At 41.3% G+C, this 51309-nt stretch overlaps 1 protein-coding gene and 1 pseudogene across 1 annotated transcript; one reads left to right on the plus strand and one right to left on the minus strand.

Moving 5' to 3' along the window:
* The first annotated feature begins 2036 nt into the window (after positions 1-2036).
* Positions 2037-51041, plus strand: Cse1l (chromosome segregation 1 like). The gene is made up of 25 exons (XM_028868552.2): positions 2037-2144; positions 11908-12002; positions 15626-15768; positions 24445-24546; positions 24628-24773; positions 25075-25165; positions 27715-27822; positions 29762-29854; positions 32184-32351; positions 32457-32586; positions 33488-33553; positions 34555-34757; positions 35440-35524; positions 37215-37276; positions 39629-39765; positions 40803-40906; positions 42310-42407; positions 44446-44596; positions 44719-44927; positions 45474-45571; positions 45668-45753; positions 46124-46205; positions 47499-47645; positions 49020-49251; positions 50430-51041. The coding sequence occupies exons 2-25, from the start codon at positions 11918-11920 to the stop codon at positions 50517-50519; spliced, it is 2916 nt and encodes a 971-aa protein (XP_028724385.1). The 5' UTR covers positions 2037-2144; positions 11908-11917; the 3' UTR covers positions 50520-51041.
* Positions 36177-36702, minus strand: LOC114692677 (annotated as a pseudogene).
* Positions 51042-51309: the final 268 nt, after the last annotated feature.

Raw genomic sequence — 51309 nt, forward strand, 5'->3', positions numbered from 1 at the left:
TCTGTGTAGCTCTGCGCCTTTCCTGGAACTCACTTGGTAGCCCAGGCTGGCCTAGAACTCAGAGATCCACCTGGCTCTGCCTCCCGAGTGCTGGGATTAAAGGTGTGCGCCACCACTGCCCGGTGTGACTGGCTTTTTAAGGATTTCCCTGCACATGCACAGGTGGGCTTATGGAGCTACTCCACGTATGTGCTGATTGCGTGACCGCCCTGTGCGAATTTGTGTAATCGCACAGCGCACTCATGTTGTAGGAAGGATGATGTATGACCCCTTGCTTAGCCATTGAACTGCGCATGTGTGGTCACATAGCTGGAGGAGTGGCAGAATCCTAATAATGAAATCAAGCCTGCTAGATAAGATACAGAATTCTCAGCTGGGCAGTGGTGGCACACACCTTTCATCCCAGCACTTGGGAAGCAGAGGCAGGCAGATCTCTGTGAGTTTGAGGCCAGCCTAGTCAATAGAGCAAGTTCCAGAACAGCCAGCACTACATAGAGAAACCCTGTCTGGAAAAACAAAAACAAAAACAAAAAGATACAGAATGCCCAGTTTAATAGGACCTTACATAAACAACGCATACTTCTTTAGGGTAAGTGTTCTCAGGTGGTATCTATTATAAAAATAAGAGTTCGTTCCCTGAAATTCACGTCAAGTTCGGCAGCCTGTCTTTTACTGGCCAAATGGTGTGCTGTTGGGTTAAAGTTAAGGTGAAGTGGGCAGTTTCAGAGAGTGGTAAAGCATCCCCGAGGAGCTGTCATTGCTCTGCAAACAAATGCCAAGGGAGCCAGCCATCATCGGATCTAGAAGAGCGGCCACGCAGAGGAAGGTGCAAGTATCAATGCTGTGCGGTAAGCTTGGAGCTGGGAGGGACGGAGAAAGCGAGCTGAGCTGGCTGCTGAGGCCCCCTCATTTGGCCCTGTTTTCTTTCTTATTACATTTCACTAGTTCCAAGTCTAGCTTAAGCAGACTTCCCAGCCTTCACTGTTCTCCCCAGTGCTGGCCAGGCTGCCGGTCACTCAGCTCTCTCTTGACTTTTGTTTTTTTTTTTTTTTTTTGAGACAGGGTTTCTCTGTGTAGCTTTGGAGCCTGTCCTGGATCTCACTTTGTAACCAGGCTGGACTTGAACTCAAAAAAGATTCGCCTGGCTCTGCCTCCCGAGTGCTGGGATTAGAGGTGTGTGCCACCACCGCCTGGCTTCTCCTGGCTTTTGAAAAGGTAAAATTTCCCCTGTTCATCCCAGTTATCTTCAAGTTGCCACAGGTTACATCATCTGAAAAAAAATATTTTGAGAAAGGATCTCACTCCCTAGCTCTGACTGGCCTCACATTCACTATGTAAACCACACTGGGTTCAAATGTATGGTGATTCTCCTGCCTCTGCCTCCTACGTGCCAAGTGATAACAAGCATGTGCTATCATGTCTGACATGCTTCTGAAATCCTTATAGGCTTCTAAAATTGCGCGTGCGTGCGTGCGTGTGTACGCGCGCTTGTTTCCTCTCTACCTTAGTTTTTGAGGCAGGATCTCTCATGGAAACAGGAGCTCACTGATTAGCTAGACTGGCTGTCCAATTAGCCCCAGGGATCTTCCCATAGCTGCCTTCCCAGATTCGGGATTACAATCAGGCAGCCCCAGGCTGGCTTTTATGTGGCTGCTGGGGATTCGAACTCATGCCTTCTTAATTGCGCAGCTATCCCTTAACCAAACCGAACTATCCCTCTGCTTGAAATTCTTACTCATTCGGTTATTCTGCTTGTCCTAGAATGGACGGTCTCTCCCTTCTCTGGCGGGGACGAGCATAATCCATCCAAGAGTTAAAAGCCACTAGGAGCCACTTGCAACACCTGCCACGGTCTGCGCAAAGAAATCCAAACCAGCAATCTGCGTCAAAGGGCATGGTCTCTTGTGACGTCACCGCAGACCAGAGCGGGGTTCCGATTGGCCCTTCAAGCCAGGGTGGGACCAAAAGCATCCCTGGCTCCGCCCCGAGTCTCGGCCTCGCTTGCACATGCGCCGTGGCCGCCACCTTTGCCGCCGCGCCATTTTGCCGGGGTTTGAATGTGAGGCGGAGCAGCGGCAGGAGTGGGTACGGTCGGCTGCAGCTCTCGCCTAGGGTTCCCTTCTCGGTCTCGGTGTCCCCTCGAGGTGAGGCATGGAGTGAGCAGAGTGACTGGGGGGCCGCGGCTGAGGGAGGGGACGGGCGCTGGGAAGTGGGCCCGGGCCCCTGCTTGAGGCCGCGCGCCGAGGCCTCCCCGCACGCCGCCTCAGGGCTGGGCCCGACCGCTCCGGGAAGCAGGGCAGCGGGAGGCTCGGCCTCACGCGAGCCTCTCCAGCTCCCGCCCCTTCCCTTCCAGCGCCTCGCTGATTGGCCGCGCCGCCGCCCTGCGCTCCTTAGGCGGCCGCTGATTGGTCGCGCCCGCGCGTCCGTTCTCGGCGCGCCGGGGCCCGCAGCGTGAGCCGTGTTCGGCGCCGAGGCCTGAGTTGGCCAAGCCGGTCCGGTCCCTGGTTTGGAAGGAGGCCGGAGAGCACCACTTGGGTTTCGCGGGTCTTCGGTCTCCATCACAGTGGGCCTGGGCCTCGGGGTCCTACCTGGCCGAGTCGTTGGTGCTCCTAAGACTTAACGAACGTGCAGTCAAATGGGGTTCCCCTCCCCGGGGCGCAGCGGCGAGCTGGATAATCTGGCCTCTTTCATACTTAGTCTCTCCCTAGGAGTGTGATTCAGAGCCAGCCGTTGCCTCTCCACGGAAATTTTAATGTTTTAACAACGTGATGCTGGGGGTGGGTCCATGATCTCTCTCGTGTGGAGCAATCTCTTCCACTGAAATGGCATTTTCACGCTCACCTCAAACTTAGGATTCTTCACTTGCACACTTGGTTAAGTGTCTTGAAGGCTCCACTGATTGTTGCCTATGCTTCCCAGAGGTCTCGCCTGAGCTGCCGTCCACCTCCCATCCCCTCTCAAAGGCTCTGTAGCCGTGCTGACCTGCTCTTCCTAAGTATTCCCAGGCCCGTCCTGCCATGGAGTCCTCACCTTTTGTGGTCTTAGAAGCAGCTAGCCTTGGATCTTGGCGAGGCTCCCCCCCCCCCAACTTTGAAGTTCCCCTCTTAGGCATCAGTTTTCATTTCTCGGTTCACATCATCCAGTTTTATTTGTTCCATAGCATTGACCTTATAGGTATTCTTACTGTTGTTTGTTCTCGTGTTTCTGCTCTGATGTAAGCTCTTCGAGGGTAACCTTGTTTGTTGCTGTGTCCCATGTATGCGGGCCACAGGATGGATGCGCCTGTGGTTATTTCATGAAGACACGGAAGGCCTTATTTTCTTTTTCTAAGTTCTGGATAAAGGATGACCTTAGATTCTTCTTTCTACAAGTGTAGATTACCACACTCAACTCTTTCTCACCTTCTTTCCATTTGCAGACGGGAATTTTTTTTCCCTCTCTGACTTTGATTTCTAGTTGGGATTTGGGAAACCATTCTCTACCTGGGATTGGGTGGGTGAGAGCAGTACTCTTAATTGTGGAATTGATTTGTCGCTTTATTTAATAACTTCATTCTACTTAATCCTTGGGAATATAGTGAAGGGACAAACATGGACAAGGTTTCTCTCTTTGGGACCTTATAATCTAGTTGGGAAAACACGGATTAGATTATTTCGGATAGTGACAAGTGACAGTAAAGTGACAGGTGAAGACAATTTCTCTGAATAGGTGGCATTTGAGTAGAGACTATCCAGGGAAAAGTGAGTGTTGCATGAATCCTAAATGGTCTTATAATAAAAACCTGGGGGCCAGATATTTGGGCTAAATGTTGAAAGATCAGAGAGACAAAGGAACAAGCCACAGCCACTTCTCACCTCGCCAGCTTCACAACTCCTCTGACTGAATGCCTCTGGGTCCTCAGCTGAAAGGCCTTTGTCCTCAGCCAAAAGGGCTTCTAGTCCCTATATCCTCACGCCTTATATACCTTTCTCCACCCAGCCTTCCTTCCTAGTGCTGGGATTAAAGGCATGTGTGCTTCCCAAATACTGGTAGCAAAGGCATGAGATCGTAAATGCTGGGATTAAAGGCGTGTGACTCCCAAATAGTGGGATTAAAGGTATGTGCCACCACTGTCTGGCTCTCTTTCTCTCCTAGACTGAATCTCATGTAGTCTAGGGTGGATTCGAACTCACAGATATCCGGATGGATCTCTGCCTCTCCAGTGCTAGGATTAAACGTGTGGCACCACTGCCTGGCCTCTATGTTTAATCTACTGGCTGGCTCTGTCCTCTGATCCTCAGGCAAGTTTTATTTGATACACAATATATCACCACAAGTGCAGGAACAGTATTTCAGGCAGAGGGAATAGAATGCAAAAAGAAATTTTTTTAATTTAATTTAATTTTATTTTACAATAAAATTTAGTTCTACATATCAGCCACGGATTCCCTTGTTCTCCCTTCTCCTGACCCCTCCCCTTCCCCCCAGCCCATAGAATGAAAAATTTTAAGGACAGAAACTAACTTGGAATGTTGGGATATTTTAGGAAAATCCAGTTAAGTTGTGCGAAGAAGAGAGATTGTGTGGGGCTTTGTAGGTAGTGAAATGAGTTTGGATTTGATAGAGTGGTAGATTACTGTGATTAGAAGCAGAGAAAGGCAGTAGGTCCTGAAGTTACTGCCCAGTCTACTGTTCTCTTGAAGTGTACTTCATAACTGTTCTTTTAAAAAGCTAAGGATAGGTAGGGTAGGCAAGATGGATCAATGGTACCAAGCCTGACAACCTGGGTTTGTTCCCTGGGTCCCACACGGTGGAAGGAGAGAACTGACTCCTGCACATCGTCTTCTAACTTCCACACGTATGCTGTGGCACACATGCACACAATAAATGCATGTGGTAAAATTTCGGGGGACAGAAGAGATGGCTCAACAGTCAAAAGCATGTATTGCCCTTGCAGAGGACCCAAGATAGGTTTCCAATACCCACAGGGGGCTCACTATTGCCTCTACTTCTAGCTCCATGGAATCTGATGACCTCTGGCTTCCTTGGGCATCTGCGCTCAGGTATACATACATTAAGGCAGAAACATACAGAGATACACACACACATAAATTTCTGAAAAAGTTTAAAGCAAGGGTAGGTGTTAAGGTATGTTCTTAATGTGTATTATGGGTTTTCATTTATGGGTTTCTTTCCCTCTCCCCAGATATAAGGAAGGTCTCAGAAATGCTTCTCTTAGTGCGGTAGACAATATCTAAGAAAAAGGCAAACATCTTGCGTCATTTTATCATGGGTGTTTGTGAGATGGCCTTGGGAAACAGTGTTTATTCCCAAAACCTTCATTTTTTTTTTTTTTTTTTTTTTTTTTTTTTGTAGCTTCATTTTGTAACTGAGGGCCTGTAGGAAGAGGCAAGACTTCCAGCTACTCATTCAAGATTTTTTTAAAAGAGGCATTTATTTTTTTTTTTTTGTGTGTGTGTGTGTGTATGATTGTTTGTCTTCATGCACCATGTGTGTGCCTGATGCCCAAGGAAACCAGAAGAGGGTGTATGATTCCCTGGAACTGGAGTTTTAAAGGGTTGTGAGTTGTAGTGTGGGCCCTGGGCACAAGCCAAGTCCTCGTACAGCAGTTTGTTCTTTGACTAAGCAGGAGTCATCTGGGAATAGGGAACCTTAGTTGATGAATTGTCTCCATCAGGTTTCCTGAGGCAAGTCTCTGGGATTATTATAATTATTTTTTTTGATTAGTGATTAATATAGGAGGACCTAGCCTACTGTTGGTGGTGCCACTCCTGGGCAGGTAGTCCTCGGTGGTATAACAAAGCAAGCTGAGCAAGCCAATAAACAGCACTCCTCCGTGGTCTCTGCTGCTTTACTTATTTTTTGTTTGTTTTTTGTTTTTTGAGACAGCTCTGACAGCAAAACAGCTCTCATTGTCCTGGAACTCACTCTGTAGACCAGGCTGGCCTCGAACTCACAGAAATCTGCCTGCCTCTGCCTCCCAAGTGCTGGAATTAAAGACTTGTGCCACCACTGACTGGCCAGGTTTTTTTTAATATTCTTTAGAAGAGTGCTGTTGGTGTCTGATCATCCTCTTTGACTGCTGCTCCTTTCCCCTGGCTTCTAGACTTTCCTCTTTTAACAGTGGACTGTCTGTCATTCCCATTTAGAGACTGCCTTGGGGAGCGGAAAGAGTGTTATGAATCAGGCAGATTGAGTCAGACCTGTTTATCATTGTGGGCATGTTCCCTTCCTTATTGTTGTTGCTGGGCTGGCCTTAAACTGACAGAGATCCTCCTGCCTCTGCTTCTGCCTCCTGAGTGCTGGGACTAAAGGTGTGTACTCCCACCACCCAGCAACACATTTCTTTAGTGAAACAAATTGGGATACTAAACAAGATTATTAAAAATTATATTTGTAATCTTAGGAAGTCTAGGCCAAGGTTTTTTTTAAAGATCATTTTTATAGTGTGTGTGTGTACATGTACTACCATGGTGCACATGTGGAAGTCAGGACTTTGGTGAGTCAGGTTCTTTCCTTCCACCTTGTGGGTGCTAAGAGTAGAACTCAGAGCCGGGCGGTGGTGGCGCACGCCTTTAATCCCAGCACTCGGGAGGCAGAGGCAGGCGGATCTCTGTGAGTTCGAGGCCAGCCTGGGCTACCAAGTGAGTTCCAGGAAAGGCACAAAGCTACACAGAGAAACCCTGTCTCGAAAAACCAAAAAAAAAAAAAAAAGAGTAGAACTCAGAGCCGGGTGGTGGTAGTGCATGCCTTTAATCCCACTCGAATTAATTGCACTCGAAAGGCAAAACCAGACAGATCTCTGTGAGTTCGAGGCCAACCTGGGCTATAGAGTGAGTTCCAGGAAAGGTGCAATGCTACACAGAGAAACCCTGTCTCGAAAAACCAAAGAAAGAAAAAGAGGAGACCTTAGGTCATCCGGCCAATGGACAGGCACTTTTACCCTTTGAGCCATCTTGCTGGTCTTACGGTCAGATTTTGTTGCCAGATGAGTTTGTCACATACTTGTAAGAAACCAAAATCCTTTCCATTAATTGATTTTTGGGGATTTGAGACTCTAGAGAGAGATTGCAGATCTGTAAGAAAATAAAATCCTTTCAGTTGATTGATGGGGGATTTTGAGGCTTTAGAATGGATTACAGGTTTGGTATTTAAATTGTGTCTTCCTGGTTGCTCTGGAAGCTAAGACAAGAGGCAAGTTCAAGGGCAACTTCAAGGTCAACTGAGGCAATTTATTGAGACCTTGTCTCAGTGGAAAATATAGGGGAAAAAAAAACCCAAGATGTGCCTTGGTTGATAGAGTGCTTGCCTAGCTTGTACAAAGCTCTGTCCCCAAGACTGCACAAACCAGGCATGGCGACACACACGTGTGATTCAACTACTTGGGAAGCAGAAAAATGAAAGTTCAATCAAGATCATCCAAGACTATATCGTGAGCTTGAGGCCAGTCTGGGCTAAATGAGACCCTTTCTCAGTAAATAAAGGAATGAATGAAACTATTTAAAACTTGGTGATTGTGAATGTAATACATAAAATAATTGTAGTGCCTAGGAAGATGAAGGAAGTAGGAAGAGAGTGAAAATCCCCTGTATCCATCATATAAATAGATCATACCACTCTTTACCCCATTTTGGTTTTAAGCTTAATTTTTTTAAAAGAATTATTTATTTATTTATTTATTTATTTATTTATTTATTTATTTATTGTGTATATAGAAGAGGGTTTGAGATCTCATTACAGATGGTTGTGATCCACCATGTGGGTGCTGGGAAGTGAACTCAGGACCTCTGGATGAGCAGTCAGTGCTCTTAACCTCTGAGCCATCTCTCCAGCCCCGGTTTTTAAGCTTAATTTTTATGTATATGGGTATTTTGCCTGCATGTATGTCTGTTCACTGTGTGTATAGGTCCAAGGAGGCAAGAAGAGGGCATCATTTCCACTAACACTGGAATTATGTGAGCTGCTGTATGGGTCCTGAGCAGTCAGTATTAGACCATCTTTTCAGCACCCTTCTGCTTTGGGATATATGTAAAATTACTAGTGTAATTTGAGTCTTTACTTCTTTATTGAATTTACAAAGATTTGTTGTTTTTTCAAGACAAGGTATCTCTGTCTGTCCTGGAACTCACTTTGTAGACCAGGCTGGCCTCCCGAGTGCTGTGGTCAAAGGTGTGCGCAACCACTGCCCAGCTCTAAAAAAAAAAAAAAAAATTAACCTCTGCATTACAGAAGCCTTAGGATATATATATATAGTGATGTCTAAAAGCTACCTAAAACATAGTCAAATCTAAGCAGAAGTATGGTTTCTTGTTTTGCTTTTTTACATTTATTTATTTTATGTGAATGATGGATGGGGTGGACCATGTGTCATGGCAGGCGTGTGGCTGTTAGAGGACAGTTTTGTGTGGTTCTTCCACCTTTATGTGGGTTCTGGATGGAATTCAGGTGTGAGCAGCAAGTGCTTTTTACCTACTGAGCCGTCTTGCTGCCCCCCAAAAGTGGATTTTAAAAAGGTTTATTGAGGTATGTTGTATATAGCATAGGATTCATCTCTTTTAAATGTACTGTTCCACTGAGTTTAATAGAGTTACACAACTCAGCATCCATCACTAGTCCAGTTTTAGAAACCAGCAGCAGCCTTACAGCTCTTTGGCAGCTAAGTGATGTGATTGAACCCAGGGTCTCAGGAGATCATTCTTCCCAGTTAGCCCCATATTTTATGTGTTAGAACAACATTTAAAACATATTCTGAATGCCTAGTTTAAAGTCACTGTTATTGATTGTAGTCACATGTTCTACTGTTAGTTTCCTGAGCTGTTTTTTTTTTTGTGTGTGTGTGTTTTTTTTGTTGTTGTTGTTCATTTTCTTTTCTTTCTTTCTTTTGGTTTTTTTGAGAAGGGTTTCTCTGTGTAGTTTTGGTGCCTGTCCTGGATCTTGTTCTGTAGACCAGGCTGGCTTCAAACTCACAGAGATCCGCCTGGCTCTGCATCCCAAGTGCTGGGATTAAAGGCGTGCGCCACTGCTGCCTGGCAAGCTGTGGTTTTCTTTGTCAGCCATATTTATGTCAGCCTTATTTAGCTTTGTAAAGTGAGGGCTGGGAATGTAGTTCAGTGGGATGTATGTGTGTTTAGTGTTTGTTTATTTCTAGCTCAGGAAAAAATTATGAGAATTGTTTTTTTTTTCCCCCCTCAGTCTGGCTGTGGTGGCCTTTAATCCCAGCACTCTGGAGGCAGACGCAGGTGGATCTCTGAGGCCAGCCTGGTCTACAAAGTGAGTTCCAGAACAGCCAGGGCTACACAGAGAAATCCTGTCTTGGAAAAAAAAAATTTTTTTTTTTCTCTGTGTGCATATGCATATCCACGCTCGTGCCCCATGGCAATTGTGTGGAAATCAGGACAAAGTTGAGGGACTTGGTTCTCCTTTTGTACCATATTGGTTCTGGTCATTAAAAACTCAGGTTATCAGTCAGGCTTAGTAGAAAGTGTGTTAACTCATGGAGCTATTTCACTAATATATATATAAAATCTTTTTTTGAGGGGGGTCACATGCTTTGACACATGTGGGTATCAAAGGATAATTTTGTGGGTTTTTTTTTTCCATTCACCCTTACATGAGTTCCAGGGATCAAACTTAGATCCCTCCAAACCTTCTTGCTGGCCTGTACATTTGTTTTTTGTAATTCATTTTATGTTTGATTAATAAAATAGTTATGTGTATGCTCAGGTGACTGTGTGTGCCAAAAGAAGATATCAGATCCATTGGACCTGGAATTACAGGAGGTTGTGAGCTGCCTGATGGGGATGAAACTGAACTTAGATCTTCTGCAGAAGTAGTGTATGAGCACTCTTAACCTGCTGAGTTGTCTGCCCAGCCCGTTTTTCATTTTTACAGCATATTGTTGACAGGCGTGTGTGTGTGTGTGTGTGTAGGTGTAGGTTTAAGCTTTGTGTGTGTGTGTGTGTGTGTAGGATCCTTTATTTGGTTATTATTGTTCCAGGCAAGATTAGTTTTGGTTTAAGCTTTAAGAAAAAGACTCTTGGGAGGCAGAAGCAATCAGGTGGATCTCTGCGAGTTGAAGGACAGCTTGGTCTACAAAGGGAATTTCAGGACAGCCAGGGCTATACAGAGAAACCTTGTTTCGAGAAACGAGAGAGAGAGAGAGAGAGAGAGAGAGAGAGAGAGAGAGAGAGAGAGAGAGAGAGACAGGAGAGAGACGAGAGAGAGGAGAGAGAGGGAGGGAGGAGTCGGGGAGGGAGGGGAGGGAGAGAGAGAGAATGGTTTTTCAGACCAGTTACCCAGAATTACTTCCTTAAGTGGAAAATTTGAGCATGTAGTTTATAGTGAGTACTTACCATTGTGTGTTCTGCATTAAGGAATTCTACTTTAATCTCAAGAGTTTTTGTTGTTTTTCCTCGATGGGGTCTCATGTAGCCTAGGCTGGCCCAGAAATCTTTATGTATCTAAGGATGACCTTGAACTCCTCATCTTGTGTCTTCATCAGTGCTGGGATTACAGGTATCTACCTCTTGGTCATTTTTTTGTTTTGTTTTGTTTTTTGTTTTTCTTGAGACAGGGTTTCTCTGTATAGCTTTGGAGCCTGTCCTGGAACTTGTTCTGTAGACCAGGCTGGCCTCGAACTCACAGAGATCCACCCGCCTCTGCCTCCTGAGTGCTGGGATTAAAGGCATGTGCCACCATCACCCTGTTCTTGGGCAATTTTTAATATCAGAACCTTAATGGGATTTTATTTACTGCTAAGTGTGACAGTGCATCAATTTGTCTGGTGTTTTGTTTATTTATTTTTGTTTGTTTTGTTTTCTGTTTTTTCCAGATGGGTTCTCTGTGTAGCCCTGGCCATCTTGGAACTCACTCCGTAGACCAGGCCCGCCTTGAATTCACAAAGATCCGCCTGCTTCTGCCTCTTTAGTGTTGGAATTAAAGACCTGTGCCACCAATGCCCAACCTTTTTGTTTTGTTTTGTTTTCATGTTTTTTTTAATTAGATGAATGTATATGTTTGTAGATATGTGTGTGTGCCCATAGAGGCATTGTATCCCCTTGAGCTGGAGTTACAGGGGTCTCTGAGCTGCCTGACATGGATGTTAGGAACCAAACTCATGTCTTCTGTAAAAGCAGTATTTTCTCTTAACAACTGAGCCTTCTTTCCCATTCCCAGTACTGGACTTCTTTCTCTTTTTGGGGGGGTTTTTCGAGACAGGGTTTCTCTGTAGCTTTGGGGCCTGTCCTGGACTAGCTCTGTAGACCAGGCTGTCGAACTCACAGAGATCCTCCTGCCTCTGCCTCCCAAGTGCTGGGATTAAAGGCATGTACCACCATGCCCGGCTCCAAAATAATAATATTTTTAAAAAGGTTGGGGTCCTCATCATTTAAATACCTAGTTCAGAGTTAGACTGAGCTATATGAAACCCTGTCTCAAAAAAATCCTGCCTTCACCACCTCAAAAACAACAACAAAAGCTGGGCCATCATGGCACACACCTTTAATCCCAGCACTTGGGAGGCAGAGCCAGTGAGTTCGAGGCCAGCCTGGTCTTCAGAGTGAGATCCAGGACAGGCTCCAAAACTACACAGAGAAACCCTGTCTCTAAAAGGGGGGGGGGACCCACTTCATTCCAAATGTGTTTTAGATAAAGGGTTATAATACAAAAGTCTTCATGGCTGGATGTGCTGATGCATGCTTATAATCTCAGTACTTTAGAGATGACAGAAGCAGGATTATCATCTAAGTTCAAGGCCACCCTGTCTAATGAGTTTTGGGCTGGACAGCTAACATTGAGACACCCCCCCCCCCCAAAAGCAAAATTGAAAAAAACAGTAACAAAAAGATTCATTTATGTTACTTACTTTCTCAAGTGATCACTTATTGAGACTCTGTTTTTTGATGTTAGATTCAGACCAATGGAGCTCAGCGATGCAAATTTGCAGACACTAACAGAGTATTTGAAGAAAACCCTGGATCCTGATCCTGCCATTAGACGTCCAGGTAAAGATGTCTTTGTTCTTTGGTAGATTCATTCTTTGAGACACATGGCAGAAATCCTTTTGTGCAATTGCCTGGTTGTAAATTTAAAAATACATACATACATACATACATACATACATACATACATACACACACACACACACACACACACACACACACACACACACATATATGTTTGCTTATTTTCTCAGGCCAAGTTTTTGTGACATGGTTGGCTGCTTACAGTAGCTAAAACACATGGTGGAATATTTGTTGTTGAGTAAAGTAGCTTTTATTTGACGTCTTCTGGGGTAAAAAAATACTAATATTATTAGAAAGCTTTGCCTCATGAACTTTCTGAAAATCTCATTTAAATTTGTCAACTTTAGGAGCATAACAACTAAGGCATCAAGATAGGAGTAATTCCCAAAAGGTGTTTAAATGAATGAAGTCAAGTAATAAGATTCTTTTCTCCCCCGGGAGTTTGATTTAATTTATATTGTCAAATACCTAGAGTTACATGTATAAATGGAATTTATACCTCAGATGCTCATAAAAGTCAGAAATGAAAGTAAATGAAAGGATTTTAGCTAGGGGGGAACTAGTGGTATGTAAAGATGTGTCCTTGTAGCCGGGCGGTGGTGGCGCACGCCTTTAATCCCAGCACTTGGGAGGCAGAGGCAGGCGGATCTCTGTGAGTTCGAGGCCAGCCTGGGCTACCAAGTGAGTTCCAGGAAAGGCACAAAGCTACACAGAGAAACCCTGTCTCAAAAAAAACCAAAAAAAAAAAAAAAAAAAAAAAAAAAAAAAAAGATGTGTCCTTGTTAAGAGCAGGTAATTGTTTGGAATATTTCTTGTTTTTGTTTTTTGAGACAGACTTTCTCTATGTAGCTCTCGCTGTCCCGGAACTTGTTCTGTAAACCAGGCTGGCCTCAGACTCAGAAGTCCACCTGCCTCTACCTCCCAAGTGCTGGGATTAAAGGCGTGCACCACCACTGCCCAGGGCAAGGGCCCTTCTTAATTGCTCTGCCAGCTCTCTGACCCTTCTCCGTGGTATTTTTTCAAACAGGGTCTCTGAACCAGGAGCTCACTGATTTATTTAGACTGGGTGGTCAGCAAGCCCCAGGGATCCACCTGTCCTTCCTTGAATAGCCCTGGGGTTACAGTTATGCTCTCTTGTACCTGGTTTTAATGTAGGTACTGGGGATGGATCTCTGCTCCACAGGCTTGAGTGACAAGCACTTATCCTGGCCCATTCTGTTTTTCTGAGAGGTCACACTGCTGTCCTGTTGTGTTCTTGGATAAAGGGAAATTAATTGCTCTAATCTTCTTAGCAATTCCAAGAAATCCTATGCCAAAACTTACTAACATTTTTTTCTGTAATATGTCCTTAAAATGCTGAGGATGCTAAACCTTTATGACTCCAGGACAGAGTATAGAAATAAACTGCAGTTTCTGGGAAGCAAATTTTTCAAAGCTTGGTAAAAGTCCTGTACACAGAGTCAGTCTGTGTGTATCTGACTGGACCTACCACCACCCTGTGTCAGTGCTAAGGATGGAACCAGGACCCCACATTTGTTAGACTGTACATCTTTATGATGTGATAGAGACAAATTTTGTGCTGGATCCAAGCTTTGATAGAGATACAGCAGTTGTACGGATGTGTATAGATAATTGGAAGACTGTGTGTGTGTATGTGGAGGCCAGAAGTTAGCATCATGTTTCTACCTCTATCACTCCACCTTTTTTTGTTCTTTGTTTGCATTTTTAGACAGGGTTTTTCTGTGTAGCCTTGGCTGTCCTGGAACTCGCTCTGTAGACCATGCTGGCCTCAAGCCCAGAGTTCTGTCTACCTCTGCCTCCCAAGTGCTAGGATTAAAGGTGTGTGCCATCACCTATTTTTTGAAATGGATCTCTTACTGAACCTAGCTCACCCATTGACTAGACCTGCTCTCCAGTGAGCCCCACAGATTCTTGTGTCTTTGCCTTTCAAACACTAGGATTACCGGAGGAACTCTAGTCATCACCTTGCTCACTAGTGTACTGACGGAACCATCCCCCCAGCCTAGAGTTGGAAGACTTTTGAGGTTCCCCGATTATGAAGATACATGTCAGCATGGAAAGTTTTAAATTAAGTAATTTAGAGTGGAGCAGATAAGATAATATGTCAGTGTGTTTGTGGCAGAGGACAACTTTGTAGACAGAATTGGTTCTTCTCTCTTCCTAACTTTCTCTGTTTCCCAGGGGTAGAGCTTGGGTTGTTAGGCTTGTACAGACATGTAGGGTAAGTGCCTTCATAGGCTAAACTGTCTTACTGTCAGAAGGAATATTGTGTAGGCAAAAGTAAACACAGAAATATTGACTTAAACTTTTGAGAGGAATGCTTGAGGGCTGGAGATACAGGTAGAACCTGGAAATTCAGTCCTCAGCACTGCATAATTTGAGCATGGTAGCTCATGCCTGTAATTCCAGCTTTTGGAAGGGGAACTCAGATACTCAGTTTCATCCTTGGCTACATAGTAAATGAGAGGCTGCTGAGGCTACATGAGACTCGGAATGAATGAGGGTAGATGAGATGGCTTAGTGGGTAAGGTGCTTGCTGCCAAGCTGGATGACTTGAGTTTGTTCTGGAACTAACATGGTGAAAGAGAATAGCATCACACATAAGCTGGACAGATAGACACACGGTTTAAAAATAAGTAAATAAATATAAAACAAATTTTAAGAAATTACCCAAGTACCCCAAACAACAAAACCAACATAAATATTTCTTTTCCTGAAAATATATTTCAATTTAGCAGTCTGAATTCTTTATGAAGGACACGGTAGATGCAAACCAAGGTTTGGGGAAGCCATTGTGATAACTGCATTCACATGTACATATATGCAGGCAAAATACTCATACGTGTTAAATAAAAATAAATCTCTTTTATATCCAGTTTTCTCCCATTGTTTGTTTTTATATTTTGTTTTTTGTTTGTTTGTTTGAGACAGGATCTCAGTATGTAGATCAGGTTGGCCTTAAACTCAAAGAGATTTACCTGCCTCTGCCTTATCTTAGTTTTGTGATCTTAGATGAGATAATAGTGGCAGGCTTTATGGGTTATTGTGACAGTTTAGCTCACAGGTAATAGCTGTTGACATAAATAAACTAATTGGTACTTCTAATAATCTTTGTTGAAGGAGGCAGGGTATGTAATTTACAGTAACATCTAGTACTTTCCTGGGAAGCAGCAGCTTTTGTTGGGAATCATCTGAGTAGGCTATCTACAGATGTGGGAGAATTGAGTGAGATCATTTGAAAGCTGGAGCTTTTGTATACATTTTATGTAACATTAATGTGTAAACTAGTTAATGGATAAAACAGATTTTTCCTGTAGGAAAAATGTTCTAATTTTTGCATTGGTTGGTGGGTTGGTTTCTTTCTATGTATCTGTGTAGCTACTGTTGGCCTCAAGTTCAGTTCGTAGCTTCAGTTGGCCTAGACCCTCTCCCAGGTGCTCAGATTAAATCTTGAACCATCATTTGTCATGTAATTTCCTTTTTTTTCTATTTTTATTCTTTAAATATAGATATAGTTCATTATAAGTATAGAGTGTAAATGTTTTTATTATAGCAAGTCTAACATGAAAATTCTTTCACAGCGGAGAAATTTCTTGAATCTGTAGAAGGAAATCAGAATTACCCACTGTTGCTTTTAACATTACTGGAAAAGTCACAGGATAATGTCATTAAAGTATGTGCTTCAGTAACCTTCAAGAACTACATTAAAAGGAACTGGAGAATTGTAAGTATTTGGGAATACATAATTAAATACTTGGTATATTTATATGGTTTATATAAACTCCTAGTGTATTCAAATGTGGATTAATGATAAACAGGTTCTTTATCCAAAACTCCTGTTATTTCATTTAAATTCCACATAACTTTCTTAAACTTTATAACTCATGTTGTAAGAGAGTTAAGAGACCTAGGGTAGGAAGGCAGTCTAAATTGTAGCTAGAGTTTTCCTGGTCCTGCCTGGCCCATGGTCAGGACAAATCTCTCTCACCCGCCAGTCCCGCAGCTGCTCAGACCCAACCAAGTAAACACACAGAGACTTATATTACTTATAAACTGTATGGCCATGGCAGACTTCTTACTAGCTGTTCTTATATCTTAAATTAACCATTAAGTTGCCACATGGCTCGTGGCTTACCGGTACCTTACATCTCGCTTGTAATGGCGTTGGCTGGGAGCGTCTCTCTGCCTCAACCTTCTGCTTCCCAGAATTCTCCTTTCTCCTTGTCCTGCCTATACTTCCTGCCTGGTGACTGGCCAGTGTTTTATTTATTAACCAATCAGAGCAACACATTTAACATAGAGAAAATCCCATAGCACTTCCCCTTTTCTTTTTTTTAAAGGAGGATTTTTAACTTTCACATAGTAAAATTACATATAACAAAACAATTATCAAACAAGAATTACAGTTACAATATCTAGTCTATTTATATCTAGTCTATTTGTATTTGGCAAAATTAAAGAAGATAGCCTATCCTATATTTGTGAGTCTAAGGTTTCATATCTAACTTATCTTTTATAACTAAGGAAAATTATAACTATCTAGTCTTCAACTACATCAAAAACCTCAGAAGGAGGTTTCTCTCCTGAGAAACAGGAGAAGGACACAAGCAACTTTGGGGAGTCTTGCAAGAGTAGACAGAGACAGCTGGCAGCCTGGACAGTCACCTAATGTTCCTTTGTAAAGTTGGGGCATCTGTCTTCAGCCCACAGGCCTAGAGTCACTTCTCTCTGTGTCCTGTAGAATGTCTGGCAGTTTCCTCTGCAAACCAGGAACCTGAAGGACCATTTTGCCAAGCAAAGTTCAGTGGTCACCTTCCTATGGGTCCTGCATGTCCAGTCAATCAAGCAGTCCAGGCAAGAACAGTTTCTTGCCCAAATGGCTATTTTTGCCAAGAAGATGATAAACTCCATATAGAGTGTCTTCGATGCCCATCCTCTCTGAAGTAAATTGGTGCTGCCAGGAGCAGACATATGTCATTGTCCAAAAAGTCTAAATTTTTAAAACATTTTAAATGCCATATTCTGTAGGTCTTTGAAGTGTTTGAAGATTACTTACCTAATTGAATTATATCTATGTATACCTAGAAAACAACATGTCTATAAGTTTGACTATCATAGAAGACTAATTATTTTTTTTAAATAACTTATAAGATTTTATTTACCATGTATACAGTTGAGTGTTCAGCCTGCAGGCCAGAAGAGGGCACCATATCTCATTGTAGATGGTTATGAGCCACGATATGGTTGCTGGGAATTAAACTCAGGACGTCTGGAAGAACAGCCAGTGCTCTTAACCTCTTAGCCATCTCTCCAGCCCTGAAAACTAATTATTAATCTGTATTTCTTAATTATCCATTACAATCTAAATGAGTTACATAAACATAATACCCCAAACAAGAATATAAATAAATATATATATACACACACACACACACACACACACACACACACACACACACACACAGTATAACAAAATTAACTTCAAATTTGTATCAATAAAGTAAAATCCATAGCAATGTAAAACATTTTTAAACAGGTTGTTGCTCTTTAAAATTAGGTTCATTAATCTACCCTTTCCATCCTACCATATCTATATCGTATCCCCTTTTTTCTTTAGAAAGAGATTGCATTTATAATCAACCTGTTTTAAATAAAAATATTGGTTTTTCTCTGTCCCACACTAGGGGACAAAAGAATCTCTCAACCTTTTTTTTTTGCAATATGTTTGGGTTTAGAGAAGGAATGAGCCAATTCCATCTCCAAAGCCAGCTTGATATATTTGGGAATTTGGGTGTAGCTTCTCACTGCTTCCTGCTGGAGGGAGGCACTGTATTTTATGGGGACACAAAGAAAATTTTAGGATTATGGAGTAGTCCGTGAGGGTGTATCATCTCAGCCAGTTGCCTTGAAACCATTCTGGATGTTGGATTATTTGGGCCATGGTGTCATCGGAGACCTTTGAGGGGGTCTTGGCTGGTCAAACCTGATGTATCTTTTTTTTTTTTTTTGGTGTTTTTTTTTTTTTTGGTTTTTCGAGACAGGGTTTCTCTGTGTAGCTTTGCCCTTTTCCTGGAACTCACTTGGTAGAACCTGATGTATCTTAATCTGGAACAAATCCATAGCCTCTGGCTTTCTGTGGAAACAAAAACAGCCTCCTTTCCAAAGCAATGTATCCTTAGATCCAAATTTTGAAGTCAGGGTACCTTTAAAATATACATATTGGCTTAACTCAACAGCTTTTACAATCAATTGTCTTTCTGCAGTTAAGAATATCAAAGACAACATAATCCAGATTCTCTTTGTGATATCCATCTTTATTTATGTGGCTTATTTTTATATTAATTTTACTGTCTCTTAAAAGACTTTATTTTTTAAAACTATTTTTATATAACTGCATATAACTATATAGTATATATATATATATATTTTTTTTTTCTCTCTTTCAAGCCTACGTACATTTTTTATACACATTGTAAACTATTCCACCTGAATCTGTCTTATTGTGAACCTATGCTTTAAACTGCAGCATTTGTAAGACTGAAATGGCCCATGTGGCTGCTGGCTCCACCCACCTCAGCTTTCCAACATGGCGGTGGTACGTTTACCACCAGCTCTGGGAGCCAACAACTCTCAGAAGCAACGTGTATCCCAGAAACCTTTTTTTTTTTTTTTTTTTTTTTTGTACTAGCAAAGGCTAAATCCACCATAAAGCAGTAGCATAATGTACAGCTTGGAGACGCCTCCTTCCCGCCATACTGCTGGTCAAGCTCACACTCCAGGAACCAGCAGCTGCTGCTAACTTGAGAGAGAACTAGGAAGCTGTTTTTAAGCTCCATTTTAGAATCTTCTTTCTCAGGTTTTAGGTAGAAACTCTTGCCAACCCGTTGGGCGCCATTTGTAGATGAACAGTAATATTAAATAAGAAACACAGAGCCAAGTGCAGAGTTAAAAGCCCAAAGTTAGAGCAGTAGCTCCGAGCTGAGACTTAAAACCGCCTTTCTTACCCTTCACTGCTGCTGTCATCCTTCCTTTCAGAAAGAGAGCTATTTCCTATGTATCTGTCTTTTTATTGACTTTCTGTTGTTGGTTGTAAACCCAACCACATGACCTCCTCATCACTGCTTGTCTATACAGACCTCCAGGTCTTCTATGGTTGCTATTGAGATTACAGGCGTGTGTCTCCATGCTGGCTGTATCCTTGAACACACAGAGATCTGCCTGTCATGTGATCTGGATTAAAGGTGTGCACCACCACCACCACCACCACCACTGCTATGGCTTGCTATTAGTTCTGACCCCCAGGCAACTTGATTTATTAACATACAAATAAAATCACATTTCAGTGCAAATAAAATATTACCATAGTCTAAATGGATAATTAAAGGAGTTTAAGATGGAGTATGTGTTGTGTTTCTGTAATTTGAGCTTCTTAGGTTAAAACAGAAAGATACTGAGGTCTTGACAGCCAGCAGCACAGTGAAATCTCACCTCAAAAAAAGTAAAATTTAAAGTAATTAAGATTTCTGTATTCATTCATTCATTATTTTACAATAGGGTCTTACTGTGTAGCCCTGGCTGGTCTGGAACTCACTCTATCACTATATATCTCTATATAGCATGTGTTTTAAAGGTCAAATACTTATTTACAGTCTTTTTTTGTTGATGACATAAGAGTTTATAAAACAGGTCTGTAGAGATGGCCCAGCAGTTTAAGAATACTACTGCTCTTATAGAGAACCCAGGTTTGGTTATTATTACCTGCCTGGCTCACAGCTGCCTGAAATTTCAGTTTCAGAGTATCTGATGCCCTTTTCTTGCCTCAAGGGGCTCCTGCATGCAGATAGTGCACATATACTCATGTAGGCAAAACACATAAACATAAATAAATAAAACTTAAAGAAAGCATTATCTTAAAATGTAGATATACGCAGATAAGAATTTTCTTTGGGCTGCCAGCTCACAATTAACAACGTGAGACTTACTAATTGTGAGAGCTCAGCCTATAGCTTAAGCTTATTTCTAACTACCTCTTATAACTTAAACTAACCTATCTATATTATTAATCTGTGTTCTATCTCGTGGCCCATTTCCTCATCTCTGTACTGCCCATCTGCTTCCACGGTGGCTGGCTGGCAACTCCACTTTTCTTCTTCCCAGAGTTTTCTCTGTCCCAGGAAATCTCACCTTAACTCTTCCTGCCTAGCTATTGGCCATTTACCTCTTTATTAAACCAGTCAGAAGGCACCTTGGCAAAGATACATCTTCACAGTGTACACAAATATTCTGAAACATTTGCCCCCTTTAGTCTAAATAAAAAGGTTTTAACTCGATAATACAGTAAAATTACATATAATAAGAACAATTATCGGGCTGGAGAGATGGCTCAGAGGTTAAGAGCACTGGCTGTTCTTCCAGAGGTCCTGAGTTCAATTTCCAGCAACCACATGGTGTCTCCCAACCATCTGTAATGAGATCTGATGCCCTCTTCTGGCATGTAGGCAGAATACTGTATACATAATAAATAAATCTTTTAAAAAAAAAGAACAATTATCAAGAAAGAAATACATTTACAATGTTTAGTTCATTAGTATTTGGCAAATTTAAAGAAAATACTACATTATCTATTATTGGAGTCCATTAGCTATTATCTATTTAGTGGGTGCAAAGTTTTGTACCTTATTTATTTTCTATCAAAACTAGAAAACTGTAACTATAACTATCCAATCTTCAACCCCATCAGACTCGAGAAGGGTATATTATTACCTGATCAAACAGGAAGTACAGACAAAGCAAACAACTTCTAATATAGAAATGGCAGCTGACTGCCTGGACAGTCACCCAAGGTTCCTCTGCAGTGTTTGGGCATCCATCTTTGGCTTCAGGCCTAGAATGCCTTACAGACTTTGCTGTGAAGCAGGAATTTTGAAGGACTCTTCTAACTTGTCTTGGCACAGTTCATCAGTCACCTTCTTTTGTGTCCTGCTTGTCCAATTTGGACAGCATACATCAACAGTTGAGGCAAGGGCAATTTCCTGTCCAGTGAGTGGCTAACTTTGCCACAACCAAAGCAAACTCCATATGGAAGTTCTGTTTTGTTTTGTTGTTGTTTTTTTTTTTTTTTGAGTAAATTGATGCTGCCAGGAGCAGACATGTCTCACTGTCAGGAAAAGCCTTAGGTTACTGAAACATCTTAAATGCCATATTCTATAGTCTGAAGTATTTGAAGATTGTATACCTATCTAAAATGCGTATCTATTTAACCTTGAAAAGATACCTAACAAGTGTTTGTGTGTTTGGAACTTTTCTTTTTTAAACGTTTCTCGGGTCCTATGTGGAAATACATGCCCCTACTTTGAATGCCATTGCAGTTTATATTATTCATTAAATACTGTTCTGTGTGGTAAAGAAATAATTTAGAAAGTCCATCCTGTTTGCAGACATGCCCTTTTCTGTAGGATAGGAGGGATGGAAGGGTTTTTTGAGGCAGTCCTCAAACTCATGAGTAGTCCTCCTGCCTCAGCATCTTGATGATATATAAAACCAGGGGTGGGGGCTGAAGAGATGGCTCAGTGGTTAAGAGCACCAGCTGCTCTTCCAGAGGTCCTGAGCAACCACATTCCCAGCAACCACATGGTGGCTCACAACCATCTCTAGTGGAATCTGATGTCCTCTTCTGGCATAAAGTCAGTACATCCAGACAGAGCACTTGTATACATAAAATAAATAAATCTTAAAAAAAATAACAGAGAGCGTCTGTAGTATCTTTAAGAGGTGGACCTCTGAGTGTACTCTTAACTAGTAATAGAAAAGAAGTGTTTGTAGGAAAGATCTTTAATGTGAGCATGAAGTTGAAGCTTTTAACTTCTTTTTGTAGCATGAATCTTAAAAGTTCTTATCAATAAAATCAAACCTGAGGCCAGTTATTGGGGTGAGTGCTGGAAGATCAGAGAAGCATAACAAGCCACAGCTACCTCGCCTCGCCAGTTCCTCAGCTGATCCTGTTTCCTCAGACTGGAAGCCTGAGCCCTCATCCAGAATGGGTCTCAGCTGAACTGTAGCTCAAAGACTAAAAGCTTAACCAGCCAAAACCTTGTAGTTTCTGGTCCTCATGCCTTATATACCTTTCTGCTTTCTATCATCACTCCCTGGGATTAAAGGCTCACTTTCTGGGATTAAAGGCACGAGTCACCATGCTTGGCTGTATCCTTGAACACATGGATTTTTGCCTCTAGAATGCTAGGATTAAAGGCGTGTGCTACCACTGCCTATCCTTTATGTTTAATATTGTGGCTGTTCTGTCTCTGACCCCAGATAAGTTTATTAATGTGCACAATATTTTGGGGGACACGATACCCCCACACCTTTTTTTTTTTTTTTTTGGTTTTTCGAGACAGGGTTTCTCTGTGTAGCTTTGGAGTCTGTCCTGGAACTCACTCTGTAGACCAGCCTGGCCTTGAACTCACAGAGATCCACCTGCCTCTGCTTCCCGAGTGCTGGGATTACAGGCGTAAGCCACCACTGGCGGCAAGTTGAAACTTGACTCTGGCCGGGCGTGGTGGCGCACGCCTTTAATCCCAGCACTCGGGAGGCAGAGCCAGGCGGATCTCTGTGAGTTCGAGGCCAGCCTGGGCTACCAAGTGAGCTCCAGGAAAGGCGCAAAGCTACACAGAGAAACCCTGTCTCGAAAAACCAAAAAAAAAAAAAAAAGAAACTTGACTCTGATTGGCGAAGCATAATGGTGTGTGTGTGCCTTAAGCCTTGGGAGGCAGAGGCAGGTGAAACTCCTGAGTTCAAGGCCAGCTAGAGCTACATAAAGAGACCCTGTCTCAAAAAACAAACAAACCTCCCTACACACACACACACACACACACACACACACAAAAGAAGACTGATTAATGCACATTGACAAATGTATAGTTTACATAGAGAACTGAAAGCAACCCTATTGATGTAACCAACAGTCTTATTAAATAAGAAACACAGAAACAATGTAAAAGAGAAAGCCGAGAGGTCAGGGCTCAGAGCTAAAATCTCACCCTTCCGCCTGCGGTGTCCCAGCTTCCCGAAAGAGAGCTACTTCCTGTCTGTACGTCTTTTTTATAGTATTATTGTTCTGCCTTCTCATTGGTTGTAAACCCAAACACGTGACTGCCTCGTCACTGTCTGAATGTACAGCCCCCTAGGTCTTAAAGGCATATGTCTCCAATGCTGACTGTATCCCTGAACACATAGATCTATGGGATTAAAGGCGTGTGCCACCACTGCCACACTCTGTCTATGGCTCTAATAGCTCTGACTCCCGGGCATCTTTATTTATTAACATACAATCAAAATCACATTTCAGTACAATTAGATTACCACCACACAACCCACTTTCCTTCCTTTCTCCTTTTTGTTTTTACTAGGGACCAAACCTAAGTTTATGCATCCTAGTCAAGTGTTTTCCAGAGAATGCACGCACCCCAGACCTCAAATTCCAGACCTCAAATTCTTTTCTAGTTGTTTATCTTTTTTTGTTTGTTTGTTTTTTTGGGTTTTTTGTTTGTTTGTTGTTTTTTGAGACAGTTTCTCTGTGTAGTCCTTGGCTGTTCTAGAACTCACTCTGTAGACCAGGGCCTCAAACTCAGATCCATCTGCCTCTGCCTCCCAAGTACTGGGATCAAAGGTGTGCACCACCTTACCATGGTTTATGCCTGGCAGGAACCAAATTCTTAATTGGCATCAGGGAGTCAGAGAACCCCAGTGGTTTTTATATCAGATACTACATTTAGAATTGAATATGTCTCCCCCCCCCCCCCTTTTTTTTTTCTGGAGCTGAGGACCGAACCCAGGGCCTTGTGCTTGCTAGGCAAGTGCTCTACCACTGAGCTAAATCCCCAACCCTTTCTCCCTTTTTTTGAAGCAAAGTGTTTTCTAATATATTTTAAGACAATTGGTAGTGGTGCATGCCATTAATCCCAGCTCTTGGGAGGCAGAGGCAGTTGGATCTCAGTGAGTTTCAAGGCCAGCTTGGTCTACAGAGAGAGTTCCAGGACACCCAGGGCTGTTATGCAGAGAAACCCTGTTTCAAAACACCAAGGGAAAAAAAAGATATTTTAATGTAGAATTTAAACATGAAGTTTAAGAGAAAGAGAGGTACTTGGAAAGAAAGAAAGATAGACTCTGAGCATAGACTTCTCTGGCGTCACCAAAATATGCATTTCTCTCAGGAAAGAGTTCATGCTTTTGCCAGATTACTACAATCTGTTCTTGTTCCTGTAGGAGGAGACTGAGGAATGGCCACATTTCCTCCATTTTCCTTGGTAACCTGCGATAATAAAATTGGTTGTATTTTATCTGTGAACCCAGATGGATGTGAAAGTGGATCGATCCTACTTGCTCATTGATGTTTCTCTTTTAGGTTGAAGATGAACCAAACAAAATTTGTGAAGCTGATCGAGTGGCTATTAAAGCCAATATAGTGCATCTGATGCTGAGCAGTCCGGAGCAGATTCAGAAGCAGGTAATGTTCCTACTTGTGGGCTAGGCCAGGGAGGGTGTGCTCCTTTATGAGGCTCTGCTAATCCAGCTTTTCCTTCTCTAGCTGAGTGATGCTATTAGCATCATAGGCAGAGAAGATTTCCCTCAGAAATGGCCTGACTTGTTGACAGAAATGGTGAATCGCTTTCAGAGTGGAGATTTCCATGTTATTAATGGAGTCCTTCGTACAGCACATTCACTTTTTAAAAGGTATTAATATACAAGTTTATTCTTTTAGTATACTTTTTCTGTTACATTAGTGTAACTTTCTGCTATGTAACTTACTACTTTGAGTATGAATATTCTTGAGTGACAGACAGATCGTTATTGGGTTTGCTTCTTCTTGAGCAAGAACGTTCATCTCAAACTGCCCTATTTTCTGTGGGGTAATTAGAATATTTGTGCTTTGAATTCAGAAGGCTATCTGGTGAAGGTGTCTAGGCATCTGTCCTTGGTCATCTAACTTGAGTTAACAGAAAGTAGTACTCCTGTACTTCTCTCCATTTTCTAGATACCGTCATGAGTTTAAGTCAAACGAGTTATGGACCGAGATTAAACTTGTTTTGGATGCCTTTGCTTTGCCTTTGACTAATCTCTTTAAGGTATGGTATGTCTTGAAAATTATCTAGTATTTTAAATTGCTTAAATATGTGTATACATTTCGAGAGATTTTTTTTTTTTAACTTGTTTGATAGTGCAGCATTTCTTTTAGAAGAATTTCAACCCTGTGCAGAAATGGACATGGTGAGGAGTGAGCTTCCATGTTGTACAAGTATTAAGTTACTGACACTTTGTTAGTCTGCTCCCTTAGTTTTGAGGGATATTTCAAAACAAAACCCAAGCATCCTATCATTCACCCAAGTAAGTGAATGTGTATCTCTAAAGACAGATTCATACTTTTGACCTTAGGTGGAACTTACTTAATTTCATCATTTTAAAGAAAATAGGCTACTTTCTTTAGAATGTTTTTGGTATTTATAAGAGTTCTATAAAATTGAAAAAAAATTAACTCATTTTTTTCCAGAAAAAAAAAAATCACACAAATACAGTTAGTAAATTGAGAGTTGGACTTAAGTCTGGCTTCCTTTGATGGCAGAAATATTTTTCATTTGCCTTCAGAGAGGATAGTTGCGTAGTAGTCAGTATTCAGATACAGAGCTTATACAGAGGTTTTTAGTGTTAGGATAAATTTTTTCAAAAATTAAGACAAAATGTAATCAATTTTCCAACTTTGGATTGGCAGAGATTTTTATTTTCTTTCTTTTTTTTAATTTTTTTATTTTTTTATTTTTTTTTGGTTTTTCAAGACAGGGTTTCTCTGTGCAGCTTTGCGCCTTTCCTGGGACTCACTTGGTAGCCCAGGCTGGCCTCGAACTTACAGAGATCCGCCTGCCTCTGCCTCCCGAGTGCTGGGATTAAAGGCGTGCGCCACCACCACCCGGCGAGATTTTTATTTTCTAACAATGGAAAAAGTTTTAGTCAGGGTCTAGGCATAGTTCACATGTCTGTAATCTCAGCACATAGGAAGCAGAGGCAGGAATATTAGAAATTTGAGGCTATCTGGGCTGTATGAGCAAGTCAGTTTGGTTTCTATGGTGAGACTGTCTAGAGAAGAAAAAAGGTTTATACAAATTACAGTGAATGAAATGAACACACTGTTCTGAATGTTCTGTTAGAAATACTGCTACTTTTCTTGGGTGTGGCAGTTCATTGAGAAAGCCTTAATATTTTTAATTCTAAATTCCAGAATAAAGCAAGTACCATTTATTTACATAGTAAATGTGTGCAAAGTACAGGAATTTTTAGCATATAAAAGTCCTGTTGTTTGCTATGTACACTCTATACATTAGGCATTCTTTCAGTATTTTGAGACAAGGTGTCTCTTTTTTAGATTTATTTATTTTGCTTTATGTATACGAATGTTTTGCTTGCATGCATGTATATGCACCATGTGTAAGCCTGTTGGATTCCCTGGAACTGTAGGTTCTTATCCACTGTAGTACTTTTAACCACCAAGTCATCTCTCTAACCCTCTTCTCTACTGTAGGTAGTAGCTCTGGCTGGCCTGAAACTCACTCTGTAGACCAAGCTGGCCTCAAACAAAAGAGATCCACCAGCCTTTCGGTCCAGGAATTAGAAGTTAGATGCTACTACATTTTTCTTTCCAGGATCTCACTATGTAGCCCTGGCAGGCCTAGAACCTAGCATGTAGACCAAATTGGCCTTGAACTTAGTGACTCACCTGTGCTGGCATTAAAGGTGTGAGGTATACTACACTTGGCTCTTGTTTATTTTTAAGATAGTCTCTTATAGTTCAGGCTATCCTTGAACTTACTATGTCATGATGACCTTGAACTTCTGGCAATCCTGGCTTTACCTTCCAAGTAGCTAGGTTACATGCATGCACTGCCCCCAACAAGGTGAAGACAGCAACAAGGTGTTGCTGAAGATCAAACCCTTGGCTTCCTGCATGTCTTTGTTCTACCTCCATCCTATGTGTGCGCCGCCCTACCCCACCCCCAAGTATTTTTGTGACTAGGTCTGATGTAGCTCATGCGTCCCTTGAACCTTGGAATCCTTCTGCTTGTACTTGGATCACAGGCTTGCTTGACCACACCCAGCTGTAACTCACCACTAGAGTAATATTCCTTATGAGCAGTGGAGTCTGGGTTCTATGCAGATCTCTGGCCTCCCAACCCCATTACTGTGCTGTTGTTTTGTACTACTCATGTAGAATCTCATACTCAAAAGTAGAGACATGCAAAACATTGTGTACAAAAACGCATTGCTGCAGTTAGGATAATGTTCAGTTGGAAACGATCTAAATACCAAAGGGTAGAAGAATTTCTTAATGGGTGCATGTGGAAATGCTTTTTGTTTAGTATTTATATATGTGTACCTAGGTAATGCAAAGATGCTCAGAGTGTTCAAATTTGGATTCTTCAGTAGTGCTTGCTGTTACAGTCAAATTAAAACTATACACTTTAAACTTATTTTTCAGAATCTCTTTAGGTTAATAAATGCTACTATTTAAAGGCCTCATTTGGAGAAGAAATTTGAGTAGTCTCAGCATAGTGCAAGGCTATGTCACTAAGCTCAGCATGCTGGCTTTTATGACACACTAAAGCTATGTTCCTAAATTCCTTTCCAGGCTACCATTGAATTGTGCAGTACCCATGCAAATGACGCCTCTGCCCTGAGGATTCTTTTTTCTTCTTTGATCCTGATCTCAAAATTGTTCTATAGTTTAAACTTTCAGGTAAGTTTCACTTGGTTTCTTGTTTTTGGTTCTGTCTCTTTTAACTTTAAATAAACAAATTTGAACACCTGGCAAGACTGCTTTTCCAAACCTTTTCTCATGTTTTGTTTTATAGGGATTTTTTTTCCTCTCTGTTTTTCACACATCCACAGGGTTGTTTTTACTAGTGTTTGGAGGTGGTGGTAATTGGGAAAGGGTACATTCTGTGTATCCAGTGAAGCTGTGTCAGAGCCTTTTCCCTCTCGTGGGTCTACAGTGAATATACTGTTAGCACACTGTGAAGATAATCCTAAGAAACTATTTATGTAAATGAACAAGAGGAAGACCTCAAAAATCATATCATTTTAGAATTGGGGGTTGGAGCGATGGCTTGACATCAGAACTGAAATTTTAGACAATTATGAGTAGCTTTATGGGTACTGGAACCAAAAATCACTTAGCCATCTCCCCCCACTCTTCCTGCCCCAACTCTTTTTAAATCATTACAGAATTAGATTTCTGAATGCCAGTAAGATAGCTGAACATGTCAAGGTACTTCTTTGAAGTTGACTCCCAGGATACACATGGTGGAAGGAGAAGGCCAGCTCCTGAACATCTTCTGACCTCTGTGTCTGCTGTGCCTATGTATGAATATGTGTGCACACAGAGAAAAAATAATACATGAATGTTATTTTTAATGTTTAAAAGATTTTTTTATGTGTATGTGTGCCAAGTGTGTATGGGTGCCTGTGGAGGCCAGAAGTGGGCTGGAGTTACAGGTAGTTGAGAGTCGCCATGTGGGTGCTAGGTCCCAGACTTAGGTGTTCTGAAAAAGCAGCAGGTGCTCTTAACCACTGAGCCATCTCATTGTAGGCTTGTGAGAAAGGGGGGAAGCTCTGACAGGAATTAAAACCAAAGACATGTCAGAGGAAATGCTGGGGACCACTGAATTACAGCAGGGGATGTCTATCATGCTGGTTACGAAGATACCATCTCCAGTTATTCCTTTTAGAAAAAATTATCTGTTTATTATTTTTATTTATTGTGTGTCTGAGGATGTGCCATGTGTGTGGATGCCTTACAGGTCAGAAAAGGACTTCATTTGAATCCCCTAGAACTGGAGTTGCAGGTGTTTGGGACTTACCACGTGGGTGTTGGGACCCAAACTCTGATTCTAAGAGCAGCACAGGCTCTTAGTCTCTGAGTTTCTCTTCAGCTTTCTTTATTTAAGTTTCTTTTTCTGTGTGTGTGCACACATGTGCTGTGTGTCCTGTTCTTGATGCAAAGATTTTTGAATCAGAGCTTCAGGACAAGGAGGGGTATTAACTGATGCACATACATGTGCCAAAATAGAGGAACCAGGTTTGGCCTTTGTACTGTGTATTCTGTGCCTATTCTTACTCTCAGAACATGACAGTGTTTGCAGTTGGGGTGGGGCCTCCACCAAAGGAAATGGCATTTTTATTAGGTAAAGGTGACAAATGTCTCCAAACAATAGACCCCATGTATGTGTTGAACTGGATAGCAAAATCCTTAAGTGAGTACTACTGGGTTTTTGTTGTTATCATTTTGTTTTGTTTTGTTTTTATTTGAAAAATCTGGAAAAATAAGCTTGAGTTGTCACTGCCGGGAAGTGCAGTGCTTCGGAACACAGTATTGTACTATGCTAGAGAAAATCAGCAACTGTACAGGAGGTCAGAGTCTGGACTGCTGGTCATTTTACAAGAAGCTCAGTAGCTGGAAGGGAATTGGGGTGGGGGGTGTGCCGAGTTGGTAATGAGTGTGATTTTCGAAGGCCTATCAATGTAGGACAGACATCAGACTATCAGACTGATTATACAGCTGCCAGTCACAGAAGGAACAGGATCACTTGAGCCTACAGGCATGAGCAAATGTGTGTCTTAGTGGGGAAATGGATTCATCTATTCAGTTTAATCAGAAGTCCTTGGTTATCCCTCAGGATCTCCCTGAATTCTTTGAAGATAATATGGAAACTTGGATGAACAATTTTCATACCCTCTTGACATTGGATAATAAGCTCCTACAGACTGATGTAAGTATTTAAAATATTGTCAAAGTCTTTTTCCTTTATTAAGAATTATTTCCGTGTATAGATAAAATGCAATGTTGGAATGTTTGCTTAGCATGAGTGGGCCCTGGGTTCAAAACAGCACCAAAAATAATTAGTCTGAAGACTGACTTACTGTTAGATTGTTAATAGATAAAAATCCACAAATGTAAGAAATATTTGACCATGTGATATGTAGGAAATTTCTTACCATTATGGGCCTACCTTCCTATAATCCCAGTGCTGTCAGAAGATTGAGAGTACTATGTCAGAGTTCAGTGTCATTCTCGGGTCTAAGGCCACCCTGGATTATGAGACTGTCTCATGGGAAAAAGGGGTGGAGAGAGCTTGCAAGATAGCTCAGCAGATCATAGCACACGTTGCCATGCTTGATCCTTTTTCCGCCTTTGAGGCAGGGTTTCTCTGTGTAGCCCTGGTTGTCCTGGAACTTGCTTGTAGACCTGGCTGGCCTTGAACTCGACGTGCATTTGTCTCTGCTTCCCAAGTGCAGGGATTGAAACGTACCTTCACGATTCCCGACTTAATAGTTTATTGTTTATTTTCTAGCATGAATTTGTACAGTTCATAAGGGCTGAGAAATGTCCAACTCATATACTGTGGAGGAAATAGTACGTGGAGGAAATACTGCTCCATACAGTTAATCAAAAATGTCCCCAGAGTCACTCAGGTTTGGACTCAAATCATGAGGGGCACAACAAGGAGAGACTGTACTAGTCAGTTTCAATGTTGAACTCAACTTAATGTTATATTAATCAAAATGTTTTATGTGTGCTAGTGTTTGCCTGCATTCAGTATATGCACCACATTCGCATAGTGCTTGCCGAGGCCAGAAGAGGATGTTAGACCCTTGGAACTGGAGTTGACAGTGGTTATGAAGTTCTGTGTGGATACTGGGAACTGAACCCAGGGCTGCAAGAGAAGCTTTTTATCCTGTTTCCCCTGCTGTTTTAATATTTTATAGCAAAGTATTACTCACACAAATCTTAGTGTTAATTTGTTTGGAGATAGGGCATTACACATTTTAGTATACTTATTAATAAAATGATAATCCTTTGTGGGGCAGCAGCATAATATTAAAATTGGGGTGCACTGGTGTGCTTAATAGTTAAGAGCACCAGCTGCTCTTACAGAGAACCTATGTTTAGTTACCAGTACCCACATGCTGGCTTACAACCATCTGTTACTCCACTTCCAGGGAATCCAATGCTCTCTTCTGGTCTCCACTGGCACCAGGCACACATGTGATACACAGGCATACATACAGGCAAAATACCTATGTACATAAAACTTGATAATAATAAGATAGTTTTAAAAGCCCGTGTTACAGAAAGTATGATATATGATTATTATTATTGTTCAAACTTCTATAGGATTATTTTTTGTTTTAGGTTTTTAAATTTTATGTGTGTGAATGTATTGCTTACACATACAAATCTGTATCATGTACATCCTGGAACTGAGGTTATCAATGGTTGTGAATTGCCATGTGGCTGCTAGGAATTGATCTGGATCCTCAGCAGGAATGGGAAGTGATCTTTGGTTGGTTGGTTGGTTGGTTGGTTGGTTGGTTGGTTGGTTTTTCGAGACAGGGTTTCTCTGTAGTTTTGGAACCTGTCCTGGAACTTGCTTTGTAGACAAGGCTGGCCTAGAACTCATAGAGATCGCCTGGATGTGCCTCCTGGGTGCTGGGATTAAAGGCGTGCGCCACCACCGCCTGGCTGAGAAGTGTTCTTAATCACTGAGATGTTTCTCTAGTCTCCAGATATTTTTCAATCTTATATTTGAAATGCTTCATTATCAGCAATAAGGAGAAAAGGCTTTACTCAACTCAAAAATTTGTGAAAATCTATCTAGGTGTTATCATGCTTGCCTGTAATTCAAGTACTTTGGATGTTAAGGTCAAAGGATCATTAGTTTGAGACTCGCCTAGGACATGTTGAAAGACTTTATTTTTATGGAGGCCATGGTGGCGCATGCCTTTAGGAGTCAGGTGCAGGCAGATCTCTGAGTTTGAGGACTGCCTACTCTGCAGACTAGTTCCAGGTCAGGCAGGGCTACATGGAGAAACTTTGTCTTGAAAAACTAAAAGTTGGAGAGTGTTGAGAGTTACTGTCAGTAACATTAATGTTTTTTATCACTTGTTTATTTGAAAACCTTGCATAGATTGATGGTAGCACAAATGCAGTGCAATAATTGACTTGGATTTAAATTTTAAGATGCCTGTGCCTGAATTTAGCTTCTCTCCTTCCTTTAAAAGCTGTGTGTTTGAGTTCTGTCTTTTCTTTCATGTGAGGATGAAGAGGAAGCAGGCTTACTGGAGCTTTTAAAATCTCAGATTTGTGATAATGCTGCTCTCTATGCACAAAAGTATGATGAAGAATTTCAGCGGTACCTGCCTCGTTTTGTCACAGCCATCTGGAATTTACTAGTTACAACTGGTCAAGAGGTTAAATATGATTTGGTAAGATGATGGTAGAGACAGGATATATTCCTTCCATGTTTATGTCATACAAAAAAAAGTTAGTTTTGCTTTTAAATGTATTCTTATTTTTGTGTTTTGTTTCAGTTGGTAAGTAATGCAATTCAATTTCTGGCTTCAGTTTGCGAAAGACCTCATTATAAGAATCTGTTTGAGGACCAGAACACGCTGACAAGTATCTGTGAAAAGGTTATTGTGCCTAACATGGAATTTAGAGGTAATTATGGCAAAATGGAAAGGGCTTTTAGGGGAGTAAAAGCTATTCTTCAAAGTGTACAAACTGGGGATCTAGGCATGATCTCCAGTTTCCTCTCCTGTTTTAACGGTGTTTAACATCAATTTATTGAAATGTCTTCTAACTGTAAGATTTCATTTTTTTAAACTGCTAGATATTACCTGGTTTTTAAACCAAGGTAGAAAATGTAACAGCTGTGAAATGATTGTTGCTATGATTGTGTGTGTGGTGGTGTGTTGTTTCTTTTATTTAAAAAAAAAAGAAAGTGAGAAATAATCTCAAATTCATGAAATTGTTTAATTTTAAAATTGTAACTACTTTTAATGTTTCACTAAGATAAATAAGGAGTTCTGAAAACAGTTGACTTGAAGATAGATGCCTGCCTTGTCTGTTTAAAATGGAGCCTGTATTTCTCCTCTCTATTAGGAAGGTGGGGGTTTGGGTTGTGTGTTACCCGGGCACCCAGTGCTGCTCAGGGCTGGAACAGCAGGGAAGCTAAAGGGGACTTTGTTTCATTTGGGAGTTTTCCAGCCACATCTGAAGGACAGATCTTTATTCTGATAATGTCTGCTCTACTTGTGTTTATCAATGAAATATTTTATCAAATTATAGTGAATACAGTTATGTTTTGTTGTAATGTACTTACCGACAAAATAGAAGGTATTTTAGAATGATGCCTAAACTTTTGAATGTTGGAGGTGAACGTGGAGTTTAGGAATCCTATTCTTTATTACAACTATGATTTGCCTAATACTGGAGTGTTTGCTGCGGAAGTCCTAGTGAAAGAATACTTGTAAAACAGCAGTAGTTCTGATGCTCAGGTGTAGAGTATGATGATGTGTGTTCTCTGGAGGCTATCTGAAAGAATCAACTTTCTCTGTAGCTGCTGATGAAGAAGCGTTTGAAGATAATTCTGAGGAGTACATAAGAAGGGATTTGGAAGGCTCTGGTATGTATTTGGGTTTTTTAGTTACTAGTCACCTAGCAAGCCATTTTTAAGGCTTTTTTTCTAATAAATGTGGGAAGTGACTAATAGTATAATTTTAGCTTTTATTAAGAATGTTTTTGGGCTGGAGAGATGGCTTAGTGGTTAAGAGCACCAACTGCTCTTCCAGAGGTCCTGAGTTCAGTTCCTAGCAATCACATGGTGGCTCACAACCACTGTAATGAGATCTGGTGCCCTCTTCTGGCCTGCAGGGACACATGCAGGCAGAATACTGTATACATAATAAATAAGTAAATCTTTTTTAAAAAAAAAGAATGTTTTCCAGGGTTGGGGATTTAGCTCAGTGGTAGAGCGCTTGCCTAGCAAGGCAAGGCCCTAGGTTCGGTCCTCAGCTTTGGGGGGAAAAAAGTTTTCCTTTTCTAACCCCAACCCTTGTGTCTGTCTCCTTCCTCTTTCTCGTTCCCTCTTCCTCTTTCATACTTGTATATACACACATAATTTTTAAAAAGTATAAACTGATCAAGGAAGACACTCAACATTGACTTCTAGCCTATACACACTAAAAATACTTGTGAATGCACAGGAACGCATACCTAGGCTTTAAAGCTACACAGGGAACCCCTGTCTCAAAAAAACAAAAACAAACAAAAAAAAAAAGTTTGAGGTGATCCTCAACTACACAGCAAGTTTGAAGCCATCCCGTGCTATATGTAAGTAACCCTGTATCAAAAAATTCAGTTCTTAATAGAGCCCTTACATCAGTACATTGATTGCCTGGCTTCAGTCCTTATCAAAAAAAAAAAGTCTTAAACCTTTTGTCTTTTCAAAATATTCTTTATAGGATTTATGATATTATAACCACTTTAGGTGTGTTCTCATTTAGTGTTTTTTTTATAGGAAAAAAGTGGGTTCAATGGGTTCTTTTTGTTGTGCTGCTGACAGTTTCTTAGAAACTGGACTGGTTGCTTCTTCTTTCCAAGATACGTTTTCTTTCAATTTTATAGATATTGATACTAGACGCAGGGCTGCTTGTGATCTTGTACGAGGATTATGCAAATTTTTTGAAGGTCCTGTGACAGGAATCTTCTCTGGTTATGTTAATTCTATGCTCCAGGAATATGCAAAAAATCCATCTGTCAACTGGAAACACAAAGATGCAGCCATTTACCTTGTCACATCTTTGGCATCAAAAGCCCAAACACAGAAGGTAAATCTTTTCTTGTTGGTTTTGTTTCTGGAACATCTTGGCAAGCACAGGACTTATAAAGAAATAATGTATTTCTGCTAATGCAGACTGTTGCTCTTAATCTTCTCTTCCCCCAAGCTTCATGTGGATGAACTGAGTGCTAACCTCTTTGTCCATGCTGCCTCATTACCTCAGCAGAGACTATGTATAAAACATGATTAACATTGACTGTCTTAAGACAGTTTTGTTTTCTAAGAACTTGGGTATTGAAGGGTTCATCTCTGTGCTGAAGAGATAATACCAGCACTCCAGACTAGAGAATTGTGAACTCAAGACCATCAGAGCTACATAGAGACACCCTGGCTCAAAAATGAAAAAGAAAAAACACAATGGAGAGATGGCTTTGTGGTGAAGTGCACTGGCTACTTTTCCAGAGGACCTGGGTTCAAATTCTAGCACCTGCACCTACATGGTTCATAGCCATTTGTAACTCCAGTTGCATGGGACCAAACACCCTCTTCTGGGCTCCTCAGGCACCTGACATGCATGTGGGGCACAGACATACATGAAGGCAACATTCATACATAAAAACAGGGGATTTTTTTTTTAAAGTGTTCATCTCCACTTTTGATGTGGCTTTCAAAAATTGCTTAAATTTCTGATCCTATATGCAGATATTATGTGTTATTTTACTTTCTTTCAGCATGGAATTACACAAGCCAATGAACTTGTAAACCTAACTGAATTTTTTGTGAATCACATACTTCCTGATTTAAAGTCTAATAATGGTGAGTTTTGTATAAGTGTTTCTTTTCTGTACCTTACAATGTTATACCTTCTATTTTTGCTCCAGTAGTATGGCAGAAGTCAAGGGCTTTGTGTCTGTGTTACTCCTAATTTTCAAAGAGGCAGTAATGATATGGTTTCCTCATCTCCTGTCTATGTAAAATTAACCTGACAATACTTTTTTTTAGAAGAAACTTGTAGTAAGGCAATAGACTGAAACTCAGCTTTGTTATCCTGGAATATTCTTATTTTTATGCTTTTTCATATAAGAAGGAAAGTAAAGTAAAATAAAGTAAAAGTTCTAAGATGTGGTGGTGAACATCTTTAATCCCAGCACATATTTAAATGCAGGAAAAACAAACACTAAATAAAAATTTTAGCCAGTCATGGTGGCACGGGCCTTTAATCTCAACACCCACGAGATACCAGGTCTGAGTTCTAGGCCATACTGATCCAGACAGTGAGTTCCAGGATAGCTACAGCGAGACACTGTCTCAAAATAAAAAGCAAGGAGTTAGTTAATTAAAGTAAAAATAAAAGTTCTCACCCAGGTGTGGTACCAGGTGTGGTGAGTTATATTTATAATCCCAGTATTTTCAAGGCTGAGGCAGGAAAATAGGACTTTATAGACTTCTAAAGAAAGTAACAGGACAAGTTCAATGCCGATGGGGATGGATCATATTCTGTCTCTCAAAATAACAATTGAAGAAATCAAATTTAGTTTCAGAGTATGTGAAATTGATAAGAAAAGTTTCCTATGTTTGAGTGTGCTGATGTAAATTGAGATAATCCCTTAAATTTTTTTGATAAAAGGTATGTACATAATGAGGCATAGTCGAGCATACTTTTTTTGGTGGCACCAACATTTTTGATGAGTAGAGGTCATCAGTACTCTTGGCTACTGCCTTCCTCATGGCCTTCAGCACATTGGTTAGCTCTTCTTGCTTCCTCTTGGCAAAGATATGCATGCCTACCCTCGTCTTGACAAACTTGATCACGAGCTTGGCCTTGGAAACCTTGAGCAGGGTGCCAAGCCACATAACTCCCAGATCATGTCCTGCAAGAACTTAGTGTGCTTGTTGAGGTCCCTGAGACACTGACTGTGTCTTGGCTTGCTGGTGTTCTTCTTCACCTTATAGTCATTGCTGAGGCTCACGGCCATGGGGTAGTATAGGGCCATCCATGGCTGCTGCTGTCCTATGGCAGCCACGACAGGAAGAACAGTGTCACACAGAAACCCTGGAATATCTCTGGAGCACGCCTTTAATTCCAGTACCCAGAGGCAGAGGCAGGCAGATTTATGTGAGTTTGTGGCCAGCCTGGTCTATATGTATATCAAGTTGCAGGCTAGGCAGAGTTACACAGTGAAAGTGTATATACACACGGGTTCAGCAATAGTCTGATAAGGTAGCTTCTGTTCGGCCATTGTCCAGCTGGCTTTATGATTATCAACAGCTGGCTGGTATTTTATCATCACCAATTTGTTTTTCTTTCACTAGAGGAATTGAAAGCAAATCCCAACTGATTGATGTGAGTTCAGAACAGCTTAATTGTTGGGACACTGACATACATTGCGCAGCAACCAAACTCCAGTCACTTGACCAGTAGTAGCTCCATTATTTAAGCTCTGATGTCACTGATTTGTGAGTAATCTTATGTAATTGTGTTTTTGTTTTTTTGTTTTTTTAATAGTGAATGAGTTTCCTGTTCTTAAAGCTGATGGTATCAAATATATTATGATTTTTAGGAATCAAGTAAGTAGTGCTTTTTCCCCACCTGGCATTTAATAGTTTTCTGCAGCAGCTTCTCCAGTCTACTGTGTAATCAGTATTTGACATCTGCATCTAACTGAAAAATCCTCTTTAGTAACCTGTTATTCCAGATGATGCTTAATTTCCCTTCAATGTCTTGTCTTTCTCCCCTTCTTATCCTGAGAATTGAACCCATGGGTTCACATGCTAAGCAAGCGTTTTCATGTGTTGATCTCTGTAACAGTAGTATCTTGTTCCTCTAGTCTCTATATTTCTGTTTTGAAGTAATAAATTCTGGGGTAGATGGGCATGCAGCAGCACAGATACAGAGGTCAGAGGACAGCTGGCTGGAGGAGTCCTCCCCTTCCTCCCTGTGGATGGAATATCAGGCATGGCTGCAAGCTCCCTTTCCCAAAAGTTGATCTTGTTGATGCTGGGGGCTGGACTGAATATAGTATCCCAAGTATTACATTCTAAGTAATATTTTGTTTCATTCCATCAGAACAGACACAATGACAGCTGTCCACTTTTAGAAATAGCATGTTATCAGGTGAAGTAAAAGTACTGTCATCATTCATTTTTTAATAGCATTTAAATCTTTTTGAGATACATTTGGAATACTCTTTAATTTACTCTTTCAAAACATATACCCTCATGATTTTTACTGTATTTTAACATCACCATTATTGCATCACTGGGTAATATAATTATCAGTCTCTACAGAAAACAATCACTTGGCTGGGCAGCGGTGGTGCACGCCTTTAATCCCAGCACTCAGAAGGCAGAGGCAGGCGGATCTCTGTGAGTTCGAGGCCAGCCTAGTCTACACAGCGAGATCCAGGACAGGCACCAAAATTACATGGAGAAACCCTCTCCAAAACAAACCAATAAATAAATAAATAAATAGAAAACACTCTCTTGTAGGGTTACACATGCAGGTTTTAGGGTGTTTTAACTGCCTGTTTTAACGACATGGAGAAACCCTCTCTCCAAAACAAACCAATAAATAAATAGAAAACACTCTCTTGTAGGCTTTACACATGCAGGCTTTAGGATGTTTTAGCTGCCTATTTTTGGCCAACCAGCCTCTTCCACCTAGGTTATTTTGTCTTCTTGACATAGACTCCATAACCTTTGAGAGGTTTTCTCAAATGACAAGATGTTTCAGGTTCATCTTGTACTTTTCCTGGCTAGACCCGATTAGCCTCTCTCAAAGGTTGAAATTTTATTTAGAGACCACTGTCTGAAGCCAGGAATGGTTGCCTATATCTGTAATCCCAGGACTCAAAGAGCCTGAGAGGCAAAAGCAGGATGGGGCTCCATGAGTAAGGCCCATACCAGCCAAGGTTCCTTAAGATACTCTGTCTCAAACAAACAGAAGCTTAGAAAATACTGCCATATGGTTCCAGCGATATTGCTAGTGAGTTGACAATGTGTCTAGGCTTTTTCACAGGGAGAATTGGAAAGGGAATAAATTCACCTTACGATAATGTTTTTCCCCTTGTTTTGGGTTGTTTTGTTGTTTCGTCTTCACAACAGTATCCTGATATTTGCCCAGACTGACCTGGGACTTAATATGAGACCACACTGGCCTTACTTTCTGATACTACTTTCAGGAATTATAAATATGCACCATTATACTCAGCTTTTATGTAACTTTAATAATATTCTATTTATACTTCTTTAGTTTACCCAAAAATGTAAGTATATGACTTAAAAATAACTGCCAATTTTCTGTAAAGTAAGACAACTGAATGCAGTTTATTAGTGGTCTTGAAACAAAATGTTAGATTTATTTTTACTATTTTATGTGTATGAGTGTTTTGCCTACACTGCATATGTAGACCACATATATACCTGGTCCCCTTGGCGGTCAGAAGTGGGGCATCACATTCTTTGTTATTGATGTTACAGATGGTTGTGAGCTACCATGTGGGTGCTAGAAATTATCCAGGTCTTCTGGAAGAGCAGCTAGTGCTCTTAACTACTGAGCCATATTTCTAGCCCTTATCTCTGTGTTGATACCCTTAGCAGATTATTAGATACTTCAAGGATAAAGGCACCTGTGGCCAAGCCAGGCAACCTGAGTTCAGTTCTGAAAACCCATATAAGAGCTGTCTCCAGCAAGCTGTGCTGCACCTCCACAGCCGTCCCAAGCACACACACAAATTAAAAAAAAACTTTTTAAAACTGAGTGGGATTTGAACCATTCGAGTTTCACTTTCCTACCAATATATCCTTTTACAGTACAACAGAGCAGGGTGGTGGTGGGGATGCTGTTTTTAATGTCAGGACACCCCATTGCCTTTTATTAAGTAATGTTGGATTTAGAAGATGTGTTGATGTGTTTTTCAGGTACCTAAAGAGCACCTTTTAGTCTCTATTCCTCTCTTGATTAGTCATCTGCAGGCTGAGAGTATTGTTGTCCATACTTACGCTGCACACGCTCTCGAAAGGCTGTTTACTATGAGAGGACCAAACAACGCCACTCTGTAAGTATTTGATTTCTGATTCATCCCTGTACTTTTTAGTTTAGGGCAGAGGGTATACCTTACTGGTTTGAGATGTCTCTGGATGTTTTCATAATCTCATTAGTATTTAGAAAAACTTACATGTATAATTTTTATTCTTTTACTTTCTCTCATTCCAAAAGGATGTAAGGCAACTTATCAAATAGACTCATTGTGATAATGAATTAGAGCAAAGGAAAATAACAGTAGTAAGGTTATTGAAAACTGGTATGTCAGAGGGCTTTATATAATGAAGCGGCTACAAGTTTTATTTGGCGTCTTCTAGCAGCCAAAGGAGAGAGGGAAACCTAGAGACTGAGTATTCAGTGTCTGTGGGATTGAGAATAAAGCAGAGGGCAGCTCAGTGTGTGTAGCAGCCTGTCTCTGCAGTGTCTCCTGACCATTTCTTTCTTGTTCCAGCTCATACATATGGTTCCGTTGAGTGAGTCATTCTTTTGTGCCAAGAAAGTAGCTCTTGTGGCCTGATGAGGATGGATGCAGAGGAGGGGTCTGCGGTTTCAGGCCATTTTTCAGTGTTACTTCTTGAAACCAAGCTCTAGTTAAGACATGGAACATAGTCTTAGGCTCCGTTCTTCACCCAGCCTTGAGCACAGACTCTCTCAGTGGTCACTCAGGATGAAACTGTCCTGTGGGCCATCTTCAGGCCCAAGATGTGAATGTAGAGAGCATGTGCTGCCCTTCCCAGAGAAGAAGGTGTCTAAAACCTTCCCCATTGTGGGTGCTCTTCTCCATGGTGGTAGATAAGAGCCAAGAAGACTACAGGTTCAGATGGTACTGAGTTCACCTGGTGTGTTTATTTCTTCAGTTATGCTTGACCTTGTGTGCCTAATTAGGAATTTAACATGAGCACATGTGAGCAGTTAGCAGTGTGGCCACCGGTTCTCAGTGGTGAGAGAGGCTGGTCTTATGCCGAGAAGTGTGCTGCAGTAGGTGCCCAGGGCTCCCCAGTGAAAAACTCCCCAGTTGGCAGTGACTGAAAGCTGTTTTTTCATCCATAGTTTTACAGCTGCAGAAATCGCACCGTTTGTTGAGATTCTGCTAACAAACCTTTTCAAAGCTCTCACTCTTCCTGGCTCTTCAGAAAATGAATATATTATGAAAGGTAGGCCGTTTCCTTGGTGTCCAGACCATAACTAAGTATCAACCCTCAGATTATAAGGTAAACACTCTGTAGTTCTACATCAGCTGCCATACTTGAAGAACCAGAGACTGTTTGTCAAAAAAAAAGAATTTTGGGGGTTGTTTGTTTTTTTAAGTACAATATATATTACTTCATTAACTAACAATTTTTCAAAAGTGTTTTACTTTAGGTTGATGAAATTCTACTCCTTGTGGTAAAAAATGTAGCAAAATTTAAGTTTTCCTAGAGTTACTTTCAGAGGGCAAAGATCAGCTCAGGTAATAGTCTCTGTAGGTGTGTTCTGCTGAGTGTAAAGCCTAGGTCCTGCTTCAGCCTCCTCCTAGGGACACTGGTACCAATCGTGGTCTGCCATGTGCTGCCTGCCGTACGAGAGTCCGCCTTTCTCACTGTTACATCTCAAAGGTCTCATTGTTCTCTGGATCAAGACTTGTGTTTACCAGAGAAACTCCCTGATCTTCCAGGTCCCATCAGGACTTTTGGGGGTGCATATATGTGTCTTTACATCAAGCCGTGTATTTGTGGGTTTCGACACCATGAGGACAGCAAAGTAATCTATGGTCTTTGTTACTGTGTTCCTAGTGTGCATGGTACATTACCTTCTCAATAAATATGGTCACATCCTCTGCCTTAACTCAGGCTGTGTTGAGATGAGTCTTTGTTCAGGTAGAGGAAACATCTTGCCCACATCGTGGAGTCAAGAGACATGAGGTTCTGTTGCTTAGGACTAGCATTTGGTAGCAGGCCTTTTTATATTAAATACTGACTCTGGAAATGAATCTACATAATGATAATGATCTTGTATTTAGCTTACCAATACGTGCCTCTCCTGTTCCACATGTTTTTAGGCACCTGTTGATATGCAAAGTTTTACAGTATGGACTCTATACATTAGCTTTTTAATGTCTTTAAGGAGATCCGTAGCTGATGTTTTCTCTTAGTTTCCTGTGAGCTGAGCTGAGACTGTGTTTATTCTAGATCTTGGCTAAAAGTTCTGCCAGTGTTTTCTAGTTGAAAAACACGAGCTAGAGGTCTGTTCTCTGAATGCTGTGGTTCGCTGCCCTCGCCACCCCGCTGCTCCTTCTTCCTCCTTTGTCTCCTCCTTTACTATTGAGTAATGTTTGTTGTCCCTTCTTGAATTCTTTGAGCCTTGGTCTCTTAAAGTGCTTTAGTAGTCTTCCCCATCTGAATGTTGCCAGCCTTTAGCCTGATAGAAAAGGAAGGGAAACATCGTTAAGTGGAGGAAGGTATATAGGGGATATTTAAGACTCTTAGATGTTAATTTTGATGAATTAGTGGCCTTTCCCTCCAATCACTTTTATTTTAATGATTAACTAAACTGTTTGTGCTGTTTTTATATTTTACAGCTATCATGAGAAGTTTCTCCCTCCTGCAAGAAGCCATAATCCCCTATATCCCTACTCTGATCACTCAGCTCACACAGAAGCTGTTAGCTGTTAGTAAGGTAACAGCCAGTTAAGAATGAGGTTGCATTTCTAAAAACATTTACTGTGTATGTGTATGTGGGTGTACTCACACTACGACGTGTGTGGAGGTGAGAGAACAACTTACGTCATGTTGGTTCCAGGGATTGAACTCATATTGTCAGGCTTGTCAGCAAGTGCCTTTGCCCTGCTGAGCCATCTCACCAGCCCCTGGGATTGCCTTTTAACTTCCTGTGAACTATTTGGGCTCACAGCCCTTTGACACCAGGCCAGGTGTTGTTGGAGGTCTGTGCATTCTTCTGGCCTCATGTTGGCATGCTTTTATGGTAGTATGGGGACACACATTAGGTTGGAAATGTATCACCACATTTTAAGTATAAGCTCAGAAGCCAATTTATGTTTTTGTTCTCATAACAAAATTGACATACTCATTGTGAAATTAAGAAAGTGCATGATCCTGATTCTATTTTAAGTGGAGTAAGAGAGGCTTTGCACTAATGAACATGAAAGATTCTGGATTTAGAAAATGACAGGCTTATGTGTCTCTTCTTCCTTACCCTTATTTCCATTAAATAAAGTTCTTTGGCCAAAAATTCATATATAAACATGGATACTATATTTTTAAAATAAAGAGCTTAAGGGTGACAGAACTTTTCTTTTCTTTTTTTGATGTAAGTTTTTGCTATATAGAGCAGGCTGACCTCAAACTCAGGGATTACCAGCCTGCCTTCATGGTACTAGGACTAAAGGCATGTGTTACCACACCTGGTAAGAATTTCGTTATACATGCATGATCTTGATTATGCTCTGAAAGTTATTTGAATTCATAATAAGTAGTGGAGTCAGTGGGTTATGATGGCTCATGCCTTTAATGCCAGCACTCAGGAGGCAAAGGCAGGTGGTCTCTTAAGTTTCAGACCAGCCAGGATTACAGAATGAGACCCTTTCTCTTAAAAAGTGAGCAAGTATTAGAGTTGGACAGCAGACTGATTATTGTCTACCTGCGTTCTTGGTGCAGAATTGCTTTGGGAGTTAAGGAAATGAGGGAGAACAAAGCAGGGTTGTATGACATCTCTCTCTCTCTCTCTCTCTCTCTCTCTCTCACTCTCTCTTTCACACACACACACACACACACACACACACACACACACACACACACACACGCTCCCTCCCTCCCTCCCTCCCTCCCTCCCTCCCTCCCTTCTGCTCTAGCCAGCTCATGGTGGCTTTCTAAGAGCTTTTGAGAAAATAGGAAGATTGCTATCGTTGAGAGTCAGCAGCCTGTGCACACAGGTGTCAAGGTCTGGTAGAGCTGGAATGTGCTTTTCCCCCTGCCTACAGTGTGGCTCTCCTAGGACACATGGGTTTAAGACAACTCCAGCTCCAACCTGAGGCCTGCAGCTTGCTTAATCCAGATGGAGCTGTGGAGGACCTAGCTAGCTAGCTAAGTGGTAGAGCACTTCCCTAGAACGTGCGACTAGCACTGCCACTTCCAAATAAATAAACAAAAAACAAATAAGCACTGGTTTAGTTCTTTTTTTTTTTTCTTTCTTAATGGTGATTTACTTGTATGAGTGTTTGTATGTGTGTGTCTGTACTGTGTGATTACCTGGTACCTTCCAAAGTCAGAGGAGGAGGGTTTCAAATCCCCCAGAACTGAAGTTTACACGTGGATGTGAGCCACCACATGAGTGCTGGGAACAAAACTAGGTCCTCTATATGAGCAGCCAGTGTTCTCAACCACTGAGCCATAGCTCCAGCCTTACCACTTTTTAATTTTATTTTATTAAGATAGGGTCTCAATATATAGCCCTGGCTCGCCTGGAACTAGCTATGTAGAAGACCAGGTTGGCCCAGAGCTCAGAGGCTCTGCCTGTCTCAGCCTTCCTAGTATTAGGATTAAAGTTATTCCATCATGCCTAGCATTGATGCTATTTTAAAAAGAGTGAACATCTCTTTTACCGGTTTTTTTAGGAGGGTTTGGTTTGTTCTGCTCCAATTCATATATGTAGTCACTTGGATTATTGAGATGGTGTTTTGTTGGATTTATTGTTTCAGAATCCCAGCAAACCTCATTTTAATCACTACATGTTTGAAGCAATATGCTTGTCTATAAGAATAACCTGCAAAGCTAACCCTGCTGCTGTTGTGAATTTTGAGGAGGCTCTGTTCCTAGTGTTCACTGAAATCTTACAGAATGATGTGCAAGGTAAGCTGGCCGAAGTCTGTCCTAATGTGATGAGACTGTGGGTGGGTATAAAATGCTGCCTGCCCTACACACCAAAGCCCTGAATGCTGCCAGTAACAGCTCTCTTTTGATTTCATCTACAGAATTTATTCCCTATGTCTTTCAAGTGATGTCTTTGCTTCTGGAAACACACAAAAATGATATCCCGTCTTCGTATATGGCCTTGTTTCCACACCTCCTCCAGCCAGTGCTCTGGGAAAGAACAGGAAACATCCCTGCTCTAGTGAGGCTGCTCCAGGCGTTTCTGGAGCGAGGCTCAAGTACAATAGCAAGTGCCGCGGCTGACAAAATCGTGAGTTGGGATTTTTGAACAGCTTGAATTCTTGAGCATTTTCAAAAACAAGGGGTGGCAGGTTTTTTTTAACCTTTTTCCTTAAAATTATTAAATTCAATAAAAAGAGATGTGATTAATAGGAATGGTAATGTATTCTTTATTGATACCAGATATTATTTGGTTATTATGTCTGTAGTGAAAAAATAAGAGCCAATAATTTAATTTCAAAGAAATAACTTCAGTGGCTTATTATGGTAAGAGGGCACGTCATCTGTACCCCTTTTACAGTTCAAAAATAAGAGCTAGAAAAGACTGGGCATAGTTGCACACAGATGTAATCCCAGCTTTGGGGAGATGGATACAGGAAAATTAAAAGATCAAAGTCATCCTTGGCTCCATGTAGCCTATGCTACATGATTCTCAATCTACCAGTAAGAACAAGAGAGTAAGGCTGGTTACGTTGTTCAGTAGTGGCCACTTTCCCAGATAGCAGCCTGTTGAAGCTTATATGGCAGTTGATCTCGGCCTCTTTGAGTGCTCATTGTTTGATCTGCTTTTTTGCAGCCTGGGTTACTTGGTGTCTTCCAGAAGCTAATTGCATCCAAAGCAAACGATCACCAAGGCTTCTATCTTCTTAACAGCATAATAGAGCACATGCCTCCGTGAGTCACATTAACCCTCTGTGCTTTGAAGCAAAGATTATGTTAAATGCTCATAAAAGACTAAGTTGATATGTATGCTTCTCTTCGGTTCTTTAGTGAGTCAGTTGACCAGTATAGAAAGCAGATCTTCATTCTACTGTTCCAGAGACTGCAGAACTCCAAGACCACCAAGTTTATCAAGAGTAAGCACATCATTTGGAAATGCTTTGAGACTAAGTATTTTAAGACTATGGTGGTGAGCAAGTCTTTGATCAGTCAAAAATGTTAAAAGTAAAATATCTGAAAAAAATGTGTGTACCCCAAACACTAACATAGTTTGAAATGCATTGTGTTCCAAAGTTGTTTGTGTAAGTTTAGGGAGAGAAACACTTTTCAGTAGAAATATTAATGTGGAAATGTGTAAAACTGTGATACAGACAAGGAGACCACTCTGTCTGGGGTGTCTTGGGAGGCAAGTGGTGAACTGATACATAGATTCCCCTGGCAGATTTTAAGAGAAATTCTTCAAATTTCAGTGAAGTTCACTATTAATACACTGTGTTCTTTCCACAGGTTTCTTAGTGTTTATTAATTTATATTGCATTAAGTATGGGGCATTAGCATTACAAGAGATATTTGATGGCATACAACCAAAGTAAGTTGTGACTTTGTAAGAAGAAAACTATGTGACCTCTTTAGTATAAACGTGTGTGTGTGTGTGTGTGTGTGTGTGTGTGTGTGTGTGTGTGTGTGTGTGTGTGTGTGTGTTGGTGGCTTTGTTGTTCTGGTTTGGAAGCATTCCTGCACATAGAAAAGTTGATCATGTCCTCATTTCCAAAGTCTCTGTCTTCTGGCATTCTCCACGCAGAATAAGTGTCTACAAAAAGACTCTCAGAAAAAATAGGTTGGCTGGGCAATGGTGGTGCACACCTTTAATTCTAGAACTTGGGGGCAAGAAACAGGTGGATATCTATGAGTTCAAGGCCAGAGTGAGTTCCAGGATAGACTCCAAAGCTATAGAGAAACCTTGTCTTGAGAAAACAAAAACAAAGAAGAGTAGCTGGTTGGCTGCACTGTGCAAGGGCAGCAGCAGTCTGACGGTAGTGAGAGAGCCTTGCAGTTGGTGAAGCTTGTTCTGACTTCCATGGTAATTGTGCAGAGAATACTACCTTTAGTAGTGTGACTTTTAGGGCAGTGGGAGGTTAACAGAGGACAGCTGGTAAGGGGAAAATTATGTGAGAAAATATCCCAGAACAGTACAGATTGACTTTAAAAGTCAATTGTCTTGAAAAGTGGTACAAGAAAAAACAATTTCTAGTAGTAGGGATTGTGGGGCTATCTGAAGCTTATATGGGGCTCCTTAGCACCTCTTCACAGTGGGTAAAACCTGTCTTCTTGGTGCAAAGGCCCCACTTTTGATCCACTTTCTGTACTTAGAGTTTGAGACATAAAGAATAAGGACTTTGTATCATTTAGAATGTGAGAAGTTTTACTTCCAGGGTGTTGTCAAGAACTCATATTCAAGGACTGTCAAATGCACTGTTAGGATTGATGTGCTCACAGATGTTCAGTCAAATAAAGGTAGAGGCTTCTAATCCAGAAATGGCACACTGATCCTGCCAGTGCTGGGTGCTCTGGTCTTTTTATCTTAGCTAGGTTTTTAATTTTTCAAAAATTTATTGAGCAACTTTTTCAAAATTTTTTGACAATTTTTGAGTAACATTTTAAGCATACAATTCTTCCCACCTGCCCTGCCCCAAAAAAGCTGCAATGGTTTTGCTTAAGAGAAGGCTGATAGTAACCTAGCAGTGTCTAACCAAGATACAGTCAGTTGAGACAATAGTACTTTATTTCATTCATACAGAATCACTGAGTAGAAATAACATCTAATTAGTTCACTAAGTATGCTTGCCTATATTGAGTCGATTTGTTTTGCCTTTATTAATAGAATGTTTGGAATGGTTTTGGAAAAAATCATTATTCCAGAAATTCAGAAGGTATCTGGAAATGTGGAGAAAAAAATCTGTGCAGTTGGTATAACCAAATTACTCACCGAATGTCCACCCATGATGGACACTGAGTATACCAAGCTATGGTGAGTACTCCCTTCTGAGTGTGGGGAAGTGTTTCCTCCTCTACGGCTACAGAATTGACCAGCTTACTCTTGGAGGGTCGCACCGACAAGACAATTGGGCTCTGATATTGGATGCTCCACTAGCACTGGTCAGTTTTAGCACGACGTGTAGACCTTTCTGAGTTCATTGGTCGGTTTCCATCATGGTCTCATACTGCAGTCCAAGCAATTCTCCTACCTCAGACTATTAGTGCTAGTGGTAGATCTGGTTTTGATTTTTTTTCCCCCTTAAGATGTATTTATTTTATGTGCATGAGTGCTCTATCTGCATGTACAACTTTATGCCAGAAGAGGGCATCAGATTTGGTTATAGTGGTTGCTGGGAATTGAACTTAGGACCTCTGGTCGAGCAACCAGCGCTCTTAACCACTGAGACATCTCTCCATTCCCCCTGGTTTTGATCCTTACTTTGTTTCGTTTTATTTGGTTTTGGGACAGGGCTACCTGACCTGGACTCACTGTATACACCAGGCTGTCTTTGAACATGTACCACCACCTCCTGGCTCCGGCCTTGATTCTTACTTCTAAGATTTATTTAATTATGTATTCGAGTGCTGTATTGACATATGTGGCTGCATGACAGAAGAGCACAGCATATCCATTATAGATGGTTGAGAGCCACTGTGTGGGTGCTGGGAATTGAACTCAGGACTTCTGGAAGAGCAGCTGGTGCTCTTAACCTATAAGCTATCTCTCCAACCCTAGCCAGCAGCTAGGTTGTTAATTTGAGACGATTTTTGTAGACCCAAGGAGAGTCTAATTTAGCGGATCTCTGAGTCTATGATACAGACTTCTGATACTACTGCTTCTTCCTTCAGGGCGATCCAGTTGCCATTATATATATCCAGTTGCCATTATAGGCTTGCACCGCTTTACGTAGTTTATGTTTCTTAGGAGTTTTCTGTTTGGTTTTGTCTTTGTATGTATGCATGTTCCTGTGTGTATGAACATATACATGGGTTCATTTGCACAACATCCAGAGTTGACCTCTGGGGTCTTCCTTAGTCACACTTTATTTCTTGAGGCTTGGTCTCTTGCTGAACCCAAAGCTTGCTGATACCAGCAAGGCTGCCATGCCAGCCTGTCTTTTATAAGAATTCTAGAAATCGGACTCCATTTCTCACCCTTGTGTAACAAGCATTTTCTCCAAAAATGTATCTTCCTAGCCATTGCATTTTGGAACAGATTGTTACTATGTAGCATAGGCTGGTCTGGAAACCACAGCAGTCTTCATGACTCAATCTCTTGAATTCTGGGATTTTGGGAATAAGCCACCGAACCCTGTTGGACTTTTAAAAATAAGTTCCTGTGTTTTTCTCTCCTTTTCCAATCCAGGACTCCTTTGTTGCAATCTCTCATTGGCCTTTTTGAGTTACCTGAAGATGACACCATTCCTGATGAAGAGCATTTTATTGACATAGAAGATACACCAGGATACCAGACTGCCTTCTCACAGCTAGCGTTTGCTGGTAAAAAAGAACATGACCCCGTAGGTCAGATGGTGAACAACCCCAAAATCCATCTGGCACAATCTCTTCACAAACTGTCTACTGCCTGTCCGGGAAGGGTAAGTGTCTGCCATCATGGACTCTGGTTCATGGAGGTGAGATTGGACGGTCAGGAGATCAGCAGCTGTTACACCTGTTTTCAGTGGGATTCTAGGGAAAGCTAAAGGATGAGCTTTAAACACTGGAACATGCTCTGCAGGGTAGCTCACACCCTTAGTTCCAGCACTCGGGAGGCAGAGGTCTACAGATCTAGTTCCAGGACAGAAAACCCTGTCTAAAAAAGAGAGAGACAGAGACAGAAAGCCTGTAACTTACTCAAAAATTAAGTAATGAGTCATGGAATACTGGCCTTTTAATTGCATTTAGGTAGTCTTTCAGAGTTTTTGTACTAGATGATAGTTTTTATTTTTCACACAGAAACAGCATGACAAACCTTGGTTGTAGCCAGCTAAAATAATTACCAACATTTTATCAATTACTTGTTTTAATTTTTCACTCTAGCGAGTTTTAGAATAAGTACACATAAGCCCTTAATTAGTCTTTGCTCACCAATAAAAATTTCTCTTGGCAAACATGGGTAGTAGGTGTATCCTTGTAATCCCAGCTTACTTAGATGGGTGGGTAGCTGTGAGTTTGAGGCTAACCTGCAATATGTAAGAAGCTAGAAGAGCATGAAAACATTTTTTCGTCAGGCAGTGTTGGCACCCGCCTTTAATCCCAGAACTTGGGAGACAGAGGCAAGAGGATCTCTGTGAGTTCAAGGCCAGCCTGTCTGCAAAGCAGGTTTCAGGACATCAAGAGCTGTTACAGAGAGATCCTGTTTAAACAAACAACAACAACAAAACTTTTAATCTACCATAGCACCCCAACAGTAATTCTTTATGAATCTACCGTGTGTGTCAGAGGGCATCCTTGGATTTTTCAGAGACCATCTACCTTACTTTTTGAGACATTTGTAGAGGTCACAGACTTGTCAGTTTTCTCTTTCCATTGGGTGAGTCCTGGGGATCAAACTTAGGTAGTTATGCTTGGTGGCAGGTACCTGTACCCACACAAGTACCTTTTCTCACCTGCCCTAAATCTACCCATTTTGAAGGTATGAAGTCAGTTGAGTTATTACAACCTCCTGGGGCCAGGGACAGACTGACTGCCCCTTCCCCCATGGTGACAGTATCCATTCAGGCCCTAGTTTGTGTGTGCACACAGAGCCTCCAACTCCTGTGCTTTCCTTCTGTAGGTTCCCTCAATGGTGAGCACCAGCCTTAATGCTGAAGCATTGCAATACCTTCAAGGCTACCTGCAAGCAGCCAGCGTGACCCTATTGTGAATTGCTGCTTCCTGACCCCATGGGCCCAGGATGGTTTCTTAGGAACCATGTGGACTCCTGAGCACAGCTCTGCTGAAACATTACATGCAGATTTTCAACCTCAATTGAATTTGTTACAAACTCCATCTTCCAGAGGATAGTAAATACTACTACTATAAGCAAATGAGGTCATTTGTGTTGATCATCAACTGGTAAATTGTCTGGTTTGTGGCTTCATGGGACAAGTATTTACAATGCCATGTATGGCCATGGTCTGTGTTGAGCATTTGCACAGTTTGAATTATTTCAAATTTTTGGCAGACCTTGACTGTGGACACTGAATTCTGTTTCTAAGCCCTTTGTTTTGAAGCTCGTATTTCTCTCGTCCTTTGTACTGTTGTCTGTTTCTTTAAGCTTTTATTGGAAATGTGAACAAGTAAAGAATCACTTGTCAACTTGCCAAGCAGTGCACATTTTGTAGTTGAAGTCTGTAATCAGCAATAAAAACCCACAGTGTGTGTCTATGAGCATCTTCAGGCCAGGATTTTGGTGCTTGATGAAAAGTTATTTCTTCAAACCTTTCTAGTTTCCCCTCCAGACTCCATGAAATTCCTAATTTTTTAGTCATTTAAACTCAGATTGGTGGAGGCTTTTTGCTTTTTTGACATAGGCAAAGCAGCTATTCATACAAATTTGTGGCTTGTCTACAAGAGCTTGTTAGTCACTGTGAGAGAAAGGCTGTCTGGCATCATAGGCTGGGTTAGAGTGAGGCCTGTGGGGCAGTGTAGGATTAGAGTGGCCACCTGTGGTT

Source organism: Peromyscus leucopus, chromosome 4, assembly GCF_004664715.2.
Source record: "Peromyscus leucopus breed LL Stock chromosome 4, UCI_PerLeu_2.1, whole genome shotgun sequence".
In the NCBI taxonomy this organism is placed as follows: domain Eukaryota; kingdom Metazoa; phylum Chordata; class Mammalia; order Rodentia; family Cricetidae; genus Peromyscus; species Peromyscus leucopus.

Excerpts from the sequence above, each read along its gene's own strand:
- Cse1l (XM_028868552.2), top strand. The coding sequence starts at position 11,918 with ATGGAGCTCAGCGATGCAAATTTGCAGACACTAACAGAGTATTTGAAG. Across the intron at positions 37,277-39,628 it reads TTATGATTTTTAGGAATCAA|GTACCTAAAGAGCACCTTTT; the intron begins GTAAGTAGTGCT and ends TGTGTTTTTCAG. Across the intron at positions 39,766-40,802 it reads GGACCAAACAACGCCACTCT|TTTTACAGCTGCAGAAATCG; the intron begins GTAAGTATTTGA and ends TTTCATCCATAG.